Raw genomic sequence first — 72,089 nt, forward strand, 5'->3', positions numbered from 1 at the left:
AAATTACAGCAAATAATCACCACTGTGCATATCTCAGATAACACGCGACTAATGCAGTGTTAACGAGTTCTAAGCGATCCTTGTTTGGCGTTGAGAGATTGCCAAACCACTTTCTTCCATACTCTCTCCAGTATTTACCTTTTCTTCGTGTCGAGTGCAGAATGCGATTTGGCAACTTCGGTTACAGCAGACGTAGTCAATCCTATAAGCCGCTAATAGACACTGGGCTGCCCGGAGGGTAGTGGTGTGAGGCGAGGTCGTCATGTTTTATCCCCAACTATAACAAGACTGGGAGAATACAAAATACATCCAACCACCTGACACACCGTTTGGAAGAAATGTTGATACTATTTTTTTTTAAATGTTGAGAAAACAGCAGTTACAAGTATCAGTGCACCAGAAGCTTTATGGGGAGATATATTTCAGGAGTACCTAGATCATCTTCCTAACATCACAGTTACCAGTGGACTAGGTTGCAGTTGTGAACATGTGTTGGACAATATTCCACAACTTATTTTCCATTTCACCAGGTACCGCTTTTTCTTACTAAAATATGCAGGATATAAAATACTCGACCGTCGCACTATGTGGTCTCACTTTGTACTTACCTTCGGGTTTCCACATACAGTAACCAGAAATACTAACACTTTAATTGATGATGGGCGCCAGCTACATATAAATGTAACAATAATAGGATGAAAATCTTGAATATCTCTAGGGTGTAGGGTAATAAGCTTATTTTGACAGCATAACATATAGGTTCTGGGGAAAGGATATTGCCGTTTAGTTTCCTAACTAAAATTTGAGGTTACCTGATCTACCATGAAATGAAACAATTAACTGTACATGATACTAAACAAATGATATTCTTTAAATTTTGAACTGAAATGTAAGATTTGCTGCGATAATAAAGTTACAATATAAAACTCTGAAATTAAAATGGAGTGAAGCTCTAAAATACCCCTGACCGGACATTTGAAATCTGTACAGGAAATCTATCCCTCACTGGTTCATATAACGGTACCTAGGACACTTTAAGTGTTATTATGACGTATTGCTTGGAATTGGTATCAGCTGTAGGTATCTCAAACCTAATTTGGTGACGTATCATTTTAGCTTTACAAACGAGATAGTATGGCTTGAAAATATCACCACACTGTACAATCAACTTTACACGTAATCCATCGAATTGTTAGTCTGCATTACGAAAACTCAATCTTCGGCTGTCACTGAACCGACACAAGAACTCGACTGAACACATTGTATTGAACCCATGACCTTTGTGCCCTAAGAATATTATGCATAAATGAACAATCATTTAAAAGTTGGATTCTTGATAGCATGGATTTGACACGTGACGAGGAGGTGATTACCTTCGGTCCCACGCTCTGGGGTACGTGACGTCAGCCACACGTGTCAACGGCGGAAGAATCTCAAGTCATTTTTATGAACTATTTCAAAGCGCGTGTACATGGCGACCCAAGCCAAGTCAAAAAAATATAGTGCCTATCAAAGGGGGTCAATCATCTCGCAAATCGAACCCGTAAAAATTTTAAATGTCCATGAACACTACCGCCAGAAATGTAGCAAGCATGTAGTCACTTTCAAAACTCTTGAAATTACAGTTTAGGTAAGTCAGAAAATTTATAGAAATTTTCTTGGCGGCAAAGGGAGAGATCCGAAGAGAGGGGGTAACTGCTATAACTATGAAGGGACGCCATGACGAAGTCTCCTTCTCCGGCATTTGTGATACAAAGCGGACGAAAAATTGTTGAGCTGCTCTGCGAAATCAAACCAACGAAAGTAGACTGAGTTCAACTGCAGATTTTAGCCATTGCGGCTAAGTCTTGACTCCATGAGGAGATAGTTTTCTTGAGTGAAATAATTGTACCAGATAGGACGGTCAAAGTACTGAATAAATTCTAATGTGATTAAGTAATTCGTGTGCGGAAATAATTAGGCCTATAGTCCATCGTGTGCGCGCAACAAACAAGTGAAGGGTATTTTCTTTTTTTTATGCTTTATTCCAGGAAACCTGAAGAAAATTAACAATGAACTGTGAAGCCATGAATGTAAAAATGGCTAAATAAAATGCCAGGGTCGCAGGTGAGCCCTATGACGAACACTGGCGTGACGACATGAGGTAGGTGACTTTCCATCTTACTACCTCTTATATCTTGTCTCCTGATCTCAAAAAGTGTATTTGAATGGGGATATACGACGCAATGGTCACCCTACTAAGTTTTGTAAATGTGAGAATACGACTAAAAAAAAAGAGTCATTTGTTTTATTTTCCACTTTGATAAATTTTTTGAAGTCTTGCGAGTGCCGTATAATGTTGTAAAAAGTTATTGAATAGGATTCCGAAGTGATATCACGTCCAATGTAGATCGTCATCCGTGCGAAGTGTACTGCCTATATTTTGTGATGCCAAATTAAGATGTTCAGTCGACGTAAATTTTTCCTGTCTGCAATTTGATGTTAATAATAATAATCCATGGTTACTCATTTTCAATCGAGTGGAAGCGCGCTGTCGGGTGAGAACCTAGGGTGATGAATTTGGCCACGGAGAGAAACGTTTTTCTAGGCTCATTTTAAACTGTGTCTGACTGACAATAAAAAGATCTAGTAGAATGTTTCAGTCATTTTGTTCGTAAAATCAAGTTATTAAATACGATCTCATTTACGCGAAGTTATTCATGAGTAATGCATTGTGCCATATTAGACGTCGAGATTTCTAGTAAGGATTTTATTCCAGTTCTTTGTCGATAATAATTGTGGAGTTGGGAAACAGAGGTTAGTTTTGTTGATATGAGATTTGTGAATCAGGCTGGACCTGTCACTGAAGCCGGGACACGGAAGCCCGAGGAATATTTTATATGAGTTGAGATGAGATGTGCGAATCAGGTTAGAGTCCTGTCATTATAATGTTGGGAATGGAAAGAAATTCATAGAAATCCATACCGATATTAATTGGCGACGCGTATAATTAGTGTGGGCATCTTGAAGCATAATCTGTGCATTTTGTTGGTTGGAATATCGTATTTGTTTAATTATGTCGGCAGAGTTTAAAGGGAGCATTTTGAGAAGTCAGTCAGGTAGAACGAACCGGGTGTTTCATGTAACTGTCAAGCGAACTTGGGTGAGAGGCCTCAACTGTGACAACGGGACAGGCGTGGAATTGAGATTGTACTGTATTCTCGGCCAGGGAAACGTTAAAATGCTGGATTTTAGTTGAAATTCATAGCCGGTAATGATCTGAGTATTGTGAAATACTGTAATTGGGGACGTAATGAACATTTGAAATCACGAACCTGGAGTATAAGGAACAGAGTAACCAAATTCAGGGTTGTCCAAAATATAGAGCGATGGTTGTGATGATCGGTTTGTCTGTGAGGGGTGTGCAAAATTCATAATGGTATGACGAGATATGACATCGTAATTATATGGCGAGTTGTTTGGTTTGTACGTAGATTCATAGGATATCCAAGTTTTAATAATGGTTAGGACTAGATTAGATTTTAAAAGTGTGAGATCACGAGAGAAGATATATAACTGGACATGAATTATGTAACAATTCTTTTCCAGCCAGATAAACATCGCAATATTGAATTTACATCACAGCTGCGTAGGAATTTGTGAAGAAACCAGAGTCCGCGGAGATAAAATTTGCTGATCTTTAACATTTCGTTAAATCATTTAAATTTATTTAATTATTAAATTCAGTGAAACCGCATTTTGAAATAACTTTAATCAAGCGAATAACTTGGAGATGCATTCTGGAAATTTTCGTTTTTGTTTTCTGGGGAATATTAACATGTAAAGTAACGATTAAGGGGACATATCCGAAGGAAATGGATTTCACTGCCACAAAGTTTGTGAGCATTGCTATTGTTGTAATTATTGAACTTTGATTGATTGAGCAGTGAATGTGCTGGGGATAGTAAAGTGGAATTTTGGTCATAAACCGATGTAACTTAATTGTGTTTAGCCTTCAGCCTAGAAACTTGGATGGTCAGGGGGTCATCAACCTCAGTGACTTAGATTAGGGCCATATGCCATTGTAGCATCATTTCCTTGCGGTCATCATCCACAATGACTTTAAAGTAACTTAGAAGATTAGATGTCGGTCCATGACATAGACGCAGGTCACATCGATTCAATTAAGGGTCCATGCCGTAGAACCACTGTGTGGCACACACCGATTGGACGGCCTTAATTATACCCAGAGTCCAGAGTTCGTGTTACGAGGGCTGGACCATAACGAATCACTATGATGGTACATGTGGTCTCACATGGAAGCCGAATTTAAGGATTTCCAGACTTTCCTTTCTTAAATGATTAATAATCGAGACAGTGGTTTCTAGTATGAATGCCCGTCAGGCAGTTACGTTAAAGTCTCACACCAGTGTTCTGACGTTCATGTAAAAATGATTGTGGTGTCCAGTGGACACAATTGACTTCTATGATACCATTGATATATCAAATGGCTTCAGAATTTTCCTGAATAAATAGGAATCTTTTAAATAGACCTTTCATTCCAGTAGATAGATTAGAATTACTGAACCCTACCTTTACCTCAGCAAGTGACGAAGAACCCGATACGATCCAAGAGACAGATCTCATGAACTTTGCTGATAGGTAAGGAAGGTAGGTATCCCTCAATATGGACCTAAAGGGTTCAGTATACAGAATACATCTCGAACATCTACTACGTATGCTCCCTGAATACTCCGTATCCATATAACTGTTTCTCCATCCAACTAACTGACCGACAGAGGCCTTACTATCCATATGGCTCCTCATTACCATCTCACTCAGACTCTTCATTCAACTGACTCACTACTATAGGAGACACGTCCTTTTATAGATACTACTAATTGTCACATGGTTTACACCTACGTCATGGGTAAATCAGACCATGACATCACTCAAACCCAGCTTCGAAGTATGGGAGGTCCCTAGGCTTCGGCATTAAGGCCTTGTAGTCCTACCATTTTTGTTCGGCTTGTTGGATAAGTTTCTTTTCTTCTTCTCCCTGGTAGTTGTTTTTATGCGTGTTGAGTGTTTGTTTGTAGTATCTTCTGGCCTTATTATATTCCTCTAAGTCCTCTTGTGTTTGTGAGGTTCTTGCTTTATGAAGTGCTTTTAACGCGTCTTTCCTTGCCTTGTAGCACTCTTGGTTGAACCAAGGTTTTGCCTCCTTTGTTTTCTATCTTTCTTTACTACTGCATGCGTTAACTGTTCTTCGATTATGTTTAATGTTTCGTTTAATTTTCCTTCCTTGATTTCTCTCGATGCCAGGGTCATAATTTCCATGTTTAGTTTGTCTTTATCGATTTCTCGCGATAAAATGTTTGTTTTCTTGCACTAGAATTATGAGACAGGCATTCTACCACTGATCCACAGAGGAAGCTGCAATGGGCGTCGTTCGAAAACGGAGCTATAGGTTTTGTTTTTCATCCTATGAATTGTATTCTCTTTTACGAAACTTCTTTAGATTAATTTGAACAGGTTGAAATTGAGTGACGTGACTTTGGTTGAGGTATTCTTTGATATTTCGTTGTTTTCTTTTGTATTATGCGACAAGTTATTTATTCCATATTTATTGTAACATATGGCCACTGGCTGGAATAAATTCTGTTATTAAAATAAATCATTAATATTTAATTTTGACAAATGTCCACTTTCCATACTTATTTGTCATTCTATTCTTTAATAATTGCCTTTTCCTTACATATTTTCCACAATAACAATATATTATCAACTGTTTGATCCTCTATTCCACATAGTACGTAGATAAAGGACTCTCTTCAATTTTAAATCGATAGAAATATGTGTAGGCATATCCACTAGACGCCATATGGCTGTCCGCTCGTCAATTTCGACACTCCGTTTCACTCTAAGCCTACTAGATGGCATAGTAAACGGAATTTCTTTTGAACGTCTACGGCTAAGTTATACCACTACCACATCGGTCACCAATGATCGTTTACATGGCGATATCAAACGGCGTGGGGTGTTGAATGGTAATTTATGCCCTTCAAAAATTACGCTTCCCCTGTCGGGCTTTGAACTCGCAATCTGGGGATCCCGAGGCAGGCATTCTACCACAGATCCACAGAGGAAGCTGCAATGGGGGTCGTTCGAAAACGGAGCTATAAGTTTTGTTTTTCATCCTATGAATTGTATTCTCTTTCACAAAACTTCTTTAGATTAATTTGAACAGGTTGAAATTGAGTGACGTGACTTTGGTTGAGGTATTGTTTGACATTGTTTTCTTTTGTTTTATTATCAAATATGTGATATAATATGTACGCTAATGGTTAAGCTTCTTATGAATGTGATAAGAAATAAAATGAAATGGAGTCAGATAATTAATCCTACGACTTCCTATTTGTTAACAACTGATGACCACCAACGTGATAAGAATACGTGTGTACTTTAATCTCGCTTGTCTGTCCAAGGAGGAAAGGAAAGGTGAGTGCGGTGTTGAAAGTGAAGTATTCAAAAACGACAGAAAATGGAACGACTTAACAAAGGTCGAACGCCTGTTCGGCAATGTGTTACAAAGAATTGGCTGCATTAAATTAAATTATTAAAGAATTAAATGACATTTAGTTGGTTCTGGCAACATAAATAACCTGAGAACCGTAATTTACTTAAGTCGAATGTTTCTAGGTTACAAGCTTTAATGGCAAAGATACACGTGTTGTATGTAAAAATAATAGATCACTTAATAGACAGAGGTTGAGATGGCCGAATTATATCAGCAGAAACACACAGTACTGAGAAGTGCTATGGCGATTTTGAGGTTATTAATGTCAGAAGAAATGAAGTTATTTCAGGTAGTGATAAAATTAGCTCATCCATAAGGAAAGTTGATGTCTTAGAAGGAATGATATTGTGTCAGCTTAATAACGAGATAACTTTCAAATTGCGTAAAGTAGAATTAAAGATGGAGATCTCAAAGTGTGGTTAGGATTTTGTCAATCAATCAATCAATACTGATCTGCATTTAGGGCAGTCGCCCAGGTGGCAGATTCCCTATCTGTTGTTTTCCTAGCCTTTTCCGAAATGATTTCAAAGAAATTGGAAATTTATTGAACATCTCCCTTGGTAAGTTATTCCAATCCCTAACTCCCCTTCCTATAAATGAATATTTGCCCCAGTTTGTCCTCTTGAATTCCAACTTTATCTTCATATTGTGATCTTTCCTACTTTTATAGACGCCATTCAAACCTATTCGTCTACTAATGTCATTCCACGCCATCTCTCCGCTGACAGCTCGGAACATACCACTTAGTCGAGCAGCTCTTCTTCTTTCTCTCAATTCTTCCCAACCCAAACACTGCAACATTTTTGTAACGCTACTCTTTTGTCGGAAATCACCCAGAACAAATCGAGCTGCTTTTCTTTGGATTTTTTCCAGTTCTTGAATCAGGTAATCCTGGTGAGGGTCCCATACACTGGAACCATACTCTAGTTGGGGTCTTACCAGAGACTTATATGCACTCTCCTTTACATCCTTACTACAACCCCTAAACACCCTCATAACCATGTGCAGAGATCGGTACCCTTTATTTACAATCCCATTTATGTGATTACCCCAGTGAAGATCTTTCCTTATATTAACACCTAGATACTTACAATGATCCCCAAAAGGAACTTTCACCCCATCAACGCAGTAATTAAAACTGAGAGGACTTTTCCTATTTGTAAAACTCACAACCTGACTTTTAACCCCGTTTATCAACATACCATTGCCTGCTGTCCATCTCACAATATTTTCGAGGTCACGTTGCAGTTGGTCACAATCTTGTAACTTATTTATCATAACATAACATAACATCATCCGCAAAAAGCCTTAGCTCCGATTCCACTCCTTTACTCATATCATTTATATATATAAGAAAACATAAAGGTCCGATAACACTGCCCTGAGGAACTCCCCTCTCAACTATTACAGGGTCAGACAAAGCTTCACGTACTCTAACTCTCCGAGATCTATTTTCTAGAAATATAGCAACCCATTCAGTCACTCTTTTGTCTAGTCCAATTGCATGGTCTCAGTTTCAAAAGATCCATGAAGATAACACCTTACATGAGTGTGATAAGTTTCAGTAATTAGTACAATCCATGGAAGAGGATACTGAACAACATCAGATTGTTGATAGTTACCCACAGACAGCAGACAGTATTATTCCCAAGCCATATACAAGCCTTTGACAATGTTGTGAGATGGACAGCAGGCAATTGTATGATGATAAACGGAGTTAAAAGTCAGGTAGTGAGTTTCACTAATAGGAAAAGTCCTCTCAGTTTTATTGCTGAGTTGATCGGATGAAAGTTTCTTTTGGGGATTACTGTAAGTACCTAGGTGTTTATATAAGGGAAGATTTTAATTTGGGGAATTCACATAAACGGGATTTTAAATAAAGGGTACAGGTCTCTGCATTTGGTTATGAGGGTATTTAGGGGTTGTAGTAAGGATGGAAAGGACGGGCCATATAACTCTCCGGTAAGACCCCAACTAGAGTACGGTTCCAGTGTATGGGACCCTCACCAGGATTACTTGTTTCAAGAACTGGAAAAAATCCAAAGAAATGCAGCTCGATTTGTTCTGAGTGATTTCCGACAAAAGAGTAGCGTTACAAAAATGTTGCAAAGTTTGGGCTGGGAAGACTTGGGAGAAAGGAGACGAGCTGCTCGACCAAGTGGTATGTTCCAAGCTGTCAGTGGAGAGATGGCGTGGAATGATATTAGTAGACGAATAGGATTGAGTGCTGTTTTTATGGTTAGAAGGTTCACAATATGAAGCATACAGTTGGAATTCCAAGAGGACAAATTGGGGCAAATATTCGTTTGTAAAAAGAGGTGTTAGGGATTGGTATAATTTACTAAGGGTGATGTTCAATAAATTTCCAATTGTTTTGCAATTAATTACGAAAAGACTAGCTAAACAATAGTTAGGAAATCTGCCATCTGGGCGACTGCCCTAAATGCAGATCAGTGGTGATTGATTGATTGATTGATTGACTGATTGATTGATTCAAAGAGCGGTTCGGCATAGATCTTCTGTTGCAGGTGTAGGTTAGAAAAAATGTTCATCATCATCATCGTCATCATCATCATCTGTTTACCCTCCAGGTTCGGTTTTTCCCTCGGACTTAGCGAGGGATCCCACCTCTACCGCCTCAAGGGCAGTGTCCTGGAGCTTCAGACTCTTGGTCGGGGGATACAACTGGGGAGTATGACCAGTACCTCGCCCAGGCGGCCTCATCTGCTATGCTGAACAGGGGCCTTGTGGAGGGATGGGAAGATTGGAAGGGATAGGCAAGGAAGAGGGAAGGAAGCGGCCGTGGCCTTAAGTTAGGTACCATCCCGGCATTCGCCTGGAGGAGAAGTGGGAAACCACGGAAAACCACTTCCAGGATGGCTGAGGTGGGAATCGAACCCACCTCTACTCAGTTGACCTCCCGAGGCTGAGTGGACCCCGTTCCAGCCCTCGTACCACTTTTCAAATTTCGTGGCAGAGCCGGGAATCGAACCCGGACCTCCGGGGGTGGCAGCTAATCACGCTAACCACTACACCACAGAGGCGGACTAGAAAAAATGTTAAAATTGGTAATTTCAAATGTTACGCAGAATGATACACGTCCAGTTTATGTTCTGTCTATTAAATTAGAATCTGAGTTTCGCTCTGTGAGTACTTGGAACCTGGCCTGTGCAGATCCCCTTGGTGAAAGGAGGATGGAGGCTAAGAAAAAGAAACGCTATTTTGCTTATTTGTGACCTAATCACCTGTCGAAGAACTGTAAATCAAATGTTCATTGCTTAGCTTGTGGTAATACGCACGTTATAGTCATGTGTCCAGAAATATACAATGTTGAAAGAAGTGTGAGAAAGAATAAGGAACTTAGCCAATCGCAGGTGACTTCTAATGAGACAAAATCACACATAAATCAATCAGGGAATATTGCAAACGCTGATGATTACCCTCCATGGGACCTATAAGAAAACTGGTGGCGTGCCAGATGCGACCGTGCCACTAGCGACCGCATAATCTGTAACCGTGCCGGATGCGACCGGCGTTGACAAACAAATTGTCATTTAATAAATTATGTCATCACCCAAGATAAGGTAGGCTAAACGAAGTGCAATGCCATTTCAATAAGTCCTATAAGCAGCTACTGCCCCTACTTTACATAACACTTCTGGGGGAAAATCGTTTTACAACACGAAACATGGTGATGCGTTTACGTCTTTTCCCACCGGGCGAGTTGGCCATGTGGTTAGAGGCGCGCGGCCCTGAACTTGCATCCGGGAGATAGTGGGTTCGAATCCCACTGTCGGCAGCCCTGAAGATGGCTTTCCGTGGTTTCCCATTTTCACACCAGGCAAAAACTGGGGTGTACTTTAATTAACACCAGGGTCGCTTCCTTCCCATTCCTAGCCCTTTCCTAATCCATCGTCGCCTTAAGACCTGTCTGTGTCGGTGCGACGTAATGCCACTAGCAAAAAAAATCCTAATTCTCTGAAATTATTTACGACTTAGGCCTACTTACTTATCGTGTCCTATTAGTACCAGGAGTGTCCGAGGACGTGTTCGGCTTGCCTGGTGCAGGTCTTTCTACCTGACTCCTGTGGACGGCCTGCGCGTCTGGATGTGGGATTATGATAATGAAGTAGGGAGAGATGAAACCCGGTTTCGGCACGTAGCCTACTCCTCTCGAATAATACCAAGGGGTCTGCTCAATGCTTTACGTCGCCATCCGGCAACCGAATCACCATCAACAGCATCATATCCCCTCACTCCTTTTGAACACTGCGAAAAGGTTTGGATTTGAATCCAGGCTTTTGGCATCCAATCTAGTGATTAGAAACTATCACCAACTTTCCTACCCTGCCGGCCAACATTCTGATGGTGATTTTTTTTTTCATCCAGGCTAAGTGGCTCAGACGGCTCAGTCGGTTGAGATGCTGGTCTTCCGACTCCAACTTGGCAGGTTCGATCCTGGCTCAGTCCGTTGGTATTTGAACGTGCTCAAATACGTCAGCTTTGTGTCGGTGGATTTACTAGCACGTAAAATAAGTCCTGCGGGACTAAATTTCGGCACCTCGGCGTCTCCTTAAACCATGAAAGTAGTTACTGGGACGTAAAACCAGCAACATCATTATATTTTTCTTTCGACCAACGGCACTCGAACCTGCTAAACACGGTGTCAGACCTTTATTTTAGCTACTTATAAGCAATCTGCCACTTGGTGACAGCCCTTAATGCAGATCAATTGTAAGTGATTGATGGGTCGCATGCGGCACGATGCTTATCCACTCGGTCGCTATTGGCACGATAATGGCCGGGTCGCATCCGGCACGGTCGCATCTGGCACGTAACCGTTCGTGGGGAACATGGATATCGGTCGAGTTGGAAAACTTGGATCGTGGAGTTGCCAGCGAACCTTCCTGTCAACTGTAGAAACCGGTTTTGACCAGCTGAGTTGATGACAAGAGACAAGGCATCGACAACGAATGGTTGATAAGTACAGTATTCGGGATGGCAGACACTGCGAAATTCATGCATCCTAGCTTCTTGACAAATGCTTATAGTCTTTCAAGGCCTTCCTTGTCTTTGGAAAGTGAAGTCAAATTAATATAGAGACAGATATAAGCGGGAGGAGGCATTACAGGAGATACTGCGAATGACGAGAGAGAAGATACCCGAGGGAGATTTAGCATTTTTAACTGCGAGAGTTAATTTGTTGAAACAAAGATTCTGTAGGTAAGTGAGAAAAGTTAGAGTCGAAAAGTAAAACGGGTTTGTCGCAAGAAAGTGTCCACGTATCAAAATACTAATTTTTAGATACTCGTCCTTGTGTCGCATCCACACCACCAGGTGAGACGCCGAGCGGTGAGTGGAATCACCTGATGGCTAACAACAGTACTAAACACGAAAGGGATTGAAGATGGTAATTTATAGGCGTTAGGTAAGTTGGTTGTTAAGAGTTGAACCTCATATGATTTCCTATATATGTGCGCATATTAAACAGATGTACAAAGAATATACACGTACAATTGAAGTCGGTCACTTAATGTGACGTACTGGAACTAGCCTTCCTCAGAACGCCTACTCCAAGTAAACGAAAGTGGACTCTGAAACATTAGAATACCACTCAAAATGCTGAAGCCATGTGAAAACAGAGTATCGTGGAGTCTCACAGAGATTCCTCAAGCTTTAAGTTGCCAAATACGACAAACCCAGAAGAACTAGGGCTTACGTCGAGAATCAAAGTATAAATGATGAATACCAAGTGTTAGCTTAGCACCACCGTCCAAACTTGAACTACTAAATACCACTAATCGCGATTCCCTGACGGAGCGGAAGGCAAGGCCTCCAAGGCGAAGACTAATGCAATAAGACGCTTGTTCCTTCAATTACATCCGTATTTAAAGAAACTAGCAGTATGATATGAGAGTCTCCCCTACTCTTAGTAAGGCCTATCTGGCTCTCATTGGTTCTACCATCTCCCCCCCATGTATCGCAACTCCCACTCTATGCACGTGGCAATTATCATAAACATGACTACTCGCCTCCTAACCCTTATCTTCATAACCTAACTCCCCCTTTTCTAATACTTGTCATCATAAACATGACTCTCCGTCTCGTATCACTTGACTGGGGTGGCCCATTAATTTTTAAGTTATGGGACCCTTCAAACTATCCCTTCGCTTGCTATCTCCAGACGATAGGACGTGACTATCTAGATTGCCCGTATCGACTTACTCGTAAGACCTTCTGACCTCACAAGACTCTGTTTTTTACTTCACCCCTTATCACCCCAACACATGGCTGCTTAGATAGCATAGGCCAATGGATTGCGTTTCCAAAAATAACAACTCAATACTATGTACTTCTTATATTCCGTAATGCTACTTAACGCAGGCTCGTGTCCTATCGACATGACACTTTGCAAGTTTCTGGAATTATCTTCCCCAGGGCTTGAGGGGAAATTGCCGCTGAACACATTAAATCTTCCATACTTCTTCCCGTAGGCAAGTACCGAAGTGTATCTACGTGCTTCTGCAGCGACTGTTTATCTCGTATGGGTGTCTTGTTTTGTGAACAATGGCGCAACCATGTTTAACAAATTTCTGTATCCTATATCTGGCATTCGCAGAAAATTTTGGAAGCTTTTTTCACTTGTGTCTTTCAGCATGTTTAAAAGATTCATATGTGACCACTCGTGTCTTTCAGGTAACGAGTCCTTACACCACGTACTCTTCTTCCTTCTCCTCCTAAAAGAATCCAACTCATCAAGCACAATAAGAGCAGCCGCAACTTTCTAAATGCTCATTTCCACAAGTGTGAGACTGAGTTCTTCGCACTGAGCGAACGTGTGTGTAGCGAAACAGAAGCGAACCTGTTTCCCGAACCAACTTCAGGAAACATGTTCGCCGAGCCATGTTCGAATGTGTATAGATAGTCGGCTAAAATGGAATAAAAATGTAATGTTTTCTCCACAAAGTTGGGAACTTGTCGGGAGAGGACACCAAGTGACAATGAGAAATAAACACTCAGTTTAGCGCCAGAAACAAGTCAACGTTGCCATTTTTCGCAACACCAGCACCAACATCGTACTCTTAACTATAGAAAAAAAAGAAAAAACTGTAATAATATTTTTGTACCAATCACTGAAAATGACAAACAAAATTTGAAGTTTTCATTCTGACATCAATAATATCGTATACAACGAGGTATTGTAAAATACGTTCACATGAATAAACTCTTTGTGTATCGAGTACACTTCGCTGAGTGTTTCATTTCAACTCTACGACAGACTAAATCATTTGGGGGGGGGGGGGGGGGAAGACAGAGGAAACTCGAATGTGTGAAGGTTTTGTACGGGTTTACTTATTATTATTATTATTATTATTATTATTATTATTATTATTATTATTATTTACCAAACATGCGTTATTAATAGCATTACTGATATGAATTCTGAATGTTTCCTATCTGGTAATTATTATTGTTAGCCGGCCCCGTGGTGTAGGGGTAACGTGCCTGCCTCTCGCCCGGAGGCCCTGGGTTCAATTTTCGGCCAGGTCACGGTCACCTGAGGGCTGGTTCGAGGTCCACTCAGCCTACGTGATTAGAATTGAGGAGCTATCCGACGGTGAGATGGCGGCCACGGTCTCGAAAGCCTAGAATAACGGCCGAGAGGATGCGTCGTGCTGACCATACGACCCCTCGTAATCTGCAGGCCTTCGGGCTGAGCAGCGGTCGCTGGGCACGCCAAGGCCCTTTCAAGGGCGTTAAGTGCCGTGGGGTTTGGTTTGGTTTTTAAATTATTATTATTATTATTATTATTATTATTATTATTATTATTTTACAATCTGCTTTACCGAGCTCGATAATTGCAGTCGTTTAAGTGCGGCCAGTATCTAGTATTCGGGAGACAGTGGGTTCGAACCCCACTGTCGGCAGCCCTAAAGATGGTTTTCCGTGGTTTCCCATTTTCACGCCAGGCAAATGCTGGGCCTGTATCTTAATTAAGGCCGCGACCGCTTCCTTCCCATTCATAGCCCTTTCCTGTCCCATCGTCGACGTAAGACCTAGGCCTATCTGTGTCTGTGCGACGTAAAGCAACATGTAAACAAACAAAAAACAATCTCCTTCGAACCCAATATCTCCCGAAAGCAAGCTAACAGCTAACGTGACCCAAACCGCACAGCCACTTGCTCGCTGGTATTATTATTATTATTATTATTATTATTATTATTATTATTATTATTATTAATAACACCATTTTATTTGCTGATATTTATACTAACCTTATGTTTACTATCATTCTTTTTATGTGACAACTGGCTTTACGTCGCACCCACACAGACAGGTCTTATGGCGACGATGGGATAGGAAAGGCCTAGGAGTGGGAAGGAAGCAGCCGTGGCCTTAATCAAGGTACAGCCCCAGTATTTGCCTGGTATGAAAATGGGAAACCACGGAAAATCATATCCAGGGCTGCCGACAGTGGGGTTCGAACCCACTATCTCCCGGATGCAAGCTCACAGCTGCGCGTCTCTAACAGCACGGCCAACTCGCCCGGTACTATCATTCATAACGTTGATGCATTATCACTCCTCTCCATTCAGTAAGTGAACCGTACATTTGTTGCTGTCAGCTCCACCTGCTGCTGTTGGTACTATTACTGCTCCTTTCAAACAGCAAACTTACAGTCTAAAAACTTAAAATCGCTTAGGTAACTGCGATAAAAACACATGGACACATACTACACATCATTAGCGTTGTTCTAAGTTAAAAAATAAACGGGAAATAGCGGGGATTCGCTTATAGAGAGTGTCCTATGGGCCTCTCCTGAGAGCTCCCCTTGGGGTTGCGGTGATCTCTGCGCAAAATACTTTTTTTTAAAATCTTATTTTTACGCATGTACAAAAATACGTATCAAATTTCAAAAATCAAATCCTAAATACGTCCACCTCTGTGGTGTAGTGGTTAGCGTGATTAGCTGCCACCCCAGGACGCCCGGGTTCGATTCCCGACTTTACTACAAAATTAGAAAAGTGGTACGAGGGCTGGAATGGGGTCCACTCAGCCTCGGGCACAAGTCCCCTGTTCAGCATAGCAGGTGAGACTGCCTGGGCGAGGTGCTGGTCCTCCTCCCCAGTTGTATCCCCGACCGAAAGTCTCACGCTCCAGGACACTGCTCTTGAGGTGGTGGAGGTGAGATCCCTCGCTGAGTCCAAGGGAAAAATTAACCCTGGAGGGTAAACAGATGACCCAAGAGATTCTCGTTCAGCTGACGATCCACCAACCCCACTTTCTGGTTGCTTGCCTGATGGTCAGTTTCACAGGTTCTGCTGAACTATAACACAACATGATTCTTAACAGTTCTTGGAATTAAAGATCAATAATGTGTCTACCGTGTGACTTGGCCGTGCGGTTAGCGGCTCGCAACTGTAAGCTTGCATTCGGGAGACAGTGGGTTCCAAACACACTGTCGGCAGTGCAGAAGATCGTTTTCCGTGATTTTCCATGTTCACACCGGGCAAAGACCACGGCCGCTGCCTTCCCACTCCTAGTCCTTTCTTATCCATCGACGCCGTAAGAGCTATCTGTATCGGTGCGACGTGAAGCGAATTGTAAAATAATAATAATGATAAATGTATCTCTACTGTATAAAAAAGCCCATGGCGCAATAGCCCCGAAGGGCCATGACCGACCGCTGCTAAGCCCGAAGGCCTGCAGATTACGAGGTGTCCTGTGGTCAGTACGACGAATCTTCTCGACCGTTATTCTTGGCTCACTAGACCGGCAGATAGCTCCTCAATTGTAATCACTCCGAGACAGTCCGCCGTGCGGTTAGGGCCGCGCAGCTGTCAGCTTGCATCCGTGAGATAGTGGGATCGAACCCCACTGTCCGCAGCCCTGAAGGTGGTTTTCCGTGGTTTCCCAATTTCACACCAGGCAAATTAAAACCACGGCCAATCCCTCACCACTCCTCGGCTTTTCCTAATCCATCGTCGACGTAAGACCTATCTGTGTCAGTGCGACGTAAAGCAAATTTAAAAAAAAGATAAAAGAAAAATGGTATTCACTAGTCATCTGATTTTATGCAAATGCATATTTTGTTTACTTATATACAGACCTCCAAAACCTATAAGGAAGTGCGTTTCAAGGTGAAATTTGACGAATGATTAAGTATAATAATGCATATTTGCATTTATTTGAGATTAGGGCATTCATTTCAAATTCCAGATTTATTGTGCATGTTTTCAATTTTTCTTCTGCATATTGTAACGTGTTTTACAAGCAGTATTCAAGAAAATGTAAAGTAATTAATGCCGTAAAGTCTATAGGCAATGAAGCGGTTCAGACGGAACTACCACTTATCAAGACACACTTCCAAATCATAACAGAATCAATCAGGAAACTAGAAACACGTGGGTTGCGTCTTGGCGATTCGCTGGACATGATGGAGAATGTGAAACGTGAATTGGAAGGAAACCTCGGACTCCGTCTGCAAACAAAATATCGTGATGTTTTAAACGAAATCCGGGCTACGACATTATGGCAGCTATAAACAAGTATTTGGCTGGTGCTGATAATGTGAATCTACCAGAATATTTAACAACACACACTCGCTCCCGAATTCAGGTACTGACCTATCATATCCGCAGAGATCTTTCTCCGCACTGAAACTAGTTTTAACAGACAAAAGCTACAAATTTACACCAGAAAACTTGGAGAAAATTGTTGTAGTGTACTGCAAAGGAAATTATGCAGTGTAAAATGAAAGAAGAGTGGGTATTTAAGTGTGTTTCTTCACGTTCGTGGATTTTTTATACGGTTTTCTTGGAAACATACTAATTGATTTATCATCATATATATTATTTCAGCTGTATAAATAACTTTTGCGGCGCTCACAAGTAACCGATCGTGACAAATGAGCGTTCAAAAGAAAGAGAATAGACATTAGCAGTGGCGAATTGCATTCTCGTTTCATAAATATCGATAATTTATTTTTTAAATGAGTTTAAAAGAATTGTACGAGGTGTGCGATTTGCAAATACTGTTGCTGTATAGGTAAATACGCGCCATTATTGCTGTCCACTTCACATTTTGTCCGCTGGGACGCCTTTATTTATTTTCATTATAAGTTACTGTAATTATCGGTTAAGAAAAGAATGATAGTAAAACCAAAAATTCCTTCCGGAATATTCGTCAGTATAATAATGTACTTGCATTTGCTTCCGCTCAAGTGGATACCGTAAATGTTAAAAAATCAAAGATGACATTATGTGGTAGGTAAGACTGTCTAATATTGTACTGATTTGTGTATTCCTTAGTTCACCAGGGGGCTACTCCACCACATACTTTATGAACATGCGAGATTTCTCGCACGGGTCTCCTAGTGTGTATTAATTAACACACTGTATCTTATCTAGGACACGTGTGTATATTGTTTTAACAATGAACACTGATACGTCTCACATACTACGCACGGCTTGTTTGTACTAGCGGAACAGGCGCAACTGCAAGTAGGGTGATTTTTTTCATTCAGTTATTCATTCATGATCATGATTTTATGTATTGGTATGGGGGGAATCGTGCGAGTCTATTTAAGGAATGTTACGTTTGCATTTCATACGAGGGTTTAGTAGCATGAAAATGCATATTTTACGTGTTTTCCTTTTTACAATGTATTTACGTCGCACCGACACAGATAGGTCTTATGGCGACGATGGGATGGGAAAGGCGTAGGAGTGCGAAGGAAGCGACCGTGTACTTAATTAAGGTACAGCCCCAGCATTTACTTGGTGTGAAAATAGGAAACCAGGGAAAACCGTCTTCAGGACTGCCGACAGTGTGTTTCGAACCCACTATATCCCGGATGCAAGCTCACAGCTGCACGCCCCTAACCGCATGGCCAATTCCCCCGCTATTTTACGTTTTGCAGTATAGTCGCATGCTTATATTGGTGATTTACGCAGCATATAAACCCGATGTCTAATAATCACGTACGATGAGTGGACCTCAAACCAGCCCTTAGATGCAGGTAAAAATCCCTGACCTGGCCGGGCATCGAACCCGAGGCCTCCGGGCAAGAGGCAGATACCAGTGGCCGGCATCTCTACTGTTAGCTATTTTCTCGCTCCATGTCTTCAGTCTGGATACAAAAACAGGTTTATTTTAAATGGCACACGAAGGCATAAACCGGTTTCTCCGAGCACCTAATAATAAACACTGGTATTAAATCCTTGAGTTGGTTTGAAAGCTTGCAACAGCACTAAAAGTCAAGTGGTTCCTTCGTAAACCGGTTCCAGCAAGGTCGTCTTACGATAAACAATTTAAATGTATAAGGTGCCAACAGATAAACTAATGATGGATGGACTATAATAATGAACTTACCTGAAGGTACGGTATCCATACTTTCCGCACTGGAATAGGTTCAGAAACAATCACTTAACACTAATATATCACAAACAGATTGTGAGGTTGCTTAGCACAGCACATGTCGCGCCGGAAGTTTCATTAAGACTGACCCGTGACTCGACAGTTCATCGCTGATGGGGACGGCGTGCGACTGCGTTCTATGATGAACAAAAGGAGACATTTCATTCCAGACAAGAACGTTATTCTTGCGCGACTTTAATTTTTTTTTTAACGTGGATGTCTTCTGGGCTGGGGGTCCATCTGGACTTATAAGCGTCACCATTGCAACCATAGCAACCAGTGGTTGTCTATATATATACTCGGTACGTAAGGCTGTACGCTTTTTTTAATGCCTCCTCATTGCTGCCAACTTGCCTAGTTATACGTTGAAATCACGAGGCATAACCATCAAGAAACTAACCTATCTTAAGGCTACTTTTCTTTCTTTCTTTCTTTCTTTCTTTCTTTCTTTCTTTCTTTCTTTCTTTCTGCCGGGCTGAGTGGCTCAGACGGTTGAGGAGTTGGCCTCCTGACCCCAACTTGTCAGGTTCGATCCTGGCTCAGTCCGGTGGTATTTGAAAGTGCTCCAATACGTCAGTCTCGTGTCAGTAGCTTTTCTGGCACGTAAAAAAACTCCCGCGGGACAAAATTCCGGCATCTCGGCATCTCCAAAAACCATCAAAAGTAGTTAGTGGGACGTAAAGCGAATAGCATTATTATTATTATTATTATTATTATTATTATTATTATTATTATTATTATTATTATTATTATTATTATTATTAATTCGTTTACCGTCCAGGGTTGGCTTTTCCCTCGGATTCAGCGAGGGATCCCACCTTTACCGCCTCAAGGGCAGTGTCCTGGAGCGTGAGACTTCTTTGGATCTGGTATACAATTGAGCAGTAGGACCAGCACCTCGCCTGCTATGCTGATCAGGGGTGTAGTGGGGGGGATGGGAAGGCTGAAAGGGATAGACAAGGAACAGGGAAAGAAGCGGCCGTGGCCTTAAGTTAGGTACCATCCCGGCATTTGCCTGGAGGAGACGTGGGTAAACCACGGAAAACCACTTCGAGGATGACTGAGGTGGGAATCGAACACACACCCCCACGCACGCTCTAATAATGTAATTCTTCTTCTTCTTCTTCTCCCGAGGCTGAGTGGAAGCCATTACAGTCCTCGTACCACATTTCAAATTTCGTGGCAGAGCCTGCAATCGAACTGGGACTTTGGAGTGGCAGTTAGGCAGTTATCACACTAACAGCTATACCACAGAGGCGGACGTGGAATTTTCCATATATATTTATTTGCTTCCTTGCTAAGAAGGCAATGACCTGTTGCAGACACACAGAAGAGAGAGTGTTTGAAGCTTTCCTGTTTTGTAATCTGAGCCCTTTTCAATGCTTGTCTGTCAGTGGCGGCTTATGAACTTTGATGGGGGTTCTGATATTTATATATATTTCTTTATTTTTTGCTAGTGGTTTAACGTCGCTCTAACACTGTGACTCGAGGTTGGGGAGAGCTAAGATTGGGAAGGAAGTGGCCATGCCCTTAATTAAGGTACAGCCTCAGTCGTCATTTGTCAGGTGTGAAAATGGGAAGCCATGGCCGCTTCCTTCCCATTCCTAGGCCTTTCCTACCCCATCGTCGCCATAAGACCTATCTGTGTTGGTGCGACGTAAAGCAAAATAGCTGAAAAATAAAATAAAACATGATAGTGTAAATGATACATCTCGTATAGCTTAAAATACGCTCAAATGATCATATTTACCATACTCTCTCTTAACACAAGACATTATAACACCTTCAAACTTTAATATAAAAAATTTTATTTAATACAAATATTGCATCCTCTTTATTGATAAGAACCACAACTACTTACATCAATATTAAGCAACAATATTATCAAATTCAAAATATTCTTGAACAGATTTTTTTTTTTTGGCTATTTTGCTTAACGTCGCGCCGACACAGACATATCTTATGGCGGCGATGGGATAGGAATGGTCTAGGAAGTGGAAGGAAGCGACCGTGGCCTTAATTAAGGTACAGCCCCGGCATTTGCCTGGTGTGAAAATGGGAAACCACGGAAAACCATCTTCAGGGCTGCCGACAGTGGGGCTCGAACCCACTATCTCCCGATTACTGGATACTGGCCGCACTTAAGCGACTGCAGCTATCGAGCTCGGTCTTGAACAGATTAAAAAAAGTTGCGTGATTAATAATTTCTTATGTTTTAACTTCAACTTGTTTTTTTTTTTCCTCGCAGTTGTGATCAACAGTAGGCCTATTCCGTAAGAAGGAAGTCAGCTCCCGGACTAAACTATCTTTATATCGGTCTGTTTTCAGACGAACTTTGCTTCATGGGAGTGAAAGCTGGTTGGGCTCGAGATATATTCAGTAGAAGTAACACGCATGAATGTAGCGAGAATGATTGCTTGTACAAACAGGTGACAACAATGACAGGAGGATACTCGGAATGAGGAAATTAAGGCTAAGTTAGGAATTAACACGATCGATGAAGCTGTACGCATAAACCGGCTTCGGTTGTGGGGTCATGTGAGGCGAATGGAGGAGGATAGGTTACCTAATATAATAATGGACTCTGTTATGAAAGGTAAGAGGGGTAGAGGGAGACCAAGACGATGATGGTTAGACTCATTTTCCAGTGATTTAAGAGATATAGAACCAAACGAGGCCACAGTACTAGTTACAAATAGAGGATTGTGGCACATTTAGTAAATTCACAGAGGCTGGCAGACTGAACGCTGAAAGGCGTAACAGTCTATAATGAAGAGGTATGTGTGTATGTACATACGCTTTACATCACACCGACACACATAGGTCTTATGGTGACGATGGGATAGGAAAGGGAGAGGAGTAGGGAGGATTCGGAAATAGACTTAATCACGGTTCAGTCCCAGCATTTTCCTGATGTGAAAATGGTAAACCACAGAAAACCATCTTCAGGCCTGCCGACAGTGGGGTTCAAAAGCACTATCTCTCGAATGCAAGCTCACAATTGCACGCCCCTAACCGCACAGCCAACTCGCTCCGTGAATTAACTGTTAAATGGGAGTTCTGTCAGCCATGGTGGCAATTTATTGAGACATTTTAAACCCATAACTGGATGGGTCAATGTTGATTTTAATCTGTATCGAGGTACATCATCTCGATTATTAGACTTTGATGACAGTAAGGAAGGGAGACGATGGAAGCTGGTGTCGTCTCATAGCCTACCCCTGACGAATAACACCAATAGACCTGCTCATGGCTTAACCTCTCCATCTGACAGACGAATCACCATCAACAGCGGCATACTGAATGCCCTCACTCCATGTCTTTGCAGTGTGGGTTGGCGACCACGGGGCCCTTAGCTGAGTGTTGGCATTGCTTCCACTTACTTGTGCCAGGCTCCTCACTTTCATCTGTCCTACCCGACCTCCCTTGGTCAACTCTTGTTTTTCCCGACCCCGACGGTATTACGTATGGAGACCTAGGGAGTCTTTCATTTCACGCCCTTCGTGGCCCTTGTCTTCCTTTGGCCGATACCTTCATTTTTCGAAGTGTTGGAGCCCTTCCATTTTTTCTCTCTGATTAATGTTATATAGAGGATGGTTGCCCAGTTGTACTTCCTCTTAAAACAATAATCACCACCACCACCACCACCATCACTCACTCCATGTGAACACTGTGGGGAGGTATCGAATTTAATCCACGTAATCTAGTGATTATAAATTGTATACCACCACCTCGTCTACCTTGCCGGCCAACATTCTGATGGTGATGTTTTTTTTTGACAAACGAGATTCGAACCGGCTAACTACGGTGTCAAACCATAATGAGGCGTTCTGGAAAAGAAGGGCGAACCAGCCAGTGCTCGATATTTTTTTATTGCATCTCCATGTAGCTGAGATCATCCCCTATAGAGAATTAGAATAGGCGACGCTTTATCTGACCCTGCAATAATTAAGAGGGGAATTCCTCAAGGCAGTACGGACCTTTATGTTTTGTTATATATATATATATAAATGATATGAGTGAAGAAGTGGAATCAGAGATAAGGCTTCTTGCAGATGATGCTATTCTGTACAGAGTAATAAGTAAGTTACTGCAAAATGTCTTCGATAATGTTGTGAGATGGACAGTAGGCAATGGCATGGTGAAAAACGAGGTTAAAAGTCACGTTGTGAGTTTCACAAATAGGAAAAGTCCTCTCCGTTGTAATTACTGCATTAATGGGGTGAAAGTTCCTTTTGGGGATCATTGTGAGTAGTTAGGTGTTAATATAAGGAAAGATCTTCATTGGGGTAATCACTTAAATATGATTGTAAATAAAGGATACAGATCTCTGCACATGGTAATGGGGGCATTTAGGGGTTGTAGTAAGGATGTAAAGGAGAGAGCATAAAAGTCTCTGGTAAGACCCCAACTAGAGTATGGTTCCTGTGTATTGGACCCTCCCCAGGATTACTTGATTCAAGAACTGGAAAAAATCCGAAGGAAAGCAGCTCCATTTGTTCTGGGTCATTTCCGACAAAAGAGTAGCGTTACAAAAATTTTGCAAAGTTTGGGCTGGGAAGACTTGGGAGAAAGGAGACGAGCTGCTCGACTAAGTTGTATGTTCCGAGCTGTCAGTGGAGAGATGGCGTGGGCGGACATCAGTAGACGAATAAGTTTGAGTGATGTCTTTAAAAGTAGGAAAGATCACACTACGAAGATAAAGTTGGAATTCAAGAGGACGAATTGGGGCAAATATTCGTTTATAGGAAGGGAAGTTAGGGAATGGAATAACTTACCAAGGGAGATGTTCAATAAATTTCCAATTTCTTTGCAGTGATTTAAGAAAAGGCTAGGAATACAACAGACAGGGAATCTGCCACCTGGGCGACTGCCCCAAATGCAGATCAAGTAGTGATTGATTAAATGCTTGCTTGCTTGCTTGCTTGCTTGCTTGCTTGCTTGCTTGCTTGCTTGCTTGCTTGATTGATTGATTGATTGATTGATTGATTGATATAACACTAGCTTGGCAGAAGCTCATGTGCTCGCCCTTACTACGTCGCAAATAGTCGTAGTTTCGAAAGCCACTGGTACTGCGTAGCATGTGACAGATACATAATGCTCATATTGCCCCGCAGGAGAAGGGCGAGCCCTCCAAACTTATTGTGCAGTCAGCTTTGTAGCAAACTAAAGACACGAGAGTAACAGTAATGAGTTGTTACGTATACAATTTATAGAGGTATGGTTATGAGTGACAGTGAAAATGACAATCAACTTGGCATACCTGGTTGTTATTTCCCGACCGAGCGACTTGGCCGTGCGGTTAGGGTCGCGGAGATAGTGAGTTCACACTCCACTGCCGACAGCTCTGAAAATGGTTTTCCATGGTTTCCTATTTTCTCACCAGGAAAAATCCTGGGGCTGTACCTTAATTAAGGCCACGGTCAATTCCTTCCCGCCCCTACCTCTTTCTTATCCCATCATTGGCATAAGACCTATCTGTGTTGGTGCGACGTAAAGCAAAATTATATATATATATATTGAACCCTTGAACTTTTAGAATTATGGGTTCAATGTATTAAAAAAGTTTACTAAAAACAGTTTTGGCAAATCCGTCCGCCCGTTCTATTGGACCGATTTGCTTCATTATTGTTCCATTCCCTCCGCAATTACCTGCCGGTGAATCATGATACGTTAAGTTCAGCCAACTTTGACTAATCATAAAATCAAATCATTAAACGATCACTCCAATAATTGCAGACGACGGCTTATCCCAACGCGCAATACATTTTGTACTTAGCAGGTTGCTAAGCGACTAACACTTTCATCATTAATATTCTGATATATATGATTTTTAACCCTTAGCCCGCCTGGTGGCCGTGATCGTTAAGGCGCTGAAGTCTAAAAAAAACGGTCTAACGCCGAGGTTAGCCGGTTCGAGTCCCGTTGGTCGAAAAAATTTTCACCATCAGAATGTTGGCCGGCAGGGTAGGGGAGGTGGTGGTATACAATTTCTAATCACTAGATTGCGTGCCAAAAGCCTGGATTAAATTCCAAACCTCTCCGCAGTGCTCATATGGAGTGAGGGCATATGACGCTGTTGATGGTGATTCGTCCGTCGGATGGGGACGTTAAGCCTTGAGCAGACCCCTTGGTGCTATTCGACAGGAGTAGGCTATGTGCCGGCACCGGGTTTCACCCTCTCCCTACTATCATATATCACGTCATTCATTTCATCTCTCATTAACTCCTCTGATGAGGTTGACGTCAGGAAGGGCATCCGGTCATAAAAAACAGCCACGACAAATTCATCTCACCTCATACCCGACCCCGTAGGGAAACGGGACAAGGGTTGGACAAACATATGATTTTTAACCCTTACCCCTCGTCTGTCGGGAGAGGCCCGACATTACGATATTCCCTTCCCGGTCGCGTGACCCGTCTTGACTCACGCACGCGAAAGCTCTAGTAAATAAACATGGTCGCCATGTGCTCTCCTAGTCATATACAGTGTACAGTTCAATGTCGTATATGTCAGATAATTGTACAAAACCCCACTATTTTCGCACTTCTATTCCTTCCTTGTACCCTAATGAATGTATCTAGTAGAATTTGACGGTGCCCGCATGTGAACTGGCGATGGCTTGTATAGACTACCGTAACGCAACATGTAGCTGATGCTGACGGCCGACACAATTTATAAATCAACAGAACCCGATTTCAAGAAATGGTCGTTTACAGTGGTTTCAGGTTACAAACCACCGCGAGGTATGAAAACAGAGACTGAATTATATTTTTTCAATTATTTTTTACTGATTGTTTGTTCAGTGAAATTACTAACGAAACCAATCAGTATGCGATAACGGCAATAATAATAATAATAATAATAATAATAATAATAATAATAATAATAATAATAATAATAATAATAATAATAATAATAATAATATAAAATAAATTGTCTTAAATTGCACATATTGCTTTTATTTGCTCCAGTATAGCTTGCTGTAAACGTTTATAACCTAAATACATCATTTAAGATCAAGTGCTATCTCCAAAAACGTGAAAGAGTGATACAGGTCATGTAAGATAGAAATTCATATTTAAAACACGAGTAGCAGAGACAGCACATCGAGCAGCCATGTTTGATTACTACCTGACAAGCAAGAGAATATACACTTCTTCTGATGATGGAAAAATACTATTCTCTGCTAGATACTCTTTCATTCTCTAACTTTTTCCAGCTTCCAAATATCTTACATACTGCTGAGACAGACGTACATACAGACCCCATCATGACATACGCCTTAGACATTATATGAGAACACCTATCGAAGGATAACCTGGCTACACCAGGTGGTAATAACGTGGTCTGTGATCAGTAATTAAAGAAATGTGTCCATATCTCAGTTTACGGAGTATGGTTACTTTAAAGAGATGTTCGTGGCGGGTTCGGCCATATTTCATTTGCGTACATGCAATCTTTGAACATCAATATCTCTAGGTTTACGTTTGGCGGGTTCGCCCTTCTCTTCCTGAACGATTCACATAGACTGGATGCCGTAACTGTCATACCCAGGGGTGTACTTTATGCAAGACCGGTCCTCGGAAATGTTTCAAAACCTTCATTAAATTTTTCTTTTTCTAATGAAAGGCTGGTAAGTTGGTCAGAGCGCGAACAATATCTGATGGAGCAAAACCGCAGTTGAGTACTAAACGAGTTTTATATGCAGACGAGTTCAATTCGCTACTTGCTAAGGCACCTTTCACAATAGCTCCTTGTAATACTGTACAATAAATCACTTACTGTTGATCTGCCAGGTGGCAGATTCCCTATCTGTTGTTAACCTAGTCCTTTCTTAAATAATTGTAAAGAATTCGGAAATTTATTGAACATCTCCTTCGGTCCGACTCATTGGCTGAATAGTCAGCGTTGAGGTTTTTGGTCCAGAGGGTCCAAGGTTCGATTCCCGGCCGGGCCGGAGATTTTAATCGTGTTTTATTAATTCTTCTGGCTCGGGGACTGGGTATTTGTGTTTGTTCCAACACTTTCCTCTTCAGATTCAGACAACACACTACACTACCAACCACCACAGAAACACGCAATAGTGATTACATCCTTCCATATAAGGTTGGCATCAGGAAGGGCAACCGGCCGTAAAACAGGGCCAAATCACATGCGCGACACAGTTCGCACCCGCGACCCCACATGTGTGGGAAAAGCGGCAGAAGAAGAAGACTGAACATCTCCCTCGGTAAGTTATTCCAATCCCTAATTCCCCTTCCCTATAAACAAACATGTGCACCAATTTGTCCTCTTGAATTCCAACTTTATCGTAATATTGTGATCTTTCCTACTTTTAAAAACACCACTCAAACTTATTCGTCTGCTAATATCATTCCACGCCAGTGGCGCCGACTCTGGGGGAGCAAGGCGTGTTCTGCCCACCCTCCCCCAAAAAATTGATCTTAGTGGGGCAGAGTGCCATCTGACCACCCCCCGCCTCAAAACGTGGAGTTTGCTAGTCTTTGGAGGCTGCTAAGGCGTTAAATCTAGACGAAGTAGTAGATAGTTTTATATCAAGAAATGAGATTAGAAAACGGGCATTCCTTCAGAGAACTACATTTCCCAGTTGACACTGTTCAGGCGGTACACCTGGAGGTAGAGCTTTTCACATTTCGTATCATGAAATGGATAATAATCGTCGCTGCCGGGACAAAACATCCTGTGATAATATTTTTGGAGATATACTGACCCGCAGCACATACATTATGAAGAGCGAGAATGCCTTGACAACATTGCACCTTAGATGACAGAACCTTACCGGCCAAAGTTCTATGCTAAAATATTTCACACAAGAGGTTTTGTCCCGGCAGCGACGATATACAGTAATAGAACATTTATTCAAAGTTGTATTTGGTTTACTCGATATTATTTCTGATAGCTTCGTACATAAAACATTCCTTCAAAATATGTATTTATGATTTAAGTTCTATGTTTCTGTTTACTTGTGAATATAGTCCGACTCGTTGGCTGAATGGTCAGCGTACTGGCCTTCGGTTCAGAGGGTCGCGGGCTCTATTCCCGGCCAGGTCGGGGATTTTAACCTTAATTGGTTAACTCCAATGGCTCGGGGGCTGGGTGTGTGTGGCGTATTCAACATTAGAAATCATCCTAGGTAGGGCCCTCATCTTCACAGACATGCAGGTCGCCTAATAGGCCGTCTACTAGAAAAAGACCTGCACCAGGCATCTCCGGAGGCCATACGCCATTATTATTATTACTTGTGAATATTATTGAAAATTCCGTACATAAGACTCGTTCAAAATGGATTTCTGTGTTTTCCTGTTTGTTTGTGAATATTGTTATGATATAGGAATGTTTGTATTAATAGTTCTTCCTCACTCCACATGCCTGTGTTCATGTTAATCGTGTCCCTCCAATAATTACCCGAATTCGGCGCACCTGTTCTACGCCATCTCTCCATTGACAGTCGAGCAGCTCGTCTCCTTTCTCCCAAGTCTTCCCAGCCGAAAGTTTGCAACATTTTCGTAACGCTACCCAGAACAAATCGAGCTCCTTTTCTTTGAATTTGTTTTCCAGTTCTCAAAACAAGTTATCCTCATGATGGTTTCATAGTGTGCAACAATAATTGTGGTCTTACCAGAGACTTAAACGCCCTCTCCTTTACATCCTCACTACAACCCCTAAATACCTTCATAACCATGTGAAGTTAGTTATAATCCGGCCGGCTGAGTGACTCGGATGGTTAAGGTGCTGGCTTTCTGAACTCGAGTTGGCAAGTTCGATCTTGGCTCAGTCCAGTGATATTTGAAGCTGTTCAAATATGTCAGCCACGGGCATGTAAAATAACTCCTGTGGAACAAAATTCCGGTACCTCGCGCGTCTCCGACAACAGTGAAAGTATTTAGTGGGATGTAAAGCAAATAACATGATTATTATTTACAAACCCGTAAATGTGATTACCCCAATGTACATCTTCCATTATATTAAGTAACTGAAACGATCCCCATAAGGAACTTTCGCCCCATCAAGGCGACTTTTCCTCTTTGTGGAACTCACAATGTGACTTTCCATCCCATTAGCAACATACTGTACCATTGCCTGCTGTTCATCTCACAGCATGGACGGCACTCCTTCTTTTGCTGCATGACACGTGGTTTGGGCTGTTACTGTCTCTGCGATCAACCTGCCCAGGCTTGTTTTTGCCGCCTTTCTGTCCATGATGTAATTGCTGACTACCAAGCAGCACATGTGTTCACAAAAACACCACAATAACAACTCCGGCTGTTACCACAGCGATGTCTCCTCTGGCGCAGTGCCTTATCAGGAATGAAGGCCACTATACTGTTTAGTGCAGCCCTGTGCCGACATCCGTTGGCGCACTACAGGGTTACATGACTGTTCCCCACACTGACACTTCCACACACTGCCAAAAATACTGACACTTCCCCCAAAGCCCTTGGACGCTGCTACCTGATTAATGACTCAGAAATAATCTCGACTGACAGTTCCACACAAATTACCCCAGGGCTACAGCGCGACCCCCCCCCCCCCCCGACAAACTACCACCCGCCGCCCCAAATAAAAAGATTAATAATATATTGTTATTAGTCTATACTGTACTAATATTAATATATCTATACTAATAAAGCAGCTGTGCGTGCGTGCGTGCGTGTGCGTGCGTGTGTCCGGCTTATCTCGAAAACGGCTACTTATAAATGCGCCCAAACTATACTTCAAAATATATAATGTTTAAACCAAATGTATATTTTATTTAACTGATGTGAACGAGCGCAGCGAGTTCGCCCTGGCGAACTGCCGAAGCGATTCGCTCGCATGTAATATCAAGGCTCGCCCCCACTGACCTTTAAAGTCAACATGTTATTCTTTTGCAGTGAAGAAAGTGCTCGGTTTAGGTACTTCATTATCATTATTAATACGGTCTGGACAGTATCACTGATGTAGTGTCATTTCCATCGAAATAAAATAAATGCAAAGAGTCTGATTTCCATCACACTTTATCCAGTCTTTGGACTGGCAAAATGAAAACAGAATTGATCATTTTGGCGTGTTTAAAATCAGCGTTTCCGGCTTCGTCATTCTTTTTTTTTTTTTTTTTTGTATTTTTGGTTTTAGTCCAATTTTCTCAACAATAATAATTATTAACCTGCTCCATTTTCTGTGAAAACTTTTCATTTCTTTTTCATTTTCGAATTTTTCTGGATTTCCTCAATCAGTCCGTCTAGTTTGACATATTTTCGTCTTCTTTTTTTTCCCTTCCATGTTGAGCTCAGCCTTCAGGAATACGCAGTTTGTCTTCTCAGTTTCCTGCTGTTTGCTTTACGTCGCACCGACACAGGTAGGTCTTACGGTGACGATGGGATTGCAAAGGCCTAGGAATGGGAAGGAAGCGGCCGTGGCCTTAATTAAGGTACAGCCCAGCATTTGCCTGGTGTGAACATGGAAAACCACGGAAAACCATCTTCAGGTCTGCCGACAGTGGGATTCGAACCCACTATCTTCCGGATGCGAGCTCAAGCTGCGCGCTCCTAACCGCATGGCCAACTCGCCCGGTTTCTCAGCTTTCGTCTTCAACACTTTTAATCTCTCTTAAATTGGGGTGAGGTCTCCCGACAAGATTGTTGAGTAGGTTGTTCCAGCCCTCAACAGCGTTCGTTGTCCTGTGCCGTGCCGGCTGTTCCGGAGTGGAGACCAAAAAATATGATCGTGGATTTTGAAACTGCTGTCATTTCTTCTCTGCAAGAGGTATTTCCAACAACAAAAATTCATGGCTGCCATTTTCACATGACAAAATGCTTATGGAGAAAAGTACAGGATCTCGGATCGTCGGTGGAGTACCGAGAGAATAGCGAAATTAGCCTTCATGTCCGTTTGTGCGCAGCAATTGCGTTTTTAAAGCCTGAAGATGTGCTCCATGGGTGGGTGGAAATACACTCCCAAGCTCCAGAAAGTTCCAAACTTGGACAGTTTTTTGACTACTTTGTTGAAAACTGGCTAGACAACCAAGATATTCCAGTCGAGATGTGGAATTGCCACCAAGCACCATCCACTTCCCGTGCATTTATTATTTGATGCGTCTATTTAATAATTAAATAATCTTCAGCTAAATAATATTATGTGTAGTAGTACATTAAAAACGAGAAATTTCCAAGGGCTCCTCCCCATACTAGCCTTTGAAGTGTATAAGTAAAGCGCATTTTGCACGCCACCACTGTATGGTGCTCTGGTTATTCTACGCTCAGTGGGATTATCCCTTTGGGGCAGTGACCGGCAGTGCCGGAAGTGGATAGTAGCCTTTCGGGGGTTGGGGGTGGGATGGGGGTGGAGATGTGTGTGGAACTGTCAGTGGAGATTATTTCTGAGTCATTAATCAGGTAGCCGCGTCCAAGGGCTGTGGCGAAGTGTCAGTATTTTTGGCAGTGTGTGGAAGTGTCAGTGTGGTGAACTGTCCGGACACCCACTACAGAGCTAGTCCGGAAATGTTTTGATCCGACCTTGTACACTTATCTTGGAGCTAGCACGCAGGAACTGCAGATTAGAGACATGACGGTCCAGAGATAATGCTTCACTGCTCCAACTGCTCCAGTGACATGTCTGGAACTGTGAAACGTTGCCGGTCAAGTGACGAACCGATACAACTACAGACGGAGCTGAGGAACACGACATAGCACACAGACCAAGGAACCACGATTTGATTCGGTCCAGTGTAGCCAGGTCTGCCCAAATTTCAGGAGAACTCCCGATTTTTTCAACACACCAGAAAACCCGAAAAAGCAAAAATATATCGCGAAATTTTTTCTAATCCAAAATTAAGGAAAATGTATAACAATAATGATTAATGGTACATAATCTATTTGTGCCGATTAATCATTGCCCCAGAGGAGTGCGACAGGCTTCGGTAGACGGCACAATTCCTATCCTCACCGCTAGATGGGGGCTTCATTCATTCCATTCCTGACCCGGTCGAATGACTGAAAACAGGCTGTGGATTTTCATTTCATTCCATATATTTGTACCGAAAATCTCTTCCCTCGTCTCACTGCGTGGCTTTTACCGATAACATCACTCGTTAGGTAGGCCTACTTCCGCCCCCCCCCCATTCATTTTAGACTCGGATTACGTAATCTCTCCCCTCTTATTGAACTCACGTTTGACTGCATCATTGAAGGGAAATCTCCGACCCGCATGTTGTTGTTGGGTATTCAGCCCGAAGGCTGGTTTGATCCTCTGCAGCTCCGCCAACAGCTGTCATAAATATACAGGTAGAATGCCGGGCTGAGTGGCTCAGACGGTTGAGGCGCTGGCCTTCTGACCCCAACTTGGCAGGTTTGATCCTGGCTCAGTCCGGTGGTATTTGAAGGTGCTCAAATACGTCAGCCTCGTGTCAGTAGATTTTCTGGCACGTATAAGAACTCCTGCGCGACTAAATTCTGGCACCTCGGCGTCTCCGAAAACCGTAAAAGAGTAGTTCGTGGGACGTAAAGCAAATAAAATTATTTAATTACTATTAAATGTAGAATATAAAATCTGCATCATCCTGCTACAACTTCAAAATTGGTACACAATTCCTACGCCTGATGAATAACTACATCTACAGGAAGAATGGGGAGGAAGAGAAGAGAGGACTGGTGAGTGAAATTGTATATCATTGTCATAATAAATTCACATGACTATTGTAAGTTATAACATTTCAGTGCTCGAGAAACTATCGAAATTTTCATTAAAATTTCTACGTACAATCTACCGATTATTTATTTGTAGACCTGGCAACACTGCTCTGGTCTTCGATGATGTTAGTACCACGTCGGTGTTGTCTAACGCGGTAATGACAGACTGGTAGTAGGTTCAACTAATAAATTATAATTATGTTGCTTTACGCCCCACTAACTACTATGATGGGTTTCGGAATGGCCGAGGTGGCGGAATTTTGTCCCACAGGAGTTCTTTCTTAATCTGTTTACCACCAGGTTAGTTTTCCGGTCGGACTCAGGGAGGGGGGATCCTACCTCTTCCGCCTCAAGGGCACTGTCCTGGAGCGTGAGATTTTCGGTCGGGGGGATACAACTGGGAAGGACCTGGAAATACCTCGTCCAGGCGGCCTCAGCTGCTATGCTGCACAAGGGCCTTGTGTGGGGATGGGAAGATTGGAAGGGATAGGCAAGGAAGTGGGTCTTAAGTTAGGTACCATCCCGCCATTTGCCTGGAGAAGAAGTGGGGAAACCACAGAAAACCACTCCGAGGATGCCCGAGGCGGGAATCGAACCTCCTCCCCCCCTTAGTCATTTGACCTCCCGAGGCAGAGTGGACCCCGTTTCACCCCTCTTCCAAGTTTTCAAATCTCGTGGCAGAGCCGAACCCGAGTTCCCAGGCATGGCAGCTAATCACACTAACCACTACACGATAGAGGCGCACCATAGTTCTCCTACGTGATATATTCAATTACCACAACAGTACATTTCATTACCTCGAAACTTTGCAAGTACATCCGTGGGGATATTAATGAACCAACCAACTTGATGCATCGCCCTTGTAGCCCTCGGGAAACTACTAGTATAATTATTGAATCCCGTTGTTCTTAGACACAGTTTCTCTTATCTATTTCTGCATTTGTATTTGTCATAATGCGACTCGACCTTCACTATCTGAAGTTGACATAGGACCCAGACGGTTTGCTTTGCTAGCGGCATTCCAAATGAATTGTTAGTTATAAGACCTTTGTAATCAGGTCATATATAATGTTGTACCTGAAGCCAGTACTATTCCACTGAAGCAGAAATGAAATTGCAAATTTATAATTATTGTCAGTGTAAATCAACTTCTGCTATAAACGTGTAGCTTGTATGCTGGAGGAACTTCAATTACAACTCTTTCTTTTCTTCAAACTCTTCCGACATTTTATGTAAACATTATCAGAGTACCATAAGGACTTCCACTACGGATGGTAGCAAGAACTTGGAACTTCAAAGAAACTCTTATCTCTACGATTAACGTCTTCTTCGGACTTGAGTCAAGGCTCAGATCCGAACCCAAGAAACCATTTTTCGGAACTTAATAAAAAATAGTTGCCTCTGTGGTGTAGTGATTAGCGTGATTAGCTGCCATAGGGTTTGATTCCCGGCTCTGTCACGAAATTTGAAAAGTGGTACGAGGGCTGGAACGGGGTCCACTCAGCCTCGGGAGGTCAAGTGAGTAGAGGGTGGGGTGGGGGTGGGGTGGGGGTCGATTCCGACGTCAGAAATTCTGGAAGTGGTTTTCCGTGGTTTCTCACTTCTCCTCCAGGCAAGTGCCGGGATGGTACCTAACTTAAGGCCATGACTGCTTCCTTACCTCTTCCTTGCCTATCCCTTCGAGTGTTTCCATCTCCTCACAAGTTCCCTGTTCAGCATAGCAGGTTAGGACGCCTGGACGAGGTACTGGTCCTCCTTCCCAGTTGTATCCCCGACCCAAAGTCTCACGCTCCAAGACACTGCCCTTGTGGTAGAGGTGGGATCCTTCGCCGAGTCCGAAGGAAAATCCAAACCTGGAGGGTAAACGTTTTAAGAAAGAAGGAAAGAAGGAAAGAAAGAAAAAAAATAAGAACTTGGCAACGCGACAAAGGTTCCAAAACCTATGCTCTTTATAGCGCCTGTTGTTTCCAGTTTCTTTAGTCCATTTTTTTTAAAGAAAAACTAACAAACAAAAAAAAAAAAAAAAAAAAAACAAATTTCATGTGACAGAATGTTTACCGAGTGAGTGACTGCGCGGTTTGGATCACGTAGCTATCAGCTTGCATTCGGGAGATAGTGGGTTCGAACATCACTGTCGGCAGCCCTGAAGTTGGTTTTCCATGGCTCCCCATTTTACACGAAGCTGTACCTTAACCAAGGCGACGGTCGATTCCTTCCCACTACCCCACCGTGGGTGGGGCGGTAGAATAACATCCACGGTATCCCCTGCCTGTCGTAAGAGGCAACTAAAAGGGGCCCCAGGTGTTCTGAACTTTGGAGCGTGGGTTGGTGACCACGGAGCCCTTAGCTGAGTCCTGGTATTGCTTCCACTTACTTTTACCACGCTCTTCACTTTCATCTATCCTATCCGACCTCTCTTGGTCAACTCTTGTTCTTTTCCGACCCCGACGCCATTAGGTTTTCGAGGGCTAGGGAGTCTTTCATTTTCACGCCCTTCGTGGCACTTGTCTTCCTTTTGTAACTTTTTGATGAATACTAATAAATAAAATCATGAATAAAAATGTATAAATAAAATTACTCAAGAACTTAATAAAATTAATAAGCATAAATAACCGAAATGTCCGTAGTATGGGCGCCAGAGTTCACCAGAATGGATCCCTCGAATTTAGATAAGAGCATGATAAACTGTATATCCCAGGGCGTGTACATAATGCTGCGTACTGGTACATCTGCTGCAGGCCTTACCTAACCTCCTGAAAACGACTAATTAGGTAGGAACTGCACCTAGGTTCATCAATAACACTGATTCTAAAATAGTTAACTATATTCTGAACACATTCCGTGCATGAGCACCTCATCAACATACAACATTATACATATAATACACCCATAAAATATTGCTGGAAGACTCCATATTTACAACAACAACGACAATGAAAACCGTGGGAAAACGAAAGCGAGAACTAAGCTACCATTTGTAGATAGTCCGATGAACAATGTACATGTATGAAGATAAATACCCTTCACTGTCTCTATATCAATTCGACTTACCGATTCTCATAATCGGCAGTTATCACATCACACAGATACTGTACCTTGTACTACTGTGTTCACATATTTTAACACTTGTTGTAAAGATATATACACACGTCTGTCGATCCTCAACATAAATTATGGAAAGTCTGAGATAGCTTTCACCAACATATAATGCTAGGCTGCCACAAGTGCTACGATACTTAATGCGCACGCCAGTGGCGGTTTCTGGTATAGCGCAATGGAGCAATGAACCTCCAGTTTATATCAAATTGTACTCAACTACGTAATTTTCATAACTCCCTTGTCAATCTCGAAGCTCTTGCTAAGTCCCTCTATCCGTAATATACTCGTACTGGCTTTCAATTCATGTGAGCTGCGCAAGGTCTGTGGCTGGATACTTGTCTGGAATGAACCCCCTTGCAAAGGCGATCTCTCCGTCCGTACATAGGCGAAGGGAGTGGCGAGGTGCGGGGGGACGAAAGCCAGCACTAATGCAAGACCAGGATATCGCAGAAACGGATCTCTGTTCTTTACGCATGCGCAACAGGCCACTGTCTCAAGACTAGCTAGTCGTGTTGTTGGGGTTGGGGTTGGGGTATGTGCCTGCCATCTGTTGGCCTTACGGGAATTTGACTAGGCAGCAGAGAATAGTGCACGTAACTAGCGCTAGTGTTGAAAAGCATCGTTACTACCAAAAGTCACATTAAACTGTCAAATTCCAATTGATATCTTGTCCCAAATATATCATTACTTACTAAACACCTATTAATTTGCCTTCTTTGGAATAATTACCTTTTGGAGAGAAACTTAACTCAAAAATCATTGAGGCAAAGAATAGCGGCAAGGTAATACCATACCAATGAAAACTTTTAAATATAGTTGTTACTATTCCTATGACATCGGAAGCAGAAAGGTGTTTCTCTACCCTGAAGAGAATAAAGACTTTCTAGCGCAGCACAATGACCGAGGATAGACTTATTGCTCTTGCTATGTTGTCAATTGAAAGGAACTTTGTTCGAGACTCTGCGGACTTCAATGAAGCAGTTATTTCTTATTTTGCATGTGGTAAAAGTCGGCATGTAGGCCTACCGTATTTTCTGCTCCTCTCGTATTTGATCACATTTCTAGAACTTATGTCACCTTAGTTTAGGAGGTTACGGCCCACGATGGAAGAAAAGCTGGCGGAGATGGGGAGAGGAGAGGTTGGGGGGAGGCAATTTTTTCTTCTTTTGAACCCCCAGTGATGAAAGACACGCGCCGCCACTGGCGCACGCACTCTCCACAATCAGCCACTTTCCACGAACATAACGAGACTACGCTCCACGAACGTTTGAAGTCCAATCCATTGCAGGCGTGTCACTCCAGTACCGTGTATCAGCACTACTTCCTTCTCGTACAGTGCGTCAGTTGTAGTTCTCTTATACAGTGTCACTGCTTGTAGTTATCTTCCTTCTCGTTCCTTTACAATCACCTCGGTTGCCGCCGTATGATCAACCTTTATAGACATCAACATCCCCCTCCTCTCAGATGATACGTCTGGATTGGTGCTTGCCCACCAATCATGAGTGATCTCTAGTCAAGACCAAGCCCTGAACTACTTCTTCCTCCCAAGACAATAACAAACTCTGGGGTGTATACCATGAGTCACAAAACTTTCCTAATACAACAACAAGCTCATCTCATCAGGCTGGGATATATACATGACTCATTGAATATCCCGACACAAGTACATCACAACAAATCTGGGGTATCCACATGACTCAACCAAATTACCAGAGTTATTAAAACAATGATTTCCCACTCGTGCAAAACAAATTATTCATACCTACATATGTGGATATCTTCCAGCTTACCAATATAAATGGCAAAATATACAAATGAAATACTGATAATAATAATGATAATAATAATAATATTAATAATAATAATAATAAATCGAATACTGACAATAATATCTCTAACTTCCACATATAATTCGGGGGTGTGATATACACTGACTGACAGAGCAAATGCAACACCAAGAAGGAGTGATTCGAAAGGGATGAAAGTTGGGAAAAAAACAGAGACGGCACGGACGAATAATTGATGTTTATTTCAAACCGATATGCAAGTTACACAATGCGCACGGCATCGACTCAGTAGGATGTAGGACCACCGCGAGCGGCGATGCACGCAGAAACACGTCGAGGTACAGAGTCAATAAGAGTGCGGATGGTGTCCTGAGGGATGGTTCTCCATTCTCTGTCAACCATTTGCCACACTTGGTCGTCCGTACGAGGCTGGGGCAGAGTTTGCAAACGGCGTCCAATGAGATCCCACACGTGTTCGATTGGTGAGAGATCCGGAGAGTACGCTGGCCACGGAAGCATCTGTACATCTCGTAGAGCCTGTTGGGAGATGCGAGCAGTGTGTGGGCGGGCATTATCCTGCTGAAACAGAGCATTGGGCAGCCCCTGAAGGTACGGGAGTGCCACCGGCCGCAGCACATGCTGCACGTAGCGGTGGGCATTTAACGTGCCTTGAATACGCACGAGAGGTGACGTGGAATCATACGCAATAGCGCCCGAAACCATGATGCCGCGTTGTCTAGCGGTAGGGCGCTCCACAGTTACTGCCGGATTTGACCTTTCTCCACGCCGACGCCACACTCGTCTGCGGTGACTATCACTGACAGAACAGAAGCGTGACTCATCGGAGAACACGACGTTCCGCCATTACCTCATCCAAGTCGCTCTAGCCCGGCACCATGCCAGGCGTGCACGGCTATGCTGTGGAGTCAATGGTAGTCTTCTGAGCGCACGCCGGGAGTGCAGGCCTCCTTCAACCAATCGACGGGAAATTGTTCTGGTCGATATTGGAACAGCCAGGGTGTCTTGCACATGCTGAAGAATGGCGGTTGACGTGGCGTGCGGGGCTGCCACCGCTTGGCGGCGGATGCGCCGATCCTCGCGTGCTGACGTCACTCGGGCTGCGCCTGGACCCCTCGCACGTGCCACATGTCCCTGCGCCAACCATCTTCGCCACAGGCGCTGCACCGTGGACACATCCCTATGGGTATCGGCTGCGATTTGACGAAGCGACCAACCTGCCCTTCTCAGCCCGATCACCATACCCCTCGTAAAGTCGTCTGTCTGCTGGAAATGCCTCCGTTGACGGCGGCCTGGCATTCTTAGCTATACACGTGTCCTGTGGCACACGACAACACGTTCTACAATGACTGTCGGCTGAGAAATCACGGTACGAAGTGGGCCATTCGCCAACGCCGTGTCCCATTTATCGTTCGCTACGTGCGCAGCACAGCGGCGCATTTCACATCATGAGCATACCTCAGTGACGTCAGTCTACCCTGCAATTGGCATAAAGTTCTGACCACTCCTTCTTGGTGTTGCATTTGCTCTGTCAGTCAGTGTATATACTATCACACTTTGGCCGATATCATTTTTTCGGATCCCTTCCATTTTTCCCTCTGATTAGTGTTATATAGAGGATGGTTGCCTAGTTGTACTTCCTCTTAAAACAACAATCACCACCGCTACGTAACGACAATTTTAAACAAAAATTAACATGCTTCTAATACACGAATTTATTCTCAATCCCATACTCCTAAGAACAATAAATCAACAACTTTAAAGCCTTTCTGTCCAGCAAAAATAAGTTTAACACATACAGTGTCGTCGGAACCGGATATATGCCCGTAAGAGCATTAGTTATGCCGATAAATAATTCGTCATTTGATGAGTTGCTGAAGTTAGCCAATCAGATCACTTCGTGGGTGAATTCAAATGGGCTTTCCGCGACTGTGTTGCAAAATCTGCACGTGCCTTCAGACACAGCTTGAGAGCACCAATCGAAGAAGAAAGCTTTCGCCAGTGGAGGGGTGTGAACACGGAGCTTCGAGCTTACAGGATCGCGCCACAGCAAGTACACTACAGTGACTCTGACTGAAACCCACGGTGTGTTAGTGTTTGACGGTCAAGCAGGTCTTAGGTCACGTTCAAATCGAGCAACACAGGCCCTCCAAAGCCCGCTTGAATTTGCCCGTGAAGCGATCTGATTCGCTAACTTCAGCAGCCGATAAGATGACAACGCCGAGAGATATCGAATTATTTTTTCAAATTATTTATTTATCGGTATGACCCACCCTTTACGCCCACAGGTCCGGTTCACATTGTTTCCGATCACACTGTATAAACGTTGCCTACGTGATTAGAAATAAGGCCTCCGCACGCCAGCGTACATAGCGCGAAATACGTTCTAGTTCCAGACTCGCCGCTAGACTTCGTGTTAGCCCTCCACTGTTTAACACAGACGTATATGGATATTGTGAAGCAGAAAGTCAAGTTAGTGGGGATTCACGTGAGGTACACCTTAACAATAATTATAGGCCTATAAGGTGTTGATTTGTGTATTCAGCTTATAGGATGTATATAGTGCCTATTTAAACGTTATTTACAGATAATTTTTGGTGCACTGTTATAAATATACTAGGTTCTGTATTTAGTGCCGAGAGGTATTTATAGTAAGAATTCTAATTACAGGATGTTTATTGCGCGTGATGAAAAATTGTTTATTGCTGTGTACTCAAGGTTCTTAAATACTACTAAAGGTTGGGCCCAACGCGAGCCGAGCTGCTATTGGTTAACGAAATGACGTCACAGTAGGAGCAAAGCAGCCGAGCCCAGAGCGCGCAAATCAGTAGGAATCTCATATCAGCAAACATTACAGTTTCTCAGAACTAATTGCAGACCAGACATAAAGATTACTGCTGTTATAAGATTGAAAAAGAGTACAGCATAGTAACTTTTCATTATTTCCATTACGAATAAGGCGTAAATGTAACGCGACGGCACACTGACCAACGCTTGAAATTTATTAACATTTCCAAGTTCCTCTATTTAGTTTGAGGAAGGATACGCGCTTTCAAATCTGTAAACATATATATTTACAGATATGAAATCTTTGTCATATTAAATCTTTACAGCAGAAATTCCGTGATGGAACTACCGAATGTTAACATACGATATACTGACTCACTTCCGCAGGTATCGAGTTTAAAGCTTAACACATATTATAACAGCAGCAGAAGTAAGTTCATATTCGAAACCATGCATAGATAGTCCTGGAAAACCTACAACCTGTTTTCCAGTCTTTGACCGGGTCAGGGATGTAATGAATGAACCATACATAGGCTATTATTACAATGGGGTCGCCACTCCCAAAGTGATTTATTAATGACTGATAAATGCTATGAAAAGATAATGGAGAGTGTTTCTGGAATGAAAGATGACAGGGAAAACCGGAGTACCCGGAGAAAAACCTGTCCCGCCTCCGCTTTAACCAGCACAAATCTCACATGGAGTGACCGGGATTTCAACCATGGTATCCAGTGGTGAGAAGCCGACGCGCTGCCGTCTGAGCCACGGAGGCTCCGCATAGATAGTCACTTTTTAAAAATTGAACAATAAGAAAGAACAGGAAAAACACTTCATTAGAACACAGTCCTACCTGTGAGATTAGATGTCATGAAGTGGTTGCTTTTGAAGATGAAATCCACTGTCGTGCCTTTCGCCGATGAGCTGCTATGGATTTTTCAGTTCTTGTCCGAATGTTCATTTGTCGTATGCTTATAAATATTCTCGTTCTAACATACATTTTTAATATTTCTGGTGGTACAGCGGGAATTTACTGCTAATTATATGATACACTTTGCGTATAATATTAGGTATGCGTCACAGTTCAGCACGTCCGTGAGTGTCCCTGAAAATTAACTCAAATTCCTTTATTTGGTTTACCATTCTAACGATGGAACGAGTAGACCTCCCCGAGGTAACATTTATATCCATCCCACAGAGGCTGTACCAGAAGAAATGGAAAGCATTTCCCCAGTGGGACTTCCCATTGACCTGTCATATTTTCTTTCACGGTCGGCGATGTAGCCGGCGAGGTACTGAAATCCCTCTGCTGAACAATCAGGTGTCGCTGTAGATTGCGGTGAATATATTTCTTTTTTTTTTTTTTTTTTTTTGCTATCTGCTTTACGTCGCACCAACACAGATAGGTCTTATGGCGACGATGGGACAGGAAAGGCCTAGGAATGGAAAGGAAGCGTCCGTGGCCTTAATTAAGGTACAGCTCCAGCATTTGCCTGGTATGAAAATTGGAAACCACGGAAAACCATCTTCAGGGCTGCCGACAGTGGGGTTCGAACCCACTATCTCCCGAATACTGTATACTGGCCGCAGTTAAGCGACTGCAGCTATCAAGTTCGGTCGGTGAATCATTAACGGCACAGTTTTCTATCGCAATGATACTGTACAATGAACACACAAATTTCACTCCAGCTACTATTACACTGTTCACGCAACTAACGAAAAGAAAATAAGTGCACCCTACTGCACGAAACACAGCAACTTAACAGAAATCTCACAGAAACGAACTACGACACACACACTACGCAAAATACAGTAGGCCACTATATAAACCAACAGCAATATACGGAAAGAAATTACGTATAGTCATTACGTGGAAATCCTTTCTTTATAAGACAGACATATATAAACAACGAAATGAGATACACGTGCAGTTGTATGGTACACAGTCACGGTGCTCCTGTGATGACGTCACGAGCAGGACGAGGGAAAACTAACATCTACTGCGCAACCAATCTGGGCCACCCGTGCTGTGTACTATTCTGCAAAACTAGCATCAATCAATCAATCAATCAATCAATCAATCAATCAATCAATCAATCAATCAATCAATCAATCAATCAATCAATCAATCAATCAATCAACCAATCAATCAACCAATCAATCAATCAATCAATCAATCAATCAATCAATCACTACTGATCTGCATTTAGGGCAGTCGCCCAGGTGGCAGATTCCCTATCTGTTGTTTTCCTAGCCTTTTCTTAAATGATTGCAAAGAAATTCGAAATTTATTGAACATCTCTCTTGGTAAGTTATTCCAATCCCTAACTCCCCTTCCTATAAACGAATATTTGCCCCAATTTGTCCTCTTGAATTCCAACTTTATCTTCATATTGTGATCTTTCCTACTTTTAAAGACACCACTCAAACTTATTCGTCTACTGATGTCCTCCCACGCCATCTCTCCACTGACAGCTCGGAACATACCACTTAGTCGAGCAGCTCGTCTCCTTTCTGCCAAGTCTTCCCAGCCCAAACTTTGCAACATTTTTGTAACGCTACTCTTTTGTCGGAAATCGCCCAGAACAAATCGAGCTGCTTTTCTTTGGATTTTTTCCAGTTCCTGAATCAAGTAATCCTGGTAAGGGTCCCATACACTGGAACCATACTCAAGTTGAGGTCTCAGCAGAGACAAATATGCTCTCTCCTTTACATCCTTACTACAACCCCTAAATACTCTCATAACCATGTGCAGAGATCTGTACCTTTTATTTACAATCATATTTATGTGATTACCCCAATGAAGATCTTTCCTTATATTTATACCTAGGTATTTACAATGCACCCCAAAGGGAACTTTCACCCCATCAACGCAGTAATTAAAAGTGAGAGGTCTTTTCCTATTTGTGAAACTCACAACTTGACTTTTATCCCCATTTATCATCATACCATTGCCTACTGTCCATCTCACAACATTATCGAGGTCATTTTGCAGCTGCTCACAATCTTGTAACTTATTTATTACTCTGTACAGAATAACATCATCTGCGAAGTAGAAGCATAGTAGAAAGGTAGCGGAATTTCTATCCACGAGTTCCCTGCAAATGCAGAATTACGAGAAAAATGCGTCAAAACTATGTCAGGTCGGTGTGACGAGAAAAAAATAGCATGTGGCAACTTTTCTCGAATCTATAGTACGTGGTGAACATTTTAAAAGCACGTGCTTTAGTATTTCTGCTAAAACCAGACGCCTTCTTGCAAATTCAGTACCAACGCTTCTTTCAGGGTATCCATCGTATTTGTATGACAAGCGCGTAAGCTACCCAAGAAACGAAGCTACGAAAATGCATTCTCGCAGGCCAATACAAATGTTTCAGACGACGTACATGTAGAGCGAAGAGAGTGGTGGTGGTGGTGGTGGTGGTGGTGGTGGTGGTGAATGTTTTAAGAGGAAGTACAACTAGGCAACCATCCTCTATATAACACTAATCAGAGAGAAAAATGGAACGGATCCGACACTTAGAAAAATGAAGGTATCGTTCAATGAAAGACAAGGGCCACGAAGGGCGTGAAAATTAAAGACGCCCTAAGCCTCGAATACCTTTCAGTCGCCTCTTAGGACTGGCAGGGGTTACAGTGGCTGTTATTCTACCGTTCCCCTCACACAGGGTGTACTACCCGAGGCAGAGGGGTTGGCTAGACAGTAAGAGAAATGAAATTTAAGATGGTGACAATAGAAAGGTAGATGTATACATGAAGGAAAAAGGGTACAGACACCTCTCAGGGTCATCTTGTTAGTCTTGCCCTACTTCCCGGTGGTAATTATACGATCTGACTCGTATGAGCTCTGCTTAAATTACTGTGTAATACATTTATTCATAGAAATATTCCTTTTCTGGTCAAAATGCAATGTTCTATCCTTGTAATGTGCTTTTATATGCAAGTTATTCTCATAATGCTAATTGGAATCGTGCTGAGGAATGGAGGGATAGCCTGACATCTGCGGCGCTATTTGCACTGTTGCTAACCTGCCAATTTAGTACATGAAGAGACCGCGCATGCAGAGGTCTTTTAACTTATTTAGTAGACAACGGTATAAACTATAGCATACAGTGAAACCTCCATATTTCGAATCACCTCGGAGGCTACATTTTATTTCGACTTATCGAAATTTAGAGATATAGAGAATTCCGTTTTCGGGCATAAATCGCATATAATTGAATCGGGCTTATAGTGAGCACATTATTTTTAACAGTATTTATAAATATACAAACAAACTCAAGTTTACGGCATCACTTTCATTATAACCCTTATTATAGTAACTTTTTAGAAGACAGGATACAGTACATACAGTGGTGAAACAAGAAGCATACCTCGGGTAACACCTTTGGAAAAAGTTCCGTTAGTCTCTTCTGTTTGTTACTGTTAACCTTTCCTCCCTTCATGTTAAAACTTCTCGTCACTATCACGCAGCTGGGATTCGTGAATAGAGCTTGTCATCCGCGACTTAAGGGGTTGCTTTGTACGTGACCGGTAATAAATTCACACGCGAGAAATAGCGAGGCTTCGCGGATTTTCCGATCATTAGAAGTTTTAGTTCTTCGGTTCCCAGCATCACTGTAACCCTTTCTTTACTTGTTCACTGCTCCTCACAAACCACAAATGCCGTATTGCATAGTTAATGTTGCACAAAATTCGAATTACAGAGTATTTTTTTTTGCTTCAAGGGAGGAAACGTTTGCTTCGAGTAATACACGTATCACACACACAAAATTAGCTAACTTTCTACAAGTATTAACTACTTTATCACTAAGATATTTCTCTAGGGGCAAAGGACCCACATGGGTCGACGCCCCGAACAAATAGCATTTTAAAAATATATATATTTCTCTTACTCTCTATGACTCTCTATGACTGAGTCCATTATTCTCCAAGGTAACCTGTCCTCCTCCATTATCTTCACGCAACCTCATCACCAAAGGCAATTTATACGTAAAGCCCCGCCCATGGAGTTTGTTCCTAGCCTACAGTCTTTGCTGAGCTAAGCTAGCGAGTGCGTGCTGTGACAGTGTTCCGGAAGTGCAGGGAAAGAATTAACAGGAAAGCGACAGGGCAATGGCACAGCTGAGTCAAGATCACCAACACGGAATAGGGCAACAAATTATGTATTACAGGTTTGTTGATGGTGGCACCCATAGTGGCTATTCTGTCGGTCACTGGAGGCGTCGAGATGAACCCAGGTCCACTGACTTGGAACAATATGGAGAACATTAACCCTTAAATGCACAGCGTTGCAACGGAGACCTTTCTCTTTCTTTTATAATTTGTTTTACGTCGCACCGACACAGATATAGTAGGTGATGGGATGGGAAAGGCCTAGGAGAGGGAAGGAAGCGGCCATGGCCTTAATTAAGGTACAGCCCCAGCATTTGCCTGGCGTGAAAATGGGGAAACCACGGAAAACCATCTTCAGGGCTGCCGACAGTGGGGTTCGAATAAAGGAGATTTTACTTGCTTGTGACATCTGCTTTACGATTTTACAAGTTTGCGTTTACTTCTATCTCGCACAATCTTTTATTTTATAATTTTTCTTGTCAGTCAGCTGGGGTGAAGTGTAAACTTTGAACAGTTAAGGTAAAACAAATTGAATGTTGTTTACTTCAGAGAATTCGTAAGCTAGGACATTCCTAAGATTGAATGTGTGCCAGTATTTACAGTTTTTTTTCTTTTTTTTTTTTCTACAAGTTGCTTTACGTCGCACCGACACAGATAGGTCTTATGGCGAGGATGGGACAGGAAGGGGCTAGGAATGGGAGGGCTTAATTAAGGTACAGTCCCAGCATTTGCCCGGTGTGAAAATGGGAAAACACAGAAAACCATCTTCAGGACTGCCGACAGTGGGGTTCGAACCCACTATCTACCGAATACTGGATACTGGCCGCACTTAAGCGACTGTAGTTATCGAGCTCGGTAGTAGTTACAGTAATCGTACAACTTTGCATATACCGGTGCGTAAAACATTCAAAGCTCTTAACATTTTCACTGATCCAAATAAATAAAAAAATATTTATTTTCAAAAATCATTTTAAAAATATTTTTATGATAATGAATTACTTCTGGAATGAAAAACAATCACAGCTGAAATAAATAAATAAATAAATAAATAAATAAATAAATAAATAAATAAATAAATAAATAAATAAATAAATAAATAAATAATACATTGCGCATTTAAGGGTTAATAAAGTTGTGCGCGAAGTTTCTCAGGCTGACAATATAAAAGAAATGCTTGAAGTCAATTCTCATCACATCATGGAAAAGAGGAATCGTATTATCGAAGAACTGACGACAATAAAGGAGAAGATAAAGAGGAAAGGGTTATACTGAAACCAATGTGCGATTTGCAGGGGAAAGCGGCGATTTCCGCGCTCTGAATAAAACTATCCCAACTAGGGATGCGTGTCGTTTCAAAATATCCGAATTTTAAAATATCCTAATTCCAGAACAGTGGCGGTTCGTGACATTTCACTCTGGCAGGGCTGTGCCACCATCTCTTCCCCCTCCCCAATCGGTCCAGGTTTCACTAACCAGAACCACGTGACTTTTAGATTAATAATAATAATAATGATAATAATAATAATACCGAGCTCGATAGCTGCAGTCGCTTAAGTGCAGCCAGTATCCAGTATTCGGGAGATAGTAGGTTCGAACCCCACTGTCGGCAGCCCTGAAAATGGTTTTCCGTGGTTTCCCCATTCTCACGCCAGGCAAATGCTGGGGCTGTACCTTTATTAAGGCCACAGCCGCTTCCTTCCCACTCCTAGCCATTTCCTGTCCCATCGTCGCCATAAGACCTATCTGTGTCGGTGCGACGTAAAGCAACTAGCATAATAATAATAATAATAATAATAATAATAATAATAATAATAATAATAATAATAACAAAAAGCCGATGACACTGGCTGAATAGAAATCTGCTTGCACTACAACATTAATTATTAATGAATGAATTAACTACACTCCAATGGAATTTATACACACACATTAACAGGCTAACAGCTAAAGCAATTCCGACTACTATGGCACCGCACTGTTTAACTGTTCACAATCACAAGTGATAATAACAACACTCATGAAAACCAATAAACAGTGCACTCCCCAATTTCTCTCTCCTTGCTCAAATTTCAAAGGATGAAGACTCGTTTAACACTTTGATCACCCTACAAATTGTGCCGTCACCTTATGGTTACATTTTTAATCTTTATTTTAACTTCTTTATAGAACTAAATTGTTTAAATAGTCTGTATAACGGTATTCATTGTTTTGTAAAATGTTTTGGAATTAATCTCTAACAAGAATTTACACTCGCCTGAACTCTTCCTTCCCCTGAAATCGGGCGAGTTGGCCGTGCGGTTAGAGGCGCGTGGCTGTCAGCTTGCGTCCGGGAGATAGTGGGTTCGAATCCCACTGTCGGCAGCCCTGAAGATGGTTTTCCGTGCTTTACCATTTTTTTGCTAGGGGCTTTACGTCGCACCGACACAGATAGGTCTTATGGCGACGATAGGATAGGAAAGGCCTAGGAGTTGGAAGGAAGCGGCCATGGCCTTAATTAAGGTACAAGCTCACAGCCGCGCGCCTCTACGCGCACGGCCAACTCGCCCGGTGATTTACCATTTTCACACCAAGCGAATGCTGGGGTTGTACCTCATTTAAGGCCACAGCCGCTTCCTTCCAACTCCTAGGCCTTTCCTATCCCATTGTCGCCATAAGGCCTATCTGTGTCTTCCCCTGAAGAGCCCATATCGTCCTTCCAGGCTCCTCCCGCACCTCGCAAAACTTGCAGTAAGTCTGTGGACGTACTCAGTGCTCTGCCGCCACAGTCCGAGCGCCTCACGACTAAAGAGAAAACATCGTGCTTGCTGGACAGCACGGGCTGAAAGCCTTTGCCATTTTCTTGAAAACAGAAAAGCAAAATGTTTACAGCCTACATAATAATGAAATGAAATGTCGTATGGCTTTTAGTGCCGGTATATCCCAGGACGGGTTCGGCTCGCCAGGTGGAGGTCTTTCTATTTGACTCCCGTAGGCGACTTGCGCGTCGTGATGAGGATGAAATGATGATGAAGACAACACATACACCCAGCCCCGTGGCATTGGAATTAACCAATTAAGGTTAAAATCCCCGACCCGGCCGGGAATCGAACCCGGGACCCTCTGAACCGAAGGCCAGTACGCTGACCGTTCAGCCAACGAGTCAGACGACATAATAATGATAACATTGTATAACTGAATATCACACCACATAAGTTCGACTTCGCTACATCTGTCCATCTCCTTACGTAATCAATTACAGAGTGAAATAACATTAAATGTTTCTGAAAAAGCGGCGAGATGGTGCGGGGCCCGAAAGCCCTTCATGCACGAACCGCCACTGTTCGAGAGGACGGTTTGACGAGCCAGTTTGCTACCTGGACGACGAGTCTCAGTATATCCGAATTTCCAATGAAGGTAGTGTTTTAAAATACCCGCATTATAATACACACAAAGTAATTTAAAAAGTTCGGAAAAGGTTCATAAATAGCATTAGCCGGGCGGAATCTGCGTGCCCCTGCTAAACTTGGTACCTGCACCTTGAGGTGTGCCTGCCGTACAGCCGCGCAATATAAGGGTCAGTCGTGTGAAGTGAGGTTTAGTCCCACTTTTTCAAATGCAGCTATCGTTTTGTCATATATGTACAATCTTGATTATTTACAAACTTTCTTTCTTTCTTTCTTTATCTGTTTACCCTCCAGGGTTGGTTTTTCCCTCGCACTGAGCGAGGGATCCCACTTCTACCGCCTCAAGGGCAGTATTCTGGAGCGTGAGACTTTGGGTCGGGAGGTTAAAACTGGGGAGGAGGACCAGTACCTCGCCCAGGCGGCCTCACCTACTGAACAGGGGCTTCGTGGAGGCGATGGGAAGATTGGAAGTTAGGTACCATCCCGGCACTTGCCTGGACGAGAAGAGGGAAAACACGGAAAACCACTTCGAGGATGGCTGAGGTGGGAATCGAACCTCCTCTATTCAGTTGACCGCCCGATGCTGAGTGGACATCGTTCCAAACCCTCGTACCTCTTTTCAAATTTTGTGGCAGAGCCGAGAATCGAACCGGGTTCTTCGAGGATGGCAGCTAATCACACTAACCACTACAGAACAGAGGCGGGCCTAAAACTTTTACTATGGATATATTTAGACATTTTTCGTCAGAACATATCTCCAGTTTCGTCATATTTAGCCATAGACCTTTTGATTCTTTCCTGTAAAATGAAATATGTCTTTCTTATCTTGGAGAACCTTCGAGACTCATCTTCATCGTGGCTATTTGAAAATTAGATGTTTCAGTTTCTTTTTTCAAACAAGATACCAACTTGTTGAAGTGGAGATGATGGGATGAGACGATTGAACATAGAATTATATCCTTCAACGGCATTGTTTGTTCGGTGTCATTTTTCATGACAATTCCAGCAAGTGGCACACAATCTCCCGAATGCAAGCTGATAGCTAAGTGACCCAAACGGTGTGGCCACTGGCTCGGTCGTCCCAGTACTAACGGCAAACAGAATTCTGAGCAGCGCGCCTGCATGAGCAAAGATAAGAGGAATCTGCTGACATGAGGTAGGCGATACGCGTGGGATAAGGTGAGTCAACAAGATAAGCAGCTGCAGCGGAAGTGCATTCTGTAGAAGTGATGACGCGAAGAATTCCTGAATTCATATTCAGCGCTAGCGTCGATAACCTTCGGCAGGGTCAATGTGACAGGATCCAGAGGTTGCGGAGTAAGCTTCGGCCCACAACCGGTCACGGCTTGTCCGCGGTCCGGCAGGCTCTGCACTCCGTCCGACCAACCAGGCAGAGGACGGGTGGTCGCGGCTCTGCCGTGGCTTTACGCCTCTGAATTCGGAAGACGGAGAGAGGGTGGTTCCCACCGTCCGCAGTCATGAGAACGGTTTTCTATTCTCCTGCACTAAGGCGGATGTCGGGAAGCGTTGCCAACCGTACGACCTGGATCGTACATGTACGATAATTTGATGCTGTGTGCTAACGTATGATCCAACCCGCGGATCGTACGCCTTTTGTACGATCCTATAACGTATCGTCCTCCCCTGCGAACCCTGTGACCTTGCCGCGGTGGGGAGGCTTGCGTGTCCCAATGAAGCAGATAGCCGAGCCACAGGTGCAACCATATTGGATGGGTATCTGTTGAGAGACCAAACTAAGTAATGGTTCATCGAAAGGGGGGTAGCAGCCTTTCGGAAGTTGCAAGAGCGGCAGTCCAGAAGATTGACTGATATGGGCTTGTAGTAATACTGAACATGGCTTAGCTATGTTGACACTGCTACACGGCTGAAAGCAACGGGAAACTACAGCCGTAACTAGCTCCCGAGGACATGCAGCTCTCTCTGTATGAGTGATGTACTGATGATGGCTCCCTCCCGTGTAAAATATTCCGGAGGTAAACTAGTCCCCCATTCGGATCTCTGGGATGGGACTACACGAGAGGGGGCGATCATCAGGAAGATGGATACTGACATTCTGCGAGTCGGAGCGTGGAATGTTAGAAGTTTGAATCGTTGTGGAAGATTAGAGAATCTGAAAAGGCAGATGGATAGACTAAAGTTAGATGTAGTTGGCATAAGTGAAGTACGTTGGCAGGAAGAACAGGATTTTTGGTCAGGTGACTACCGAATTATCAATACAAAATCAGTAAGGGGAAATGCAGGAGTTGGTTTAATAATGAATAAGAAAATAGGGCAGCGGGTAAGCTACTACGACCAGCATAGTGAAAGAATTATTGTCGTCAAGACACCAAACCAATGCCCACCACAGTCGTGCAGGTCTATATGCCTACTAGTTCAGCGGATGATGAAGAAATCGAAAGAATATATGAGGAGATAGAAGATTTAATACAATATGTAAAAGGTGACGAGAATCTAATTGTGATGGGAGACTGGAATGCAGTGGTAGGCCAAGGAAGAGAAGGTAGTACAGTAGGAGAATTTGGATTGGGACAAAGGAACGAAAGAGGAAGTCGGCTGGTTGAATTCTGCACTGATCATAATTTAGTCCTTGCCAATACTTGGTTCAAACACCACAAACGACGGCTTTATACGTGGACGAGACCTGGAGACACTGGAAGGTATCAAGTAAACTTCATTATGATTAGGCAGAGATTCAGAAACCAGGTGTTGGATTGCAAAACTTTCCCAGGAACAGACGTGGACTCTGACCACAGTTTGTTGGTTATGAAATTCCATCTGAAGCTGAAGAAATTGAAGAAAGGAAAGAATGCAAAAAGATGGGATCCAGACAGTTGAAAGAAAAGAGTGTGGGGAATTGTTTCAAGGAACATGTTGCAAAAGGACTAAATGAAAAGGCTGAAGGAAACACAATAGAGGAAGAGTGGATAGTCATGAGAAATGTCAGCAGGGCTGCTGAAGAAATGTTAGGAAGGAAGAAAAGATCAACTAAGAATCAGTGGATAACTTAGGAGATACTAGACCTGATTGATGAACGACGAAAATACAAGAATGCTAGAAGTGAAGAGGGCAGAAAACAATACAGGCGATTAAAGAATGAAGTGAATAGAAAGTGCAAGGTAGCAAAGGAAGACTGGCTGAAGGAGAAGTGCAAGGATGTCGAAGGTTGTATGGTCCTAGGAAATGTAGATGCTGCATACAGGAAAATCAAGGGAACCTTTGGAGAAAGGAAATATAGGTGTATGCATATTAAGAGCTCAGATGGAAAGCCACTTCTAGGGAAAGAAGACAAAGCAGAAAGATGGCAGGAACATATCCAACAGTTGTATAAAGGTAAAGATGTAGATAATTTGGTTCTGGAACAAGAAAAGGCTGTTGATGCTGATGAAATGGGAGACCCTATTTTGAGGTCAGAGTTTGACAGAGCTGTGAGCGACCTAAATAGGAACAAGGCACCTGGAATTGATGACATTCCCTCTGAATTACTGACTGCCTTAGGAGAAACCGGCATGGCAAGGTTATTCCATTTGGTGTGTAATACGAGGTGTGTTCAAAAAAAGACCGAACTTTGTAAATTACGCGCAAACCGCAACATTGAGCGAGTTGTGAGTGTGGCGGCGCCTAGCGGCAACTTCTGACAACAGACCGCTGCTTTCCGCATTCCATTGCCTGCATTATCAATTGAGTTAGAGCCTCTGAAGTGATTGCGTGTGTCACATGTTCGTCGAATTCTATAATGAAACAGCTTGAGGAACAACGCGTGTGCGTGAAGTTCTGCTTCAAAGTTGTGAAAACGTTTGTAGAAACATTTGAAATGTTGAAGACCCTAGGCCTGGGCGACCTTCCACATCAACAGACGACCGAAAAAAGCACGAATGAGTCGTTCAAACATCAAGGTGATGCTGATTGTGTTTTTTGATTGGAAAGGCATTGTCCATCACGAGTTTGTACCCCGAGGCCAGACAGTGAACAAAGAACTGTACCAGAATGTTTTAACGCATTTGAGAGATGCTGTGCGCAGGAAGAGGCCTGAACTGTGGGAAAACAAATCCTGGATGTTGCACCATGACAATGCGCCAGCACATGCCTCTCTCTCGGTCCGCAAAACACCAAATTCCCGTTGTGCCCCATCCGCCCTATTCTCCCGACTTGGCTCCAGCAGACTTTTTCTTATTCCCCAAATTGAAAACCACCTTGAAAGGACATCGTTTCCAAGACATTGACGAGATCAAGGAGAATGCGACGAGCCAACTTCGCGCCATCAAAGAAAGTGCAAGAAACGTTGGCAACACGCTGTTGGAAGTGCAGGGGACTATTTTGAAGGGATCAGTCTGTGAAATGATGTAAGCTACATAATAAAGTTTTTCTAGCCACAGTTCGGTCTTTTTTTGAACACACCTCGTATGTATGGGACAGGAAAAGTCCCAACCGATTTTCGGCAGAATGTTGTTATACTTATTCCCAAGAAAGCCGGTGCTGACAGGTGTGAAAACTACCGCACTATTAGTTTAGTATCTCATGCCTGCAAAATTTTAACACGTATTATTTACAGAAGAATGAAAAAACAAATTGAAGCTGAGTTGGGAGAAGATCAATTTGGCTTCAGAAGAAATGTAGGAACACGTGAAGCAATCCATGCTTTACGTCTGATCTTAGAGGATCGAATCAAGAAGGACAAGCCCACGTACATGGCATTCGTTGATCTAGAAAAGGCATTCGATAATGTTGATTGGACCAAGCTATTTAAGATTCTGAAGATGATAGGGATCAGATACCGAGAACGAAGAATTATCTACAATCTGTATAAAAATCAGTCTGCAGTGATAAGAATCGAGGGCTTTGAAAAAGAAGCAGCAATCCAGAAAGGAGTGAGGCAAGGCTGTAGTTTGTCCCCTCTCCTTTTCAGTGTTTACATAGAACAGGCAGTAAAGGAAATTAAAGAGGAATTTGGAAAGGTAATCACAGTCCAAGGAGAGGAAATCAAAACCTTGAGATTTGCCGATGATATTGTTATTTTATCTGAGACTGCATAAGATCTCGAGAAGCTGCTGAATGGTATGGACGAAGTCTTGGGTAAGGAGTACAAGATGAAAATAAATAAGTCCAAAACAAAAGTAATGAAGTGCAGTCGAACGAAGGCAGGTGATGCAGGAAATATTAAATTAGGAAATGAAGTCTTAAAGGAAGTAGATGAATATTGTTACTTGGGTAGTAAAATAACTAACGATGGCAGAAGTAAGGAGGACATAAGATGCAGACTAGCACAAGCAAGGAAGAGCTTTCTTAAGAAAAGAAATTTGCTCACTTCAAACATTGATATAGGTGTTAGAAAGATGTTTTAGAAGACTTTCGTGTGGAGCGTGGCATTGTATGGAAGTGAAACATGGACGATAACTAGCTCAGAAAGAAAGAAAATAGAAGCTTTTGAAACGCGGTGTTACAGAAGAATGCTGAAGGTGAGATGGATAGATCGAATCACAAATGAAGAGAGACTGAATCGAATTGGCGAGAGGAGATCGATTTGGCTAAATTTGGCGAGAAGAAGAGATAGAATGATAGGACACATCTTAAGACACCCAGGACTTGTTCAGTTGGTTTTTGAAGGAAGTGTAGGTGGTAAGAACGGTAGGGGTAGACCAAGGTATGAATATGACAAGCAGATTAGAGCAGATGTAGGATTCAGTAGTTACGTAGAAATGAAAAGGTTAGCACATGATAGGGTGGCATGGAGGGCTGCATCAAACCAGTCTATGGACTGATGACTCAACAACAACATTACGTATCTTTTTTCTTCTCAAAATTCGTAGATTTTTGTTCCTTCTTTTATTCGTGCAAGGTATGTTCTATCATATATAACAAGTTGGAAAGACAGGGAGTGTCTTTTCGAATAAAGAGACTCCCAAAAGGAATTTACCAAAAATGGTCTCTTCCTTTTCTGAGTGACTTCACGGTTTCGCGCCTGTACTGTAATCAGTGGATCATAGGATTTGTCAACGTTAATGAAGATATTAAGGCCGGTCTCTACTGATTAATTAAATGTTAAAAGTGTTAAATGTTAACTGGTGACACCATCAACATGTTAAATGTTAAATATTGTTTCATTTAACATTGTGTCCACACTTAATAAACATGTTTAACTTAACTTTCTTTGTTTATACAAAATGACGCACGAACAGTTGACACATTTGAAAAGCAAATATAAAATGCAACTTACGTACTATGTTGTTAAAATTTCGCGCACACCTTTCCTGTTTCATGGAAATAATTCTAGAGGTAAATGAAATGTCGTATGGCTTTTTAGTGCCGGGATATCCCAGGACGGGTTCGGCTCGCCAGGTGCAGGTCTTTCTATTTGACTCCCGTAGGCGACATGCGCGTCGTGATGAGGATGAAATGATGATGAAGACAACACATACACCCAGCCCCCGTGCCATTGGAGTTAACCAATTAAGGTTAAAATCCCCGACCCGGCCGGGAATCGAACCCGGGACCCTCTGAACCGAAGGCCAGTACGCTGACCGTTCAGCCAACGAGTCGGACATCCTAATGGTGACACTGCTGCATTGTCTTCAAATGCCTGCATTCCAGTGAGCTTTCTGCCATGGCCGACCACTGCCGACTCTCCGTTCAGCAGCGCGCTAAAATAGTTCTCTTTTATTGCGAATCAAGAAGTGTTACGGCGACACAAAGGAAATTTCGAGCTCCATTTCAGACTAGGTGGATACGAGCAAGGAATAACGTCCTTCGCTTATACAGAAACTTTGAAGAGCAAGGCAGTGTGAAGGAAGAAAAGCGACCACGTGCACCAGGAGTTCGGTCTCCTGAAAACATCGCTGCGCTGAGGGTCGCTATGCAGCGCAGCCCACACAAGTGAACACGGGGAGCTTCAACAGAAAGTGGAATATCGCGCCGTTCAGTTCAAATAATGTTGCACGGTAACCTTCAAATGTACCCGTACAAAATGACTGTTCTACAGAAGCTAACAGATCTTCACAGACAAAAGAGATTGCAGTACGCCTGATCGGCTCAAGATAAAGATGAAGTACTGTTTAACACTTGGTTCTCTGATGAAGCCTATTTTCATCTCAACGAGGAAATTAATAAACAAAGTGTGCGGTTTTGGGCCACAGAAAAACCAGACATTATTCACGAAAAAACCACGTATGGGGAAAAAGTTAGTCTATGTAGGTCTGTCAAGACATGGGTTAATTGGACCATTTTTCTTTAGTCAGACAGTTATTGCACAGCGATAGAAGGACATGCCGGGGAATGAATTCATGCCTCAAATACTCGCTGTACCTATTCATACGCAGTGGTTGGTGCAAGATGGTGCAACACCTCACACAGCTAACGATGTTCTTGAGTTTTTGAGGGGAGTATTTGGTGGTCGTGTAATGTCTCATCGTTACTCACAGTAGAACGATAATGGCTGATTCTTCTGGCCTTCCTAAAGCCCATATTTTAATCCTTGTGATTTCTTTTTATGGGGTTATTTGAAAGAAAACCTCTTCGCTTCAAAACCTCAAAGCCGCATGGAAATGCGTGTTCGGATTGGGCAGCTCTGCACTGAAATTCATGAGACCTGTGCCGCGAAGTCATCAGAAACACGCGTACTCGTCTCGAAGAGATTGTCCGCCGCAGTGGAGGTCACATTAAACATGTGATATAGTGAAATGTATTTGTAGGGTCCAAAATGCCTGTGCCTAAAATTTCATTAGTGTTCTGTGAAAAATAAAATTGTTATTCTAAAATTAAATGTGTCAACTATTCGTGCGCCACTCTGTATATAGTTAGTTCATCATATCAATTTGTGGTAATACATTTAGGTGGTGTCTAGTATTTTCAAACAAGGACAATGGACTTAGATGAAGAGGATTTGGCCTTTGTTATTGCCACTGTTGCTTCTTGTTATGATTTAGAAATGCAGATTTATTAAGCACATTTCCTCCCCTCATCCTGCTCATTCCTTCAAAAGCAAACCACTTTGAAGTAAAAACTTCATCCTCTTCCGCCCCCCGACTTTTCTGAATTTTTTGCAATTCTCGACTGTACTGGGAGCGGAGGGATGCTAGGTTTATTTTTTCGATGCACTCGCGGGAATAATTATAGATAATTTAGAGTTCCTGGAAACTGTCGGCTTTATCTCTGTATTCCTTTGATGAGACATCCCACAAACAAGGCCTTTCTATTATATCATTAAGTCCAGAGTAATCTCCGTGCTCCATTCCATTTCTGACTATGAATTTTAGTATAATGCAGAGAGAACGACACACGTGCGCGTACCGGTAACGGTACTGTATTTGTAGCTTATAACAAAGAGGATGAGTGTTGCGGAGTGTTGTAACTATAATCCTACTTCACGAGAAGCACTTCGTTTGCGTCGTTTGGCTATCTGTTGACATGGAAACAGCAAGGAAGTTGCCAAAGCTGTGCCGACATCTTACGAACGAATTGACTTGACATGTTCTCCACTTGGAGCGGAAACCACGCCAACATGTTAAAAGTGTCAACCTCAACATTCTGAGTTAACATGCAAAGTCAATTGGAAGACACAATCACAATATACATGTCAATTGTAACATGCTAAATTTAACATGTTGGTGTTAAATGTTAATCAATGGAGACCGGCCTTTACAGCCTGCTCAAAAGTAAATTAATTTTGGGCTAAGTTGCAGGGGTTAAAACCACGTTTGGGAATGAGAGTTCTCCGCTTTCTCTGTTTTGTCACGCCCTCCCTTGAAAGCTGATTGTGAAGGAATATTCAGTAATCTCATTAAAGTCAAAAACAGGAATAGGCTAATTACTTCTACGGTGAATGGATGCTTTGCTGGCCAGTCAGTGGTGCGTGTAAAGATTTCAAACCGTCGTAGAACATGTTCAGAAGGATGACTAAAGCAGAGTTGTATAATCAACCAGTAAGCTCAAGTACCAGTGCTTTAGAACCTTCTGCCGTGAATGTACCTAAATGTTCCATAAAAGAAGATGATCATGATGACGATTTCCCGCTATGATCTAAGTCACTTCAGTGACTTTTATATTTCATATTAAAAAGCAAAGTCATCTCCGTACAGGCCATAAAGGCCCTTGGAGGGGTGGAAGGTAAAGGCTTCCACTAGCCGTAACCTCGGCACTTGATGGGGTAGAGTGGTTAGCTCTACGCCCGGCCGCCTTTGCCCCCAGGAATTAACCCGGCCACTTCTCGTCCCCACCACATATTTTGCGTCTCGGTTTGAATCTGGTCCATGGACGCGCACGTTATACTTGGGATTTTTATTCTTACGAAAAGAAGGTTGAGGTGAAAGAAGAGTACTAAGGTTCATTGGGTCCATCCATTGAAATCATATCACCTAGAACGAGGGGCTCATCGTTCTTCTAGATGAACGTACCAGTGATCAAAAAATGTTCCTTAATTACTTTCGTGTGAGTGGGAATTTGTTTGAATTGTTGTCAATCCTTGAAGCAAGTTTACAGCGTCAGGACACCAACATGAGAAAATGTATTCCGCCGATATTTTGAAACAAAAACTTCGAACTTGTGACGCATACAATGTTGACCGTTTGAACAACTCATTTAGTGAGCTACCAGTATGGCCTTGCTACCTACACCAAACTTCTACAAATAAAACACTGGTAATTCTCAGGAATAAGATTGTTTTTTTACAAGTTGCTGTACGTCGCACCGACACAGATAGGTCCTATGGTGACGATGGGACAGGGAGATGCTAGGAGTGGGAAGGAAGCGGCCGTGGCCTTAATTAAGGTACAGCCCCAGCATTTGCCTGGTGTGAAAATGGGAAACCACGGAAAACTGTCTTCAGGGCTGCCGACAGTTGGGCTCGAACCCACTATCTCCCGAATACTGGATACTGGCCGCACATAAGCGACTGCAGCTGTCGTGCTCAGTCCGAATAAAAAATGTTATAATGTAATTTACGAATAATTGGAAGCAGTTCTTTTGAAATGAAGACTGCTAAAAAAACTTGATTAATTATTTTTCAAAGACCCATGTTATTGTAATATTGAATAAATAGTTAACATTCTGCGAACCATGTGACCTTGCCGCGGTGGGGAGGCTTGCGTGTCCAATGATGCAGATAGCCGAGCCGCAGGTGCAACCATATCGGATGGGTATCTGTTGAGAGACCAGACTAACGAATGGTTCATCGAAAGGGGGTAGCAGCCTTTCGGTAGTTGCAAGGGCGGCAGTCTAGATGATTGACTGATACAGCCTTGTAATAATACTCAACATAGCTTAGCTGTGTTGATACTGCCACACGGCTGAAAGCAACGGGATACTACAGCCGTAACTACCTCCCGAGGACATGCAGCTCTCTCTGTATGAATGATGTACTGATGATGGCTTCCTCTCGGGTAAAATATTCCGGAGGTAAACTAGTCCCCCATTCGGATCTCCGGGTGGGGACTACACGAGAGGGGGCGATCATCAGGAAGATGGATACTGACATTCTGCGAGTCGGAGCGTGGAATGTTATAAGTTTGAATCGTTGTGGTAGGTTAGAGAATCTGAAAAGGGAGATGGATAGGCTAAAGTTAGATGTAGTTGGTATAAGTGAAGTACGTTGGCAGGAAGAACATGATTTTTGGTCAGGCGACTATCGAATTATCAACACGAAATCAAACAGGGGAAATGCAGGAGTTGGTTTAATAATTAATAAGAAAATAGGGCAGCAGGTAAGCTACTACGACCAGCATAGTGAAAGAATTATTGTCGTCAAGATAGATACCATACCAATGCCCACCACAATAGTGCAGGTCTATATGCCTACTAGTTCAGCGGATGATGAAGAAATTGAAAGAATATATGAGGAGATAGAAGATTTAATACAATATGTAAAAGGTGATGAGAACCTAATTGTGATGGGAGACTGGGATGCAGTGGTAGGCCAAGGAACAGAAGGTATAGAGCGTTCCAACCTTAAATTGCAGTACAGCGTAGATGGAGCGCGCTGTTGCGAAATCGACTCGTGAAGATCACGCTCGAGTGTGACTCAAACAGGGCGTCACAGTTCCACATTTTTCGTTTGTAATTTTTTAATTTTAACTTCATTCATTCATAAATTAATATTTGTAGGGTGGTAAAATAAATACAACGTACCTTAATCACTGGCGTTGCTCTCAGACATTGGACGTACACCTTCTATCCTTTCTGCAAGGCCTGATGTTCCCGCGTTGGATGAACCGGCTTCGGGAGATGAACTTGAGGATGATACGGACGATGGAGAAAGTCGTATTAAAAAATTTTCATCGTCGACATCGTCCTGTAATTCGTCTGCTTTCCACAAATCTCTTTCATTTTTCTTTACTTCGTTCACGTAATTTGCCCAATTGTCTTATGTTTTTATGGCATAAAAATGTTAGTTCAGCATTATGAACAAAACCATGTTCATTACCCGCATTTTCCTTGCATTTTTCTGCCGTCCTTCTCTTTTTTTGCTTTTTTTGCGGTAGTTCGCAAAGGACCATGTGTGTGTTTTCCTTCCTTATAGCATAGATTGTTCTTTCGGAACAACCTGTAGCTTTAGCTGTTTCACTGACTGCCCTGCTCATAGTCATAGTCTTTAAAAAATAATCCAGGACACTCATTATAATATTGCTTTCTTTTTAATTTGACGATCCATTGTACATCCTTCTGCACTTTTTCTTCGAACTAATAACCCCCGCAAGAGCACAAACTGACAACTACACAGACTACACAAACACAACAAACACAATCCACTTGTCCTTAAGAACTATACATTTATTACTGATCTTGTCCGGCTCCATGGCTAAATGGTTAGCGTGCTGGCCTTTGGTCCAGAGGGCCCCGGGTTCGATTTTCGCCCGGGTCGGGGATTTTAACCTTCATTGGTTAATTCCAATGGCTCGGGGGCTGGGTGTGTGTGCCGTCTTCAGCATTAGAATTCATCACAGGTAAGGCCACATTCTTATAGACGCGCAGGTCGCCTATGTGGCGTCAACTCGAAAGACCTGCACTCGGCCTCCTCGGAGGCCACATGCCATTAAATATTATATATATCACTGATCTTTATATAATCAATCTTATAATACTGATAAAATGAACACCACTGCACACGGCTATCTGTATATTTAAAAGCTCAGCCAGCCGAGTCACTCGTGAAACGTAAACAAACGAGACGTTCTCCCTGTCATAAATTAAGAGATAACGAGATAAAGACTTGAGGTATGATTTAAAAATAACTTCCATATCCGAAGACCGTTTGCTTTGCTTTAACCACGCCATGATCCTTCTGCACTTTTTCTTAGAAATTAGATCCCCACGCACGAGCACGAACTCACGAACCACACAAACGAAATACACTTGCCCTCAAGAAATGTATATATGTCACTGATATGTATTTAATCACTATTATACATACTACTGACGAACTGAGCACTGCACTGCATGCGACTGTCTGGAAATGTTAAAAGCGCATATTTGGGAGATCATTGCCGTACTTCAGCCAGCCAGCCAGACAGCCAGCCAGCCGAGTCACGCGCGAAACCAAAATTCAAGGATATATTCTTCCTATCACAAATTAAGAACTAAGCAAGATAAGAACTTCGGGATTGTTTTAAAAATAACTTCCATATCTGAAGACCATTTGCCTCGCTTTGACCCCCCATGTAAATTCAATAGGAAAGGCGCTGGCCAGCGACTGACTTTTTCGTGCCTGCACATAAAATTCCCGGAACATGACTGAAAATAAACGCATATAACTGCATTTTGTTATTTTTTAAATGTAAAAATAAACTTATCTACATCGAGCTGAAATGTTTCTTTACCAGCAGTGAAAAAATTAGGAAAATTATGAATATAAAATAGGAGTTATGACATGATAAGTTCTATGCAATGAAGATTTTGCATTTGGCGAAACTTTCCATTATATTGCCATTTTCACACTAAATTATTTTTTTACATTTTTTTTGTTAACGGCATCAAATGCGCCTTGAAATTCTGTACACAACACGATATTCACCCATTTTAAACGATAACATTCTGATTTACGGATATTTGGCAAACCCGCTGCATTAGAGTAGGACAGCGCTAGCCGCAAAACACGGGAGAAGGAAAGAGACGGAATTATCCCATTACTGCTGTACTGCAATTTAAGGTTGGAACGCTCTATAGTACAGTAGGAGAATTTGGATTGGGACAAAGGAACGAAAGAGGAAGTCGGCTGGTTGAGTTCTGCACTGATCATAATTTAGTCCTTGCCAATACTTGGTTCAAACACCACAAACGACGGCTGTATACGTGGACGAGACCTGGAGACACTGGAAGGTATCAAATAGACTTCATTATGATTAGGCAGAGATTCAGTAACCAGGTGTTGGATTGCAAAACTTTCCCAGGAGCAGATGTGGACTCTGACCACAACTTGTTGGTCATGAAATGCCATCTGAAGTTGAAGGAATTGAATAAAGGAAAGAATGCAAAAATATGGGATCTAGACAAGTTGAAAGAAAAGAGTGTGAGGGATTGTTTCAAGGAAGATGTTGCACAAGGACTAAATGAAAAGGCTGAAGGAAACACTATAGAGGAAGAGTGGAGAGTCATGAAAAATGAAGTCAGTAGGGCTGCTGAAGAAATGTTAGGAAGGAAGAAAAGATCAACTAAGAATCAGTGGATGACTCAGGAGATACTAGACCTGATTGATGAACGACGAAAATACAAGAATGTTAGAAATGAAGAGGGCAGAAAAGAATACAGGCGATTAAAGAATCAAGTGGATAGAAAGTGCAAGGTAGCTAAGGAAGAATGGCTGAAGGAGAAGTGCCAGGATGTCGAAGGCTGTATGGTCCTGGGAAAGGTAGATGCTGTATACAGGAAAATCAAGGAAACCTTTGAGGAAAGGAAATCTAGGTGCATGAATATTAAAAGCTCAGATGGAAAGCCACTTCTAGGGAAAAGAAGACAAGGCAGAAAGATGGCAGGAGCATATCCAACAATTGTATCAAGGTAAAGATGTAGATAATTTCGTTCTGGAACATGCAGAGGCTGTTGATGCTGATGAAATGGGAGACCCAATTTTGAGGTCAGAATTTGACAGAGCTCTGAGTGACCTAAATAGGAACAAGGCACCTGGAATTGATGATATTCCCTCTGAATTACTGACTGCCTTAGGAGAAACCAGCATGGCAAGGTTATTTCATTTAGTGTGCAAGATGCATGAGACAGGAGAAGTCCCATCCGATTTTCGGCAGAATGTTGTTATACCTATTCCCAAGAAAGCCGGTGCTGACAGGTGTGAAAACTACCGCACCATTAGTTTAGTATCTCATGCCTGCAAAATTTTAACACGTATTATTTACAGAAGAATGAAAAAACAAGTTGAAGCTGAGTTGGGAGAAGATCAGTTTGGCTTCAGAAGAAATGTAGGAACACGTGAAGCAATCCTGACTTTACGTCTGATCTTAGAGGATCGAATCAAGAAGGACAAGCTCACGTACATGGCATTTGTAGATCTAGAAAAGGCATTTGATAATGTTGATTGGACCAAGCTATTTATGATTCTGAAGATGATAGGGATCAGATACCGAGAACGAAGAATTATCTACAATCTGTATAAAAATCAGTCTGCAGTGATAAGAATCGAGGGCTTTGAAAAAGAAGCAGCAATCCAGAAAGGAGTGAGACAAGGCTGCAGTTTGTCCCCTCTCCTTTTCAAAGTTTACATAGAAGAGGCAGTAAAGGAAATCAAAGAGAAATTTGGAAAGGGAATCACAGTCCAAGGAGAGGAAATCAAAACCTTGAGATTTGCCGATGATATTTTTATTTTTTCTGAGACTGCAGAAGATCTCGAAAAGTTGCTGAATGGTATGGATGAAGTCTTGGGTGAGGAGTACAAGATGAAAATAAATAAGTCCAAAACAAAAGTAATGAAGTGCAGTCGAACAAAGGCAGGTGATGTAGGAATTATTAGATTAGGAAACGAAGTCTTAAAGGAAGTAGATGAATATTGTTACTTGGGTAGTAAAATAACTAACGATGGCAGAAGTAAGGAGGACATAAAATGCAGACTAGCACAAGCAAGGAAGAGCTTTCTTAAGAAAATAAATTTGCTCACTTCAAACATTGATATCGGAATTAGAAAGATGTTTTTGAAGACTTTCGTGTGGAGCGTGGCATTGTATGGAAGTGAAACATGGACGATAACTAGCTCAGAAAGAAAGAGAATAGAAGCTTTTGAAATGTGGTGTTACAGAAGAATGCTGAAGGTGAGATGGATAGATCGAATCACGAATGAAGAGATACTGAATCGAATTGGTGAGAGGAGATCGATTTGGCTAAATTTGACGAGAAGAAGAGATAGAATGATAGGACACATCTTAAGACACCCAGTACTTGTTCAGTTGGTTTTTGAAGGAAGTGTAGGTGGTAAGAACGGTAGAGGTAGACCAAGGTATGAATATGACAGGCAGGTTAGAGCAGATGTAGGATGCAATAGTTACGTAGAAATGAAAAGATTAGCACAGGATAGGGTGGCATGGAGAGCTGCATCAAACCAGTCTATGGACTGATGGCTCAAACAACAACACATAACACATATAGCCTATTACTGTAGTCATGAACTTCTCTCTCTTTGGAGTTGTCCAGTTCGGCAAAATTTGGAATCACTTCATGGGAAACTTCATTCCACATTTGAAGCCTTTTATTTTATTTGAATAGTCTGCCGTTCGTTAATCCCACAGACAAGGACGATTTTGTATTTCTATTATTGACTTTTCAGTATCTATGAATGGAACCGACATTTTGAAACGAAATCTTCGAACCTGTAGGTGATACGTTGACCGTCTGAATGAGCTAATCTGATTTAGTGAGCTTCCGGTCGCCCAGGGTGGAAGACACTTCAGGTCGGTTGACAGTAGCCTGCTGTTGACAGAGTGAACGGAGGTTGCGCCACATGAAGTGTCTCGTGTGAATGCTACAGGCCTTTCTCTACACCTCTGGTGGAGTGGAATGGAGTGGCGTGGAAAGCAGTGGATCGTGTGAAAGGGCCCTAAAGTGATCATTCAGAACAACGCCACTCATTCCGAAAGAGTTCATAGCATTAATTGACTTGAAGACTGTTTGTACAACACGTTAAAATATTCGCAATATAAGACAGAGAATATGCTAATGATTACAACATCATTCTTAACCATGGTGTGCGTCTAATTATACACGAACAGACGACAGGGATCTCTAAAGTAGAAGAGGCAGATCATCTTATGATTGCTGGTGATATAAACTGTCGGATAGATGTTGCAAACAAAAAAGCGTAGATGTAGTAAACTACCTAAAGATAGATGGATTCTCATGAGTTAACAAGGAAAATGAGAAGAAGTACATAAGCTCAAGCGGAAGCAGCACTATTGGTCTTACATTCAGTAATAAGACAGGTCGAAAAGAAGTGAATCCATCGGTACCGGTACTAAAAGAAATAGTAATGAGGAAACATCTACCAGTAGAACCAGTAGAATATCAAGGAACCACCATCGCGAAAACTGGACAGATATAAATTGGAAGCTTATTCTGTAAGAGTGCCAATAATTCTCAACGATATACACCGTGGTAACTTAAACGGATCCCTTCAATACATAGAAGACATAATCAAGGAAACGTCAGTACCACGAATTGTCAAAGAAAGAAAGAAAGAAAGAAAGAAAGAAAGAAAGAAAGAAAGAAAGAAAGAAAGAAAGACAAAACAAAAATAACGTTAGATGTCCTTCATAAAGCCAAGGAATGCCAAACACAGGGAACACTTGCAGAATACTCCAAAAGAAGAAACAATTATAAAGCAATGATTAAAGAAGCAAAGAAAAAATTCAAGACAATCTCAGAATAAAATATAATAAAAAAGCAGAAGAGGAACCTTTCTCAATCCTGAAGCAGAGACAGCCAAAATAGACAAGCAGATTCCACTAGAAACCTGGGAGGATCATTTCACCAAACCGTTACAAGAAAAAGAAACCCGAGACTTAACTGAAGATGGCGACTGGGATAAAATACGAACTGAATCCTCCACAACAGACGAATTAGAAGAAATCCGCGAGAGTAGTGCCAGAAAAGCAGGAGGGCCAGATAACGTATTTTCCGAAAATATCAAAGACAGCTGGACAACACTGAAGGAACCTATCGCAGAACTTTTTTTCATTGAGGACTGACGCAAGTCAGATAACAGGTATAACTTGAAAACAATGTTCTCTCACCCATGGGTAACTAATACAAGTATCGAGCTCGAATTATTATTATTATTATTATTATTATTATTATTATTATATTATTATTATTATTATTATTATTATTATTATTATTATTATTACCTGTATGTAGGCTGTGAAGTGTTACATCCAGTTAGTATTTGTAGTATTATTATGATAAGATCGCGTTGCGTGTGAGGTTATGTCATGAAAGTATTAGTATTATTATGAATATTATTTATCGTATTGTGTGTGAGGTTATGTCATGAAACATGTGTTGTACGTAGACATGGGCGCCCGCAAGGGGGCAAGGGGGGGCGCTTGCCCCCTCCCTGGAATTTTAAAAAGTTGATGTTCAATTGTTTAATATCATACCAGGTTATTTCATAAACTGAACTTACCGACAGTCATTTAGCATATGTTATATTCGCAAATTTCTGTAAACAATTTAATGTTGCTGACGTTATATTGGTATTTATATTCAAGAAAATTGTTAATGTGCCCCCCCCCCCTTGGAAAAGATCCTGCGGGCGCCCATGTACGTAGACATTGATATCAGTTCCGTTAATGTAAATACCTGTGAATTAATATTATAATTTATTCTTACCTGTATATATAAATTGTAATCCATAATTGTGAAACACACTGTAACTTCCAGAATGGTAATATGTACGAGAACGATTGAGAATATTCCGTACATCTCTTAATATCACATAATACTTTTTCCAAAAATACAAGGATTTTAATTTACTGTATAATTACGTTAAATCTGGGATCACAGTGTTGGAACCCCACTGGGCAGCCGGATGTCGGCAGGGGTGCGGGAGTGTGAAACAGCACAGCACAATGCGACCCTCGACTTTAGTTTTGTTTTCTTCTCTAAGCTGACACCCTGCTTTATTTGCTGTCTCTGCTTTAAATGAAAGCTGCAGGAGACATGACCCTTGTTAGGACAGAGACTTTCTTATGTGTTTATTTGTGCAATTGTTCCTATTGTATTTGTTGTCGTATAGCATTATTGAAGTGATTTTTGTGTGTGGGGCAGTTAGCAATGATTGCGGCGCGCTGTTGTATGTCTGAAGTGTTTGATGCAAATATGGTTAATAAATTATAAATAATTGTCCTCCGTATGTGTTTTTAAAAATGAGCTACCAGAGAGATGTTGTTTCACCAGCAAACAAACAGGATTTCCAAGAAATACAAAATAATGGAGATAATCAGATATAGCGATCAAAATTTAGTTTGAAAATCATGATAAAAATATAATAAAATACAAAATCAAGCATAATGGTGTTAGGTTTTCATCATATAATAAAATATAAGTTATTAGTAGACCTCCGATATTCAAAATGTAAGCAAAACAGAACCATTCACTGTCCGGCACACTATTTAGAAAAATTAGCCTGTTCAAGTGTTTTGGGGAGAGACGATTTTGATCGCTGTACCAGTCTTCGAGAGTAGGTGCTGACGTAGCCATCTGAACAAGATGCTTACGTGCCTGCTTGTAGAGTCCGAGAAAATTGTTTTCAGAGGATTGCTGTTCAAAGAGCCGGCCCCGTGGTCTAGGGGTAGCGTGCCTGTCTCTCGCGCGGAGGCCCCAGGTTGGATTCCCAGCCAGGTCAGGGATTTTTTTCTCGACCTGAGGGCTGGTTCGAGGTCTACTCAGCCTACGTGATTAGAATTGAGGAGCTATCTGACGGTGATATGGCGGCCCCGGTCTCGAAAGCCCAGAGGATGCGTCGTGCTGACCACACAACCCCTCGTAATCTGCAGGCCTTCGGGCTGAGCAGCGGTCGCTGGGCAGGCCAAGGCCCTTTCAAGGGCGTTAAGTGCCGTGGTTTTTTTTGTTGTTTGGTTTTGGCTGTTCCAGGAACATACAGGGTTAGACATGTAAACTGACAGTTCATCACTCAACAACTGCGATGTTTCTGTTTTTCGTACAGTGAACATTCCAGAAGCCGTAACCACTGGTATCTGTTATATCTTCTTCTAATTCACTTGAACGTTAGCCTGCAGAAGAAAAATTATCTTCATTGACAGCAGCTCTAATTTTCGCCATGGCTTCGTCTAGGGTGACCGACCGTCCGGCATTTATTATTTGCTGTGTCCGGCTTTTTGTATATTGTATTCTTAGTCGTTCATTTTATTGTTTTCTCTGCAAAGCTATTTTTGTTGCACTTCCTCTATCTCAGTCCATATTCTGCATACTCCTATCAGACTACGTCATTTTCCCACTTAATAATAAATCATATCTTAAGTTAAAGGCCGCTATTAGCCGTGGGCGACTAGTGGCGCAACTAGTTGTCAGTGGATTCAAGTACAGGGCGATCAGTGGCGTAACTTGTGAATACTTGCTCGGTTCATACTGGGGAATAGTCAGTTGAGAGAATGGCGTCCTACAAAGAATGTCTTCTTCTTGCTCTTCTATTGAAATGGAAAAAACCGAAGGGTTAGGAAAGTGCGAAAACATCCTATATTTGATTTTTGGCTGACTAGAGGATTATATTATACATTGTTTGACGATCTAAATGAGGATGACAGTAAATTTTTCAATTACCTGCGCATGTCAAAGTCGTCATTTTGCGAACTGCTTGGCCACATAAAAGAAGAAATAACGGGAAACGACATAGGACTAAACAAGTGTTTCCCAGTTGAGCTGTAATTCACTAATAGAGCCATATAATGGATCAATGGTACTTGTAAATGTAAACGATTATAGAATTTATATGGGCATTACATACTGTATTTCCATATAAGAGTAGTAAACGTTTTATAATACTCACACACCGGGCGAGTTGGCTGTGCGTTAGGAGCGTACCTTAATAAAGGCCACGGCCGCTTCCTTCCAACTCTTGACCCTTTCCTATCCCCTCGTCCCCATAAGATCTATCTGCGTCGGTGCGACGTAAAGCCACTAGCAAAAAAAAATATATATATATAATACTCACCCACCTAAAGTTCTTTAAAATGCTGTTCCAAGAATTCAGTGTTTTTATTTTGTCAGTGTAGGCCTAAGCTTCAGTTCTGGAATCCCAAGTGACCGGTTTTCATTCTAAGTCAAAAATGGTCTTCATTATTTATTTGACGCTCAAATTATTTTGCCATCTCCTTCATTTGCTGTTGTAGTTTATTTGATGTCTCCATGTTCAATAAATAAACTATCACAATAAGTAAAATATTCACTCTGCCACAGCACGAGACCAAACTAGGTAAAGAAGAAAGATAATGGTTAGGTGGATCGCTGATTCAATTGCGCTCCATCGTCCGCTTTACGTCAAGCTGGTGTGAGAACACGAACTTGAGTGACGTTTCCGTATGCGCAGAGAGGTACATCCGGCGACTAGTTGCGCCACTAGTCGCCCACGGCTAATAGGCTACATTTACTGCAATGCCGCGTCACGCAGTTGAGCAACTAAAAGTCGCCAGAGCAGTTGCCGGCTCAGATGACGGCCGGCAACTAGTCGCTCAGTTGCGCCACTAGTCGCCCGCGGCTAATAGGCTACATTTACTGCAATGCCCCGTCACGCAGTTGAGCAACTAAAAGTCGCCAGAGCAGTTGCCGGCTCAGATGACGGCCGGCAACTAGCTGCTCAGTTGCGCCACTAGTCGCCCGCGGCTAATAGGCTCCATTTGATCCAATGGTCCGTGACTCGCCAGAGCAACTAGTTGCGCCACTAGTCGCCCACGGCTAATAGCGGCCTTAAGAGCTGTCTGAAGTGCCTGTCACCAATTTGGTGACACCGCCCGACGTGATCTGAACGTGCTCGGTCGGGCCGGGGAATTCTCGGCGGGGATTCACCAGTCAAGTAATGCTGGCTGCGGTATTACGTAGTTTCGTTTTTTGTGCTAGTTGGATTCGGACCTTCTGAGTGAGTGGAGTGTTTGTGATTTTATTATGAAATTTGAATAATATCAGTATGTCATCACTCAGAAGTGGCAAGGCACAAAACAGGAAATGTAAGTTCTAGGAGAAACTGAAACACTGGGGTGCAGTCGGTAAGTATCAGCATAAAACAGCTACAACTTCAGCATGTTCTCAACATAACAGTTACAAGGTATGTAATACTAAATTTTGTATGCAAATATTAAAATTCCATTTGTCCTCCATTTTTTGAACATTTTAATGAAAAGTCCTCCTTTTATTAAGAGCCTGTCTTCCATTGGAAAATTTAGAGTTGGTCACCCTAGCTTCGGCACTTACAGCAGGATCTTGGAAATGTATGTTTTTGAAACTAGGATCAAAGATAATGGAGATACAATGATGGATACTTGCTCAATTTGACCGGATTGCTTTTTAAGGTATTTTAGTAAAGAGTCTTTCACAGATTGGACAGCCGGTAGTTTACTGGAAAAGTCATTAATATGTGATGATAGCCAAAAAGGTTCACGTTTTGCTTCCCTGAAATTTCTCTCGTTATAAACTCAACGGTTTAAGGAGATGAATGAGCTGTTTTAAAATTTATATCTTCGAAGACGACAACGGCATTTTTGGACTCGAAACATCATCAATTTAGATTTCAGCAACGGTTCTCCGAAATTCCAAAAGTGATTCAGTCATGTAGAACGTAGAATTCCATCTCGTTTTAAAGTCCATTATTAATTTTTTCAGGTCATCTTCGGTAATGTTAATAATAATATTATTGTTTTTACATCCCACAAACAACTTTGGAAGTTTTTTCGGTAATGTTGTTGGCGATTTGAACGCTTCTAAACAGCTCAGAGCCTTACACTGTGCTTTACGAATTTCACAATGTCTCCCACTTTGGATATCGGCTCACTAATGCACGTCGTGGATGTTGCTGCTGCTGTAACCAAATTTAGGGTATGAGTAAAAAAAGAAAACATCGAAAGCCGACGATTTCCGAACGACTTCTTCACAGCTGTTACCATATTAGAACCGTTATCTGTCACAACACTCATTACTTTGTCCCGTGCAATACTTCGGTTCTTCGTCCTTTCGTAACCAGTGGTATCTGTTATATCTTCTTCTAATTCGCTTGAACGTTAGCCTGCAGAAGAAAAATTATCTTCATTGACAGCAGCTCTAATTTTCGCCATGGCTTCGGCACTTGCAGCAGGATCTTGGAAATGTATGTTTTTGAAACTAGGATCAAAGATAATGGAGATACAATTATGGATACCTGCTCAATTTGACCGAACTGTTGATATTCTCAGCAGAATGTGGAGACTACATGGGTTTTATTGAAATATCAGTGGAGAAAATCCCTCTAAGAAATGCACAGTAACACCAAGGAAACTTCTCTCGGCCATGGTTTCCGTCCACAAATCACAAGTTAGGCACAAATTAGAGGCCGCTGCGATCCTCACCTTGAAATTGTTTGGGAGAAGTTTGTATTTCAAATTTAATTTGTTTTTAACGTAAGAAGAACACGGTATTTAAAGGAAGGTGCCTAACGTTTGATCAGTTGATGGAACCCCTTTCCCTCAATAACAGCAAATGGCCGACTATCTTTACAATGACTTTCTATTGCAGCATGTTGGAGCCCTTGTCGCGAATGATTTCTTTAGTTGAAGATCATCGTCACTATAAGCGTTACTTTCATGATTGTCAGAAGGGTTACTCTTTGGAGTGGATGGTGAATGATGAAGATAACCAACCTTCTTTTGACTTTGTTGGAAATACGTCAACCTTTTTCCTTTGCACAATCTGGCCAAAGCTGGGTGATGATTAGATAAGTGCTTGAACACGTTTATTGTATTTCCGCTTAATTTGACACGTGTTTAGAATATTGTTTACATTGTGACACTTAATTGTCAATTTTTTAAAGCACATCCACACTTGGTCGGTGGACTCATCTTCACTATTGAAAGAAACTTTGCCAATGCAGAAACGTTGTATGTGATGAAAAATTCACATTTACACGCAAAGTACAAAATGTCAACAATGAGCAAAATGTTAACTGCACCTATGAATGAACAGAAAATATATAACTGAATTATGACTCGCCTGGCGCTGAGCGCTCGAAAGCGTTTGTCACACAAGCGCTCA

The sequence above is a fragment of the Anabrus simplex genome, chromosome 8 (assembly GCF_040414725.1).
Source record: "Anabrus simplex isolate iqAnaSimp1 chromosome 8, ASM4041472v1, whole genome shotgun sequence".
NCBI classification, from domain to species: domain Eukaryota; kingdom Metazoa; phylum Arthropoda; class Insecta; order Orthoptera; family Tettigoniidae; genus Anabrus; species Anabrus simplex.